The sequence below is a fragment of the Cornus florida genome, unplaced genomic scaffold (assembly GCF_030987335.1).
Source record: "Cornus florida cultivar Cherokee Brave unplaced genomic scaffold, ASM3098733v1 CherokeeBrave_3.0.0_Hap2_Chr04, whole genome shotgun sequence".
NCBI classification, from domain to species: domain Eukaryota; kingdom Viridiplantae; phylum Streptophyta; class Magnoliopsida; order Cornales; family Cornaceae; genus Cornus; species Cornus florida.
The window spans coordinates 105,391,985-105,452,932 of record NW_026775574.1 but is presented as its reverse complement, the minus strand read 5'-3'; the positions used below and the strand labels follow the sequence as shown (position 1 = coordinate 105,452,932).

The 60,948-nt window shown below is 35.2% G+C and overlaps 4 protein-coding genes across 6 annotated transcripts; 2 read left to right on the top strand and 2 right to left on the bottom strand.

Annotated features, from left to right (window-relative positions):
• Positions 1-2,494: 2,494 nt before the first annotated feature.
• On the top strand, positions 2,495-15,856 carry LOC132304498 (uncharacterized). Its single transcript, XM_059802200.1, has 8 exons — positions 2,495-2,715; positions 13,118-13,202; positions 13,292-13,360; positions 13,469-13,581; positions 14,103-14,214; positions 14,293-14,436; positions 14,681-14,855; positions 15,527-15,856. The coding sequence occupies exons 1-8, from the start codon at positions 2,664-2,666 to the stop codon at positions 15,650-15,652; spliced, it is 876 nt and encodes a 291-aa protein (XP_059658183.1). The 5' UTR covers positions 2,495-2,663; the 3' UTR covers positions 15,653-15,856.
• Positions 15,857-18,026: 2,170 nt separating this feature from the next.
• LOC132304497 (uncharacterized) lies at positions 18,027-20,189 on the top strand. The gene is made up of 3 exons (XM_059802199.1): positions 18,027-18,396; positions 19,399-19,454; positions 19,551-20,189. Exons 1-3 carry the CDS (start codon positions 18,277-18,279, stop codon positions 19,966-19,968), a joined length of 594 nt encoding a protein of 197 aa, XP_059658182.1. The 5' UTR covers positions 18,027-18,276; the 3' UTR covers positions 19,969-20,189.
• Positions 20,190-21,754: 1,565 nt separating this feature from the next.
• LOC132304495 (cysteine--tRNA ligase, chloroplastic/mitochondrial) lies at positions 21,755-31,422 on the bottom strand. 3 transcript variants are annotated; one of them, XM_059802194.1, is made up of 9 exons: positions 30,810-31,422; positions 30,131-30,194; positions 27,512-27,673; positions 25,299-25,469; positions 24,295-24,576; positions 24,031-24,156; positions 23,659-23,862; positions 23,113-23,214; positions 21,755-22,296 (listed from the first exon to the last, which is right to left on the bottom strand). In XM_059802194.1, the coding sequence occupies exons 1-9, from the start codon at positions 31,208-31,210 to the stop codon at positions 22,078-22,080; spliced, it is 1,731 nt and encodes a 576-aa protein (XP_059658177.1). In that variant the 5' UTR covers positions 31,211-31,422; the 3' UTR covers positions 21,755-22,077. The 3 variants fall into 3 exon arrangements, with proteins under 3 accessions (XP_059658177.1, XP_059658180.1, XP_059658179.1); XM_059802197.1 differs by having other exon boundaries at positions 27,512-27,706; positions 30,131-30,198; positions 30,810-30,948; XM_059802196.1 differs by having other exon boundaries at positions 30,131-30,198; positions 30,810-30,948.
• Positions 31,423-32,453: 1,031 nt separating this feature from the next.
• On the bottom strand, positions 32,454-43,676 carry LOC132304496 (uncharacterized vacuolar membrane protein YML018C). Its single transcript, XM_059802198.1, has 8 exons — positions 43,263-43,676; positions 41,416-41,808; positions 39,985-40,202; positions 37,840-37,910; positions 37,642-37,743; positions 33,281-33,398; positions 33,065-33,200; positions 32,454-32,793 (listed from the first exon to the last, which is right to left on the bottom strand). Exons 1-8 carry the CDS (start codon positions 43,341-43,343, stop codon positions 32,731-32,733), a joined length of 1,182 nt encoding a protein of 393 aa, XP_059658181.1. The 5' UTR covers positions 43,344-43,676; the 3' UTR covers positions 32,454-32,730.
• Positions 43,677-60,948: the final 17,272 nt, after the last annotated feature.

Below are 60,948 nucleotides of genomic sequence, written 5' to 3'. Positions count from 1 at the left end.
TTTTAGAAAATTGAACCAAATAGAATTTTTGGTACAAATTTTCTGAATTCCAAATCAACCATAACCTAATTGGGCTAAAAAGTTGAGAATTTTGGCTTCTATTTAAATATAGATATATAATGTTTGGCTATCAACTATTATACACTTGCACTTGATCGATTTAACTTATAGAAAAATGACTTTCTTTCTTTCTTTTCTGTTATATATTTATTTACTTATGGTGATGATTAGAGTGTCCCTAAGGAGTTTGGACGGCTCCAATGCCACGTGTAGCCTCATAAGTGTAGTTGCTAACCAACTTACCTGAAATTTTTTCCCTTAAAAAGTGGAGTGTCAAATTAGTTTTTGGAATAATTATAAAATTTAAGCGTGCTTTTCAAAGAAAATCAAATTATCAAGATAAAACAACTAAAAATGTCCTCAAGTAATTCATGTTATATATAATATATGTATATTTATATAACAAACGATAATGTAGTTTATTGATATCTCTTCATCCATCCAAAGGATGACTTGGATGTCAATATATCAGTTGGTTTGTGAATAATCAGGATCTAGATCAACCCAACAACTTTACCTTCACAAACCAGGCCCAATTAATCTGAGAGGTGCTCATGAGGATATAAGTCCATTTTCAACCAGTCGAATCACTACAACATCTTGTCCAAGTTGTTGTACTGAATATCACCAGGCTCATTTTGGTCCATCTTGGTAATGGCCCAAGCCATAGTAAAACCTAATTGGTCCAACGGCTCAACCCACTCAGGGCCAAATTTCGAGAAATTTGAATATATATATATATATATATATATATATATATATATATATATATATTTAAAAAGAAGGTAACACTTTATCCCAAAACTTGGTAAATATATATATATTTTTTAACCTTTATTTTATTTTATTTAAATAAATAAAAAGATTGAAATAACTACAAATTCAAATGTCTTCAACTCTACTTTCGTAGGGTTCAAACATTTTGAGACTTAAATGATATATGTAGTTTACATACAATTTCACTCATATTAAAATACTCTCTGTGATTTTAATGAAAACTCGAATAAGTTTAACTTAAAATTCTATTTTTTCTTTAAAGATTCAATCTTTATATATTAAAAATGTGTGACTTAAAAAGTATTACCTTGTTTGACACTGAGAATAGTTGTTTTCTCCTTTTCAGTCTTTACTCATTAAAATACTATTTGTAACTTTAACTCGACTAAGTGTAACTCGAAACTTTCTTTTTCTTTCAAAAATTCACTCTTTATATATTTTAAAGGTCTAGTGACTTAAAAGGTAACTGATTGAGGTATTTTAATTCAAATATTCAATCTATATTTACATCACATAAATGTGTTTTTCAGGATCTTCTTACTGGGAAAATGATTAGGCATGCTAAAGAAAACGAGGGACTGCATTTCCTTGAAGCATATATAGTGAGAAATGCTCTCTTAGGAATATTTTACTCCTTATCTTGAAATTGATAATAATCAGAACGCAAATCAAACGCAAATCAATATTGAAGAGATAAGTTGCTCTCTTTAATTAATCAAAAATATTATAAGGATGATGTAAGTTCAAATCTTTCTAAGACAAGAAAAGGGATTTCATCATCATTATGATCATTAAAAACCATTACAAAAGTGTAAAAGATTTTGCACACAATTGGATTCAAATTAATTTGAAAATATTTGAAAATAAAAATTCTACAAGGGTCTGTTTGGTTAGCCAAAAACTGATGGTGAAAAGTGAAGCGAAAGAAAAGAAATTTGTATTTCTATGGTTAGCATAATTTTTTTGTAAAAAAATTGTGGAAAAATATTGTTTCATTAGTTTGGCTAGTAAGAAAGTGAAAAGAAAATGATTTATATGCCAAAACTACTCTTATGAATTTACTACTAAGTAATATACATCATGCAACCAGCATAATAAAAAATATAAATAATTGTTCTATGAATAAAAAAATGTGTGTACATATATATAAAGAGTCATAATTTAAAGAGTCAGAAAATATATAAATAATTATTTTATGAATAAAAATATATGTGTGTGCACACACATATATATAGTCCTAATTTAAAGAGTAAGAAAATTATAACTTAATTAAGAATCTTAATTTAAAGAGTTAGAAAGTTGTAATATAATTAAAAGTCTTAATTTATCAAAAAGAAGGAAGAAAAATAATTGACAACGATATAATTGAAAACTAACATATAATGATACAACTTCTACGGAAATTGAAACATTGTTTCCTAAAAACTTTCTATTTTACGCTAATCAAATTATAAAATAATTAATTTTTTTTTTTTTTTTTTCTTCTTTCTAGCCAGTTGAGCTAACCAAACTAACAGCAAACCGAACCGTTAAGACTAGTGAAACTGAACCAAACCTCGTTGGAAGAGATCGGTTCGGTTCCACGGTTTTGGCTACAGACCTCAGGACCATTGGATACAATGCACCCCCACTGCAGCGTATATTACCTGGAACCCTACTGAGAGCGGTGGGAAGAGAAAAGAGAGCGATCACCATCACCTTAGTTGTGCCTTCTATAGCCTTTATATAATATATATTCTATACACACGCACAAGCAATCTCAGTGCTCATCATCCCCATTATTCAAAAGCAAACTCTCTGTGTTAGGGTTTCTATTTCATTCACAAATGGAGAAAATCAGAAGAGCATCGCATGCAGGTTCATGGTACACTGACAATCGTAAGTCAAATTCCAATAATTTGCTCAATTTCATGTAATTTGAGTCCCCATTTCTGTGGATTTTCAAGCTTGACTTTACAATTACCGATTTAAAACACACACATAGAGCTTTGGAGTTTAATGTGTTTTGTTGAGCTTCGAATGTTTTAGTAGATTGATAATCTTTACTGTAAAATCTATATAGATATGTACGAATTCCACCTTTTGTGAGTTCTTTTGAGGCTCCGTTATACACGAGGGGAAATTGTTTTATTGCGTAACCAAAATGTAAGTTTAGTAAAATCAGCAATTGGAATGAGAGAATTGTGAAAATTGATGGATGTGAGGTGTGTAAAAGAATGAACATTTTTGATATATTGGACAATTTGGATCAATTGTCAAAACAGGGAGTTACAGTGGAGATATTTGAAGCGAGTAGTGTTTTTGAGGTGCCCTGTAATAGTAAATTATGATGAAATGATGAGGAAAATTGAAGTAAATGTAGCTGCTGCCTCATCACACTATAAATGTAGCTCACCAGACTCCGGAATGGCTGAAGCCTCGTGCACCGGGTTAGCCCTTTTTAATTGCTCTAAAGTTTATGATTGCAAGCACCTTGTCATGTTTATGTAATGGTTATAGTTGGGCTTGTTATGACTTCACCCTTTAAGTTTAATGAAAGTGGAGCAGTTCTAGAAATATGATTAATAATAAGGCGATAAGCAAGGCCCTTGGAATGTAAGTATTCAAGGGTAAAGTGATGGGTTTAAAGATTCTTGGGTATTGATGAGCTGGCAAACTCACAATGGCAGTGCTGGGTTGAGCTGCCCGAAGAGGTGATTTCCATTGAATTGGAGCACAATAGTTAACTGGCAATGCTACTTTTGAAGTATACTTTGATCAAACATTTCACACCAGCATATGCCTTTATCCCGTTATCCCGTTTGAATGGGATTGGCTACATTGATTATTTTTTATGTTATTTTCTATTATAAGTCATTTCTGCTACTATATATATATATATATATTCAAATTAGTTTTTATTATTTCATTCAATGTTAGTTTTGTTCAACCTTGTCTTTTACCTTCTATATAAACCAATCTTCCTCTTCTCATAAGTGCATCTATCGGTCTATGTTGAATAAGCCCATACTACATATGTCTATTTTTTCAATTTTTCTCACTAATTGGTACAACCCTAATTGTTCCCTCACACATTGATTATTGATCTTATCTATTTTTGGTTAATCCTAGTATCCATCTAGCATTCACATTTTAGCCTTGTGAATGAGTTATTCTTGTTTCTTTTTTCACGTCCAACACTCTGGTAGTTGGTTTGATAAACGTCCTTTATAATTTTTCTTAACTTATTTGATATTCCCTTATCTTATAAATCACTACTAGCTTGCCTCCATGTTGTCCATCCTATTCCAATTCTACTACTTATATCAACATCAATCTCCCTGCCCTCCTGTATAAATGATCTTGAATATCGTAAATGATTATTTTGATATCGTTATATTATTATTTTCTATAGCATTACTAAATTTACCTTTCATATATTATGCTTTAGTTTGACATATTATTATACCTTTTGACTTTAAAGCCTTCCTCCGAGTTTTTAATTTCATTGCTATGGTTTCCTTAGAATTATCTAATAGCGCTATATCATCAGCAAATAACACACACCATGGGGTGTTTCCTTATAGGCTTTTCGTTATTTCATCCAAGGTTATTGTGAATAAATTGGATTTAGGGCTGATCCTTCACATAATCCTGCTTTTATAGGAAAATCAAGTCTCCCCACATATGCTGCTAACTCTAATTGTTGTATCCTTATGCATATCCTGGATAGGGTTTATAAATTTTATAGGAATATGTTTTGTTCATAGAGCCCACCAAACTATATCTCTAGGTCATATGTCTTCTCTAAGTCTATGAGAATGATATGTAGATTTTTCCGCCTGCTTCGACAATATTTCACTAATTGATTTAATAAATAATTGGTCTCTACAGTAGATCTCCCTCGCATTTCGAACATCATTGTCTTAATTTTTGTTATATTATCTTTCTCATAATTTCATGGTATGAATCATTGATTTAATTCCTCGATATATGCCACAATTTTGTACATCTCTCTCTCTTTTTTTTTTTGGTGTGCGCAAATGGAAATGGGTACTCTAGTACTTTCCTTCTACTCATTGGGCATCGTGCCTTTCTCTAAGATCTTATTAAATAAATTTGTTAGCCATGCAACTCCTACTCTTGCTAAGGTTCACTCCTCTACAGGGATGTTATCCGATCCTACTGCTTTATTATTTTACATTTTTTGCAATGTGTCTTCTATTTCCTTATTGTTGATTTTATCAATTGTTTCAAGATTGCACTCATTGTCTTTAATGTCCTCCTTACAATATTCCCCTTTCAAGAGTTGTTGAAAGTTATTTTGCCACCCATCAATTCGTCATCCTCTTTGACTAATATTTTCTTAATCTTCTACCTTAATACATCTAGCTTTATCCATATCTCTAGTCAATTTATCAACTTTTGCCAATTTGTAGCTAGCTTTTTCACCCTCACTTGTGCTTATTTTTTCATAATATAATATTGTTTGGCTTTAGCTACCATCTTCTTAGATTCATTTTTAATTTCTTGTATTTCTCTAGTTCTTCTTACCTTTTTTGCCATTCTTTAAAGCTCCTTTTATTTTATATTACTTTTTATATTTCATCATTCCACCTCCACATTTCTTTTTTTTTTTAAATAAATTTCTTCCCTTTAGTCTCTTCCAAAGTCTCTTTCACCATAGTCCTAATATACTCCCTATAATTTATTTGCATTGTCATTCCAATTTCATTTTCTTTCTTGTAATGTTTTTTTCCCTCTAATGTTATCTTCTTATTAACTTTCAGTTCTTTCCATTTTATGTATTGATGCCTTTTTCTTGGTTTTTGATATTTAAAGCCTTTATATTAGCAATCAGTGTTGGTTGGTGAGACTTTCAAACTAGTATATAGGAGATAAAAAAAAAGAAGTATTATTTCGATATGAGACCAGCTATCTTTTTAATATTTTTCAACATTAAATGAGCCTTTACGCATCAAGGGTGTTAAGGTAGATTAGTTTTAACATTCAATGGAACTAGAATGTAGTACGCAGTAATCACACTGGACAAGAAGAGAGTGTCAATTAACATTGTTGAGTCATATGCAAAAATAACTGGTGGTTCACAACAAGGAGAAGGTAGGTGGAAGAAGTGGTTCAAGGTTTTGGGTAAATGATGTGATGGTTTATCATTTAACTAAACCCATGGCGTTTGACAGATTTGAAAGGTGAAAAGGAATTGTTTTGCTGATGCTCAGCAGTTGGAGAAAGGCTTTTTGTTGCTCATTCAGGTTTTTTTTCTTGGATACAAGTCAGTGAAAGCATCAAAAGTTTGAAGTTAAAATTCTGAAAATTTCGTTTATAGTTTGTTGATCTTGGTTCTCGAACAATTTTTAACCAAATGGGCCATTTGCCCAATGATATAACCTCTCCTTCCTGAAAGGTGAGGTGAGGGGTTTGAGCCCCGTAGTGAACAATTTGTGAAATGTGTGTGTGAGTACTTACCTAACCAAAAAAAAAAAAAAGAAGCAATCATTAAAAGTGTCATATTCAGGTTTGGACCTTCCAGTTAATATGAAAATTGAATCTTGAAAAGCTGAAGAAAACTCTGAATCAACCTTCCAGTTAATATGAAAATTGAATCTTGAAAAGCTAAAGAAATCTCTGAATCACCCTTGCCTGGTAGTTAGATCATGATAACTCCAGAAAAGATACGTGGAAAGTGGAAAGCATTATTCCTTATAAAATACTATGAAACTCTACTTTTGGGGCTATAGATTGTGGATTGACTATCATTATTTTTATTATTATCTTTTTCATGAGAGTTGATGATGGCCATGATGGCCACCAACCCATGGTGGGGTGGTATGGTAAAATAAGTTTTCATTTTGTTAGCTACATTAAAAAATAATTAGTCTTATACTTGTATATGCTAAAAAAGGGATATTTAGTAGTAAAAATTCCAGTGATGCACTCAACTTCGTTCTTTTTAAAATGAACCGAAGCTCAAAAAAAAAAAAATTTGTTTAGAGAACTAATTATGCAACATTTACCTATCCTTTCTTTGACAACTAAGTGTAAGTTATTCATTCCTGATTATATAAAGTTGAATATCAGGCTATGGATCTAATAAGCTAAATAATATATGGTGCTATCCTGCTGTGATTCTGACAAAACAAGAGTACCTGGTATTCTTAGCGTAAATGATAAAATTTTCATGTTTTATTATAAAGCAGTTCTCATTTAGCTGTATCCTGTATGAGTGCAAGTAAACTTTAGATGGACATGACACGCTAAGTACTATATGAACCCCTGGTATAATGTTTACAGTTTGACAACTATTATAACTTCTTTAAGGGCATTAGGGAAATCTCAATATTTTTGCACAGAAATTACTTTATTTTTAACATTGTTAACCATAAATATTACCAATGTTTCTAATTGTTCATAGAAGCTCTTTTATCGATGCTGGAGTTATATGCAAAAAGGCTTTTCTTTTGAGGCATAAAATCAATGTCTATTACGAAAATTTGTCAAAAGGGCTATATTCATTCAAGACAAGCTTAGACCAAAACGCTCTACAGGCTTTTCTTTCGAGGCATAAAATCAATGTCTATTATGAAAATTTGTCAAAAGGGCTATATTCATTCAAGACAAGCTTAGACCAAAACGCTCTACAGGACTGAATAAATTATTCATTCACAACTAATTCCTAATTCTTCTGACACATTGGGGAATCTTATTGTGTATCTGAGAAAAAGGGTAAAGAGATGTTTTCAACTCATTCTACTGGTCAATATTGCATGGCTGTTTTGCTTTGTGATTCCCTGTTTCTCACACATTAAGGTCATATTTGGGAACTGTATTTCTGATGATGATAAACATAAGTGATGCACTCAAGTCAATACAAAACATCTTAGTACAGAGCACTGACCATGGGGAAAGATGAATTTTTCTAAATTAGCTAACAGTTCATTTTATTTTCTGAAAAAGTTCTCCTAATGTTATGTTATATTGAGTAGAAATATATAAAAAGAAGAGAAAGGAGAGAATTGCATAAAGGCTTGAATGATATGAATTACTCATTCACAACTCTAGTATTTATAGATAAAATGATCACATGCTCATATTACAAGAAAGGAAACTAAATCAAATCAAAATCAAATCACAACTTATTCTAAAGCATATTTTATGGCATATAATAGCATAGTCAAATCTCTGCTATTATGGTAAGTCATACCATAAATCGTGGTATCATATATGCTAACACTCCCCCTCAAGTTGGTGCGTGAATATCTGAAACACCCAACTTGGACAATGCATTCTCAAACACAATCTTGCTGATGCCCTTTGTAAGAATGTCTGCAAGCTGCTGAGAGCTTGTGACAAATGGAGTGCAAATTTGACCAGAGATGATCTTCTCTCGAATGAAGTGACGGTCCACCTCTATATGCTTAGTCCTGTCATGCTGAACAGGATTTGCTGCTATGCTAATGGCAGACTTCTTGTCGCAGTAGAGTGAGAATGGAAGCGACACTGGAAGGCACAAGTCTGTCATCAAGGTTTTCAGCTAAAACAACTCACCTACCCCAAGAGCCATAGCCCTATACTCTGCCTCTGCACTAGATCGAGAGACAACATCTTGCTTCTTACTGCGCCAAGTAACCAAGTTACCACCAATAATGGTACAATAACCTGAAGTAGACCTCCTATTTGAAATTGATCCTGCATAATCAGCATCTGTCCAAGCCTCAACACGCAAGTGACCATGATTGGCAAACAAAATACCATGGCCTGGACACCCTTTTAAGTAGCGAAGGATCCGAATAGCTGCATCAAAGTGTGGGGTACGAGGAGAGTGCATGAATTGACTCACGACACTCACGGCATGGCAATGTCAGGTCGAGTCATGGATAAATAGATGAGCTTCCCTACAAGTCGTTGATACTGACCAATATCTGACAACAACTCCCCCTCAGAATCAGCTGACCGATGATTCTGCTTAATCGGAGTATTAGCAGGACGAGTGCCAAGCTGATCAGAAGCAGAAAGCAAGTTAAGAACATACTTGCGTTGAGAGATGAAAATGCCAGACTTGGAGCGAGCCACCTCAATGCCCAAGAAGTACCGTAGGGGGCCAAGATCCTTAATCTCAAACTGACGGCCAAGATAGCTCTTAACCTCATTAATTCCGGTAGTATCATCACCGGTAAGAATAATATCATCGACATACACAATGAGAGCAACTGTCTTACCGCCTAAATGATGTAAAAACAAGGTATGATCAGCTGCACTTTGATGAAAACCAAACTTGAGCATAGCAGTGCCAAAGTGATCAGACCAAGCTCGAGGAGACTCCTTGAGGCCATACAGAGAACGACGAAGACGACATACCATACCAGAATGAGTAGGAGAACGAAAGCTCGGAGGAGGAACCATGTACACCTCCTCCTGCAAATCACCATTAAGAAAGGCATTCTTGACATCTAACTGAAATAGAGGCTAAGATCGAATTGCAGCAACGAAAAATAATACACGGATGGTATTCATCTTGGCAGCAGGGGCAAAAGTCTCCTGATAATCTATGTTATAAGTCTGAGCATAACCCTTGGCAACTAATCGAGCCTTGTAACGAGCAACTGACCCATCTGGATTATGCTTAACTGTAAACACCCAACGACAACCCACAGCCTTTCGTCCAATAGGAAGCGAAACCATGTCCTAAGTCTGATTTTTCTCAAGTGCTTGTAGTTCTTCTGTCATAGCATCACGCCATTGAGGTTGTGCTAGTGCATCTGCAACACTAGAAGGAACAGGAGCCGAGGCAACAGAAACAAGAAAACTTCGATAGGAGGGTGAGAGAGCATAATCAAAAACAAAATTAGAAATAGGGTAAGTACAAGAACGTTTACCCTTTCGATGGGCAATGGGGCGATCATCAAGCAAAACAATAGCTTGAGAAGGCGGAGTTAGTGTCGAAGGAGCAGGGCAGTCGATCGTGGGAGTAGAAGCTTGTACCTGTTGTCTCCGACTATAAACCTGTGAAAAAGGAACAATTCCCGCTGTTGGAGGGGTATCATTAGGAGGAATCATAGAAGAAGAAACAGGTAATGGTAGAGGAGTTGAAGACGGAAGAAGGTGATCATCCATTATATTCAATGGGAACCATTCACTCTGAGAACCAACTGAACCACTATAGTATGGTGTATGCTCAAAGAAAGAAACATCCATGGATATAAACTGCCGACGACGGGGAGGATGGTAACACCTATAACCTTTTTGAGAATGAGAATGAGAATAGCCCAAAAACACACACTTCAAAGCCTTGGGGTCAAGCTTTGTACGAGTTTGCCCCAACTGCTGAACAAAGCACACACACCCGAAGACTCGCGGAGGAATAAAAAAAAGAGATGAATTGGGATGTAAGATTAAGAGTGGGGCTGCAAAGTTAAGAATCCTAGAAGGAGTCCTATTAATGATGTAAATAGCGGTAAGAACTGCATCTCCCCAAAAAGACTGGGGAACATTCATGCCAATGCAGATTGCTTTGGCTAAGTCAAGGATGTGGCGATTCTTTCTCTCAAAACGACCATTCTGTTGAGGAGTTTTAACATTAGCCATCTGATTCTCAATCCCAAATTCTGTACATAACCGTTGTACCTCCCCATAAGTGTACTCTGTACCCTGGTCAGATCGGAATTTTTTAATGGTACGACTATATTGAGTCTGAACCATTGTCATAAAATTTTTAAAAATGGTTTATACCTCATTTTTGGTTTTCATAAGATAAACCCAAGTAACACGACTATGATCATCAATGAACACGAAATATCGAAATCCAAGACTAGAAGTAATTGAGCAAGGACCCCACACATCTGAATGAACAAGATCAAAAGGTGTTAAAACAGATTTATTACTACTAGCAGGATAATTGGAACGAACATGTTTAGCCATATGACATGTTTCACAGGATAAATCTGACACTGCCACGTTATAAAATAAGGACGGAAATAAATGTTTCAAATAACCAAAAGAAATGTCTTAGACACGTGCTAACGCATAAGCTGGGCTTTATCAGATGAAACAATATCAGAAAATGAAGCTAAACGTGCTTGAGGTGACAAAGGAGCATCCAACAGGTATAAACCATCCACTTCACGCCCACTGCCAATCGTCCGTTTCAACACCAGATCCTGAAAAATACAATGAGAGGGAAAGAACGTTACACTACAATTTAATTGTTTGGTAACGCTACTAGCAGAAATAAGATTTGTAGTCAACTTTGGAACATGAAGTGTATTTGACAAAGTTAATGAAGGAGTAACTGATATGTGACCCTTCCCAGCAATGGAAGATGGAGAGCCATCAGCAAGGCGGACCTTGCGTTGGCAAGAGCAGATACTATAAGATTGGAAGAGTGAGGACATACTAGTCATATTGTTTGAAGCACCAGAATCAATGATCCAAGGTGTTGAAGATGTAGATACGCTATTTGCAGACGCAATAGTACCTGAGTGGGCATAAGTGGAGGTTGGCTGAGATGATGCCTCCATTTGGTTGAAGAATTGCTTGAACTTGTCCAAATCAGCTTGAGTCAAGGTAACTGTGGCAAAAGATGTCGAGGCAGGGTTGTCAGGAGTTGACAACGAGACTGGTTGTGTAACAGAATGTGCAGAGGATCGAGGCTGTTGTTTTTGTTGCGGTGGACGTCCATGTAGAGCATAACAACGAGATTTGATGTGACCAATTTTTCCGCAATGGTCACACCGTCCACGTTGTCGTCCCAGAGGAGGACTGGTGGTAGTGCTCTGAACTGACCGAGATGGTGAAGTTCCTGAAAGGTTGGGAACCCGAACTGCCATAGCAGAACGATCAACAGAAGCAACACCTAATGGATGAGTTCGGCGGCTCTCATCTGACAACACATAGGAGTATGCATCCTCAAGAGTAGGGAATGAAGATAAGCCCAATAAATGAACACGAGATACTCAAACTCGTCATTCAACCCGGTAAGAAACTGAAACACTCGATTCTTCTCCACAATTCCTGCATATAAAACTGCATCATCTGGAAGCTTCCAAGAGGGAAAGGAATCATATTATGACATCTCCTCCCAAATAGCACGAAGCTTGGCGATGTAACTTGAAACTATCAAGTCACCCTGAGAAATCCTGGTGATATCTCGCCCCAGCTGGAAAATTCGTGCATTATTCTACCTTTGAGAATAAGTGCGTTGAACTGAATCCCAAATCTGCTTAGCAGTTTTCATAAACATATAGCCAACAGCTATGTTTGGTTGCATCAAATTGACTAGCCAAGACATAACCATAGCGTTATCTGCAAATCACTGTGGACATGCCTTCTCTGACTCAGCTGGCTCTTTCTTAGAACCAGTAATATAGCCAATCTTGCCTTTGCCACTAATGAATATCTTGGCAGACTGTGCCCAAATCAAATAGTTAGAACCATCCAACTTCACTGTGGTGATTTGAAGTCCTGGATTTTCTGATGAGTTGGTGGGAAAAATGGCACCACCACCACTGAATCTGCCATAATCTGTCACACGACAATAAAAAAAAAAAAACTCCAAAAACACCACAAATTCTGTTAATAAATCAAAAGGTCTCCTCAGACCATAAACAATGTCTCCTCAGACCATTCCCGAAAAATCCAAATACATACCTTTTTTAAGGAGCGCTGCTCGCTTACGTATAGCCAGACAACCTCCTTCTTAATATTCGGAACCTCTTTGTAGACTATTTTTTTTTTACCCAAGCCCTTCTAGGTGTTGGAAACCAACTATCCCAATTTACCCAACCCTAGAAGAGTGAAAAAGAAATTGTAAAACTTAAAAATATCTGTTTTCGATCATAAAACAGCAACACAGAAAAAAATGTGTAGGCAACGTCACACGATGTCATAAACAGCCTAAGGTAGCTGTCGCACAAGTAGCAAGGCTGCTGAAAGGTGTGGAAAGGTGTTGGCTCTGATACTAAGTAGAAATATATAAAAAGAAGAGAAATGAGAGAATTGCGTAAAGGCTTGAATGATATGAATTACTCATTCACCGCTTTAGTATTTATAGATAAAATGAGCACATGCTCATATTACAAGAAAGGAAACTAAATCAAATCAAAATCAAATCACAACTTATTCTAAAGCATATTCTATAGCATAGTCAAATCTGTGCTATTATGGTAAGTCATACCATAAATCGTGGTATCATATATGCTATTATATGCATAGTCAAATTTATGCTATTATGGTAAGTCATACCATAAATCGTGGTATCATATATGCTAACATATTGCTTTGTCAGCAAAAAAATTAACGGAAGAGCTTGATAAATGGCTTGCTGCATCTGGCCTGGCAAAATCTCCTGATGTTCGAGGTGTGATTGCTCCGTAAGTTATTATGCACCACCCACCATCACTATTCCACAACAACAGCTCTAATGTATTTATCATTCTTGTGGTGGCATTGAACCCACTAGTCATGCAGGGTATTCTTATTCAGGTCGTGCCGCAGCCTTTGCATTTGCAAACATAGACCCAGAAAAAATGTGAGTTTGTTCTCTTGATATTTATATGAGATGATCATCTTTGAGTAGTTGTGTATCAATAAAGCTTACATGTTCCTTGTTGCAAATTTGTGAGTTTTTATTTTTCAGTTCTCGGGTGTTTCTTCTCGGTCCATCTCACCACTATTACACTCCAAAATGTGCTCTCTCAAGGGCCACAGTTTACAAGACACCAATAGGGGACCTGCCTATTGATCTGGAAGGTATTTTGACTTTCATCTTTTAGTGCAATCTTTCTCAGAAGTTCTTCTGTAAGAATGAAATTTGGTAACCCTGGTGAAATTGACATATTAATGAACTTTTTCAAATTCACTGACCTGCTTAGACTGTTTGCTGGAAAATCCAAACGGAATTGGTAAAATATTTCTATAGGAACATTTCAGCGCTTTCCTACCGTTTGCGACTGTTTTTTGAGAGGAGGATGGGGCGTTCATGGTTATTAAAAAAAGTGCAATCCAGATTGTTGGATTCTGCCACAACTGTTGAATCAATTCGGTTCATAAAAAGAATCACACGGGTGGTATCATAATGGAATCACTAAAATGGAAAATATGATGATTTGCTGTTTTGTTATGGTACTTTGGTGGTTATATCTTATGTAGATTATGTTAATTAACTATTTGAATTATATTATTAAGAAGTAGTACGGTATAAATTTCAATAATGATTTAGCATTGCTTGTTTGAAGCAAAGCTCATTCACATTTAAGCTCGTTTCTGCACAGTCATTGAGGAGCTAAAAGCTACTGGGAATTTTGAATTGATGGATCTTCACGTTGATGAGGCTGAACATAGCATGGAAATGCACTTGCCATATCTTGCGAAAGTGTTTCATGGGTAAGTCTAGTTGTAGATTAAAGCTTTTGTCTCTACTCCTACTTTGTTGAGGCTGATATTTAGATAATACTATTATAGGTACACTGTAAAAATTGTACCCATTTTGGTCGGCGCTCTTAATGCTGAAAATGAAGCCATGTACGGACGGATGTTAGCCAAATATGTAGATGATCCAAATAATTTCTTTTCTGTATCCTCAGATTTTTGTCACTGGGGCTCCCGGTATGTTCCGTTCATGAGTATTTTCTAATATTTTTGTCTCTTGTATGTCGAGAACATGATCATTTATATACATTTATGCAGTCCTAAAAGCAAATGATTTTGACGTATATAGTTTTCTAGTGAAATCTTCTGTCTTTATATCACAACCAAGATGGGGACGTTTCTGTTCGATTTAGACTCCCATTGCCAGTGCTCATAACAGGCTTCCATTTCACATATACTGAAATTCATTTTTTTGTGTTAGGTTCAATTACACGCATTATGACAAAAAACATGGAGCTATCTACAAATCTATCGAGGCCTTGGACAGGATGGGCATGGATATAATAGAAACCGGAGATGCAGATGCATTTAAAAAGTACCTGTTGGAGTTTGATAACACCATTTGTGGACGCCATCCAATTAGTGTTTTTCTCCATGTAAATATCTCCTCTTCTTCTTCTTTTTTATTTTTAATTTATGGGAAGGTTTGTTTTCAGTAATTTTTCCCCTGCTAAATAAAACACACACACACTTTTTGCCCCTATGGGGACTTGTACGCTCAACCATAGGGACTTGGACACTCAACTGTCATTTTGGGAGGTAGAGGAACTATCACTAGACTATACCCTTGGTTGTTTTCACTAATTTCCTTGCTGTTAAACAAAACCCACAGAACTTTGTGCAGGATCGGTTTTCTTTTTTCTGTCCATCCTGTCTTAGGTATAAAAGTCATCAGGACACGATTTAAAATGCTAAATTTGCATATTAACAATTTTAAAAAATCATAAACACCTAAATGTAGAGCTTAAAGTATTTAGTTAATGTTGTGCAAGTTTGCTTACCATTTCCTCCTTCCATTTAATTTTTCTAGGTGAAATTCATCAAAATAATATTTTAGGTGCATTGAAATCGGATGATATTCTCATAGGTTTTGCCAAATTTTTAAAAAGACAGCATATATGTTTTTTCCCCCATCTTTATTTGTTCTATTCATTTTTTATTTATATCTATGTTCTTTCCTTCAGTTTCATTTTTTCATTGATCAGTTAACTGCATTGATTGGTTTGCTAATTTTTTTTTGTTATTTTGTCTTTTAAAACACAACCAGATGTTGAGGAACTGCTCCATAAAAACAAAGATCAAGTTTCTTCGATACGAACAATCAAGTCAATGCAAAAGCATGAGAGACAGCAGTGTCAGTTATGCATCTGCAGCAGCAAAGGTGGATGCCTAAATTTGTAAGAACTCATGCATAAAATGTACCTGCATAGGAGGGGAGGGGGTATCAGTTTGAAGTTCTCTTGCATTGATTGTAATATCTAGCCTTATTACCCTCTTTTGCAAAAACACATCTTTATCTTGGATTCCTAGTTAATTCATTTTCATATTAATGACTTCATCATGCAATTGGATGTTCTTGATTTTCCTTGTCTTGCAATTTTGTTTATATTTTATTTCTTCATTTGATTGTTAATTTGATATTTTCTCAATCAAGTCAAGTTTACCTTAAAGGGTCATTCAGAGATGCACTTCTTGTTACAAATTTGAGAGCATATACACCGACCGAAGTTGGATGGTAATTTTAGATTTACATCCAAGTGCTTCACATTCCCTAGATTTTGTCAAATTAAATAGTTCCCTAGGAGGTATCCAAATAACATTATCCTCTTACAAATTCACTATCCATCCAGTGCTAGGGCTCATCTCCCTTCTGATTTCATCTGTTTCGTAATTCTTCATATACGAGTGTCTTACTTTTCACTAACATTTGTTATGCTTTCTGTTGTCCATGGGCATGAGATTACGAGATGGGATCATAAATTTCTATCACGATGTGATAACTTGTTAAATCATTATGTCTATATCGGTTAGTATAAGTTGTTTTTTTGTCCATTTGAAAGCGTGTTGTAGGATTGAAGATTGGATTGTTACATATAAGGTTTTATTTTTGTAAGCCCTAAAAATGAAGTTTAGTTTCTTGTGACATTTTTCATCCCATATTTGCTGTGAAATATTTAGTTGGAGCCTTGGAAAAGATGGGGGATGATGTACTTCATTACTTAACTATGGTTACTTAATGACTTCATTACTTAACTATGGTTACTAAAGGTTAATCATTTGAATGTTTGGTCCGATTATCTTGCCAATCCAGTGGTACTAGATGTTGGTCTAGGGCTTGAATGCTTGGAACATCCAATTGTAACTCTCAAATCATAGAGAAGTAATTTGGAGGCAACAGAGTGCAATTGCTAAGCTATTTGGTTGTCTAAATTCTTGTGAAGTATGGGTTTACACACACCACTGGGTGATATACTCACATATAACCTTGGTTTATTTATTTTGTATGCATGATTTTGGCTATGGCATGTCTCAATTATTATTTATTTTTTTATTAATTTTTTTGAGCAAGAATTTCATACCCCCATTTGTTTCTATGGAAAAATGAATCCCATCTCACCATGGCAAGCAGAGAAGATGCTACTAGACTGTTGTCCTTGGTATGACATGTATCAATTCAATTGGTCCGTTTTCTTTCCCATTGAAATGGTCATTCGAATTCCTGTCCAAGTTCAACTCAATTTCATTTAAACACACACACACACACACGAACCCCCAATTTCATCTCTCTCTATATATATGGTTAATGAATAATTGCTTGTATAGTTCAATTCCATCCAAGTTGAAAGTGTTGCAGTAACAAGAACAATATTGCAACTCAAGAATAAGGTCTTGTTACCTTCCGAAAAAAGAAAAAGAAAAAGGAAATAAAGTCTTTTTCTTGATAATTCAATTCAATCTAACACTTAAAATTCAGTTATTAAAAGTTTCCATACTTAATTTTTAATTTTATCAAACACCACCTAACTTAATAACTTACATCTTGAATGTGCTAAGTTTTTAATTTAATAATTTAAAATCTTTAATTCAATTTTAAATTGACAATGCAACAAGCACAAAAGGGTCAAATATTTTAGGAACTACAGGCGAAGCAACAGCAAAGGCAAGGACTGCACCACGGCACTACCACAACCAGGACCTTCACCACCGCCATTCTCTCTCAAACTGAAATGGGTTTCTCTTCTTGTCCCAAAAATGGATCTGCCAAAAAGTAATTTCGATAGAACTATTAACGCCATCTATCTAAAAGCTCTGATAGGGAAGGTCACTGTAATTTAAAAAATACGAAGAGAGTTTAGTGTAAATTGATGAAATTTCAGAGAAGATTAGTGTAATTATCCCTAATATTATAACAAAATGAGATATATTGAAGGCAAAGTTGTTGCATTAGACGTGGAATGAATGAATGGGCACGATCTCTCAAATAGAAAGCCATCTGGAAGGTCTGTATGCTAATCATAATTAAAAATATTACGAGTATTAAGATACTTGCAAGAGTCACCTTGCAATATCACAGCCAAAACTTGACTCAATCATATCACTAGAATAAAATAAAATAAAAAATACGAACGTTTGACTAAAATAAAATAAAAAATACGAACGTTTGATTGTGCCGTCACCTTCCAATAACAGCCACCTGTGACACTATACTATCAACACACTTGCTATTATTGAATCTTAGATTTTGAGCGTCACACTCGCACTATAGTGCGTGTTGCTGCAATTAGGATTTACTAGTAGTATTTTCCCAGTGGGAGACGAAAGAGAGAGAGGACCAATAAAGTAGGAAGTGGATAAAACCTTCCCAAATTGGAAACCCTCTCTAGGGTTTTTGTGGAATCTCACTCTTTCTTCCTCTGATTTTGTCTCTCTTATTTTAGGGCTTCTCTTCCCTTTCTCTCTCTAAAGCTTGGTTCTTTCTCTCTCTAGGCTTTGTTGTTGTTGTTGTACTTAGTGGAGATGGAGTGCTTGTCCCGTGATGTTGTTCTTTTGGATAGGTTTGTGTCTTCTGTCATAGAAGCTGTTGTGGCTGAGACTGCCATTGTTGCTGCTAAATCTCTTGCTTGCCTTCTCTTCATGGTAATAACGCAACCGCATACTTTTCTCTTTCTTTGGTTTCGTAATTGTTTCGATTACTTACTTTTGTCGTGAATTCATTATTATTACGTTTGACTTCGTCCTTGTAAAAGTGTTACTTGTATTGTGGGGAAATTTTTTTTTTTTTTTTCTTTATCGAATTGGTTTTATTATGCTTTTTTTTTTTTTTTTGGCTTAATTACTTATCCAGAATTGCTGTTGGATTTTTTGTTTTTTGTGGGTATTATTATTTATTTATGGCAACTTGAGTATATTTCTTGTACATTAGGTGGATTTGGGGTTTAGGGTATGATAAGTTTATCTTCCTCAGTAATTAGATTGCCCCAAAAGTGTACAGCTTTGAGGCTCTCTCTATGAATTGTTCTGTTTCTTATTAAGTTATGCAATTGGCTTTTTGGGAAAGAAAAAAGAAACAAAAAACGAAAAATATATATATTATGCATTTATTATTTTGGGCTTGTGTAGTGATGAAGTGATTCCTAGAAGCATAGTGCTTAAATACTGAACAATATGGTATGATACATATTTTGGTTTTTTTTCCTAGCATTTGGCAGTTGGTAAATTTGCAACTTTAGATTTTACCCCAATTACAACTCAGGGATGTTGATGTATCACCATCTAAATTGCTTACGATCCATGAAGCACATGTGGATTTTTTTGGGTTCAAACAAATCTAGTTTAATGGTCTGGAATAATTTGAATGCGTGTGCTTCCGGGGTGGTTTCTTATTATCGAAGTAGCTGTTGCAAATCATTTATGTTAACCTTTTCGAATTTACATATATGCTGTAAACAATGCACCTTGTGTCAAAACTGTTCCGTCACTTATTGATATGTTTTGATGTGCATTTGCCATCTAATATGGTTCTCTCGCTGTTGTTCTACGTCTCCTATACTTTCTTATTCATTGTCTACAAATATGTGCATTTTAGATGAGTACTTTTCTTTGTTACCTTTTATTCAGGATGTGTTTGGTTTGTTTCAGATGGGAAAATTTCCGAATGGTATTGATTTCCTATGGGAGCCTGAAAAAATTGAAAGGTCAGTGACATAATTTCATTTGGTATAACACCCATTCTTGTTGCTTCAATTGCAAGAGGGGGAATGAATACAATTAGAGTACTGAATTTTTTGCAGGGTTTCATTAGCTGAAATTAACACTATGAAGAAGCCTGGCCCTGAGAACAAAGATGGCAGCGAAACAGAGGATGATGACGAGGATGACGATGATGGTGAAGAAGATCAGGATGATGATGATGATGGTAGTGAGGAGGATGATTTGCCTGGCAAAGAGGGAAATGATGAGGATGAAGGGGATCCTGAGGATGTGCCTGTGGCCAATGGTGATGGTGGAAGCGAGGATGACGACGATGAAGATGAGGATGACGACGATGAAGATGATGAGGAAGAAGAGGAGGATGAAGAGGAAGATGAGGATGAAGAGATTCCTCAGCCACTTGTTAAGAAGAGAAAATGTGCTGAGGAAGAAGAGGAGGATGAAGAGGAAGAGGAAGATGAAGAGATTCCCCAGCCACCTGCTAAGAAGAGAAAATGAGAGTACTTTTTTTCTTTTCTTATGTCATGTTTTGTCTTTTGGGTTAGTCCCTAGGATGAGAGGGGGCAGGATTCAGATATTTTTTTATGACGTAGAAAAGTTTGCAGTACTTGGTTGTTGTAGACGAACCCTGTTTAGTATCTCTACTTTTAAAGCTCTGTTTTTTTTATCATAGTAAGCTGCGTTTAAAACGAAGAAATGAAATGGTTATTCTCATCTTATTATTTGGTTGCAAATATTAAAAAAAGTAGGAATGGAATGACATTACTTATTTTTTATAATTTTTTTGTCCAAAATTGAAACCTAGAATGGCATTATTTTAAATTGAATTCTCCAAAATACGAAATATCAATGATAAATTGAAAGGCATCGGCGCGGTGGTGGCGGTAGTGGTGTAAGTGGAAGGCTGACAATGGTGTAGGGTGGTGGTGGAAGGCGATGCTAGTAGTATAGGGTGGCGGCGGTCATGGTGGAAGGCGGTGGTGGTGTAAGGCAATGGAGGTGGCGGTGATGGTGATGGTGATGGCGGTGGTGGTGGAGGTAGGCAGCAACAATTGTGGTGGCGGCAGTGACGGTGGCAGTGATTTTTGAACTTGGAACGTAAGCATATTTTTGGGGCAGTGACTTTTGGACTTGGAACGTAAGCATATTTTTGGGAATGTAATTTCTTATTTTATAAAAAAAAAATAACTAAGGAATAAAATGACCATTCCATAAATCAAGATGTAGAACGAATTTTCATTCTTTTTCTTTCCAAGGTAGAATAAATGGAGTGGACAGGAGAAGGGTAAATAGGTTCACATGGCATAGTAGTGAGCTTTAAGAGAACAGGCGACAAGAATATATATTTTAGAATATGTTGAGCCATATATTAGTTCATAAGGGCATGTGTTCCTAGTATCTCCTCTACTTTCAAAGAGAGAGGTTGAGGATTTAAGTCTCTACAAGTACATTGTGAATGGAACGAAAATCCAACATTCTGCTATAAGGTCTTTCGTCAATAATGCATAACAAAAACAAATCCTCTTGCATCTCACATGGAGAGGACGGCTCTCTCACGCAGACAGAAAATATACGAAACACAAGTGTCAATGACGAGGACCTTCTGAGAAACAAAGAAAGGTGAAAAAAGAAAAATTAAGAGACAGTGACAATAATAACTTGACAGCAAGAACGAAAAGAAAAAAATAAACAAAATGATTCTACTTTAGTACATGCAGTTCCTCTGTTATGGTAATGGATCCTCCAACAGTGCATAACATCTAACCTGGAATCTTCATACAACCCACTATTATCTGTTCAGTCCACTGTAAGGAGCGTTCTGTTGGCATACCTGAATCTGGACCAAACAGGACCTGAAGACAATGAGAAAATGCCCTACCCACCAATCCCAACCAATTGTCTCTGAGTTCGTCAAGACCTAGCTTCCTAGGCAATCAAGGCCAATCTCTCCAGTTGTCTGGGTGTGATCATTATAGGAGACATACACGGCTTGTCTTTGTCATTCATAATTTCATCTCTCAACTTCTTTGATAGATTTCAAATTTTAATTAGTTCTTGAAGATGGCCGGAGACCAACCAATTGCCAACTGCCAACTCTGTGAATTAATGAACAGATTGTGCATATACGTGAATATTAGGGTTCATCCACTCCTATATTTCAATATCTCAAGTTTCTTTGGGGAAATTTGTTCACTAACGATCATACTTTCAGGGTCAATTCAGTGTTCTCGTCATTAGTTGTCTAAAATATCACCCCAAAAAAACAAAAAACAAAGAAAATCAATCACTTACAAGAACAAGAGAAGAAAAAATTACCAATAAAGAATAAGACAAGAAAAAATTAAGTGTATAATCTCAATAGAAAAAAGGGGTAAAATAAAAACTGTAACATAGCCTGACCAAACATTTCACCATGTGTCAACTAAATTTTCAACCCATTTACTCTTCTATGTCCACTCAAACTGCATATAAACAAACCGCACCCAGCGAATTTACCTCACATTTTAAATTTTCTTTGCGAGAATAAATTGTCTGGACTGTTTAATACAGTAAGAGACTGCTAAATTACGATGAAAACTGCCCGCCCATTCACGTTCTTAAAACCTATTATTCTTGCAAGGCAAGTGGAACAGCTGGTCTCCAAGTTGTACCTTCTGGGCTGTCCATGAGAGCAATTCCCGCAGCAGCCAAATCTTTCCTAATTGTATCTGATTTCTCGTACTCTTTGTTCTTTCTTGCCGTGGTCCTTTCTTCAATTTTTTGAAGAACTTGTTCTTCAGTCAACTTAGCACGTTTCAATGCCATGTCCCTCAACTGCTGCAGAGCCTGAAATATGAAAAGCTTCGAAGTGATGACAAACTATAAGATCATGATATAGAGTTCTAGATTTATTATCCAGGATATCCCATTTTTAGGAATTAAAAGTGGGTTGCACTAGATGATCTTCAAGTCCAGTATAAAAACCCATTGGAGCTTGTTAAATTAATTGTTATTGGAACATCCAAACACAGAATAGGTTTTGGCTCTTAATAGTTTACTTTAAATTTGACTTCGAGTTTAATAATATTTTTGGGACGTCTATCTACCGATTTGTGTTGACCTCTTTCTCGACAAAATTAAATGGTACTTATAACATACATAAAATATATAAAAAAAATTGAATTGGCTTTTGTAATTAAAAGGTAAGAAGAGTTGAGATGAAAAACCCTTCCAACGTGTGCTGCGGTCATTTGCAGCCCCACTTGACGCTCTTAACATGGTGAGCCACTCAATTTATTCACATAGGTAGTGCCAAAATAGGCTTTTTCTACTTCAGTATTTTGAAAAAACAAACTCCACAAGGCTTCAAAAGTTTGCTAATCAGCAGTCCAAGGGTTTGTAAGGACAGTCGGATTAACGGAGTTGGTTATGGAGAATCATGAACTAATTTTATCGAAGGACACAAAACATGTCAATAGAAATGAGGAATTAAAACTACCTGAAGTAATATGTGGATTTCATAATAACGTGAAATAATTCATGTCATTTTCAAGTAATATACATCTTATGAACTTAAATGCTAGAATTGTACACATATGGTATGGTAATCTCAGAAATATATCATTATGGATTAAATAAGAAAATTTAAAACAAGTTAAATACCTCAGAGTAACTTGCTGGCATGAGTCCTAGAATAATCAGAACATTTTTTATTGTGTTTTCTAGAGCTGCAAGTGATTCTATTCGCAATTCTTTCTTCTTCCCCTGCACAGAACATCCAGTCATATATTTCAAGAAGATAAAAGTTGGTAGTGCAGGGTTGAAGAGATTAAAATGAACATTTCTGATTAAAACCAAGAGACTAAATTTCCAAAGTCAATTAAAAAAAATTGCAGCAACCAGCAGGGGGCACAACTTAGGTGTGTCCAAACTGAGACCCTATCCACTAGTTTAAAATTGATCCAGTTCTCTTGTGGTATTCATTGTTGGACTTCTGGCATGGACTACCACTAATTGATGCTCTGCACCCTCAACTTGGTTATAGTGTCGAACGAACCATACCCAAACTGAGCAGCAATCTAGGAGCTAATCACACACCAGGTGGGGGCTGGGGTACTGGGACAAATAATATACCACATAACAAAGATATAACGATCCTAATAAATCTGCACGTATTCATGTCTGCAAAAAATATTTATAACCTAATACCTTGCGAGTATGAAGCAAATCATTAACGGTTTTCAAAGGATCAGACAGGGCAGCCAAAACAACAGGAGTGTGAAGATCATCCAACATTGAAGTCAAAACTTCATTGTGAAATTTATTAATGCAATCCATGGTATCCGGAGGAATGGAGCGCTTCAAATTTGCTTCATCATGCTGGCTCAGAACATCTTCACAGTCTTGTAAGGTCTGCAACCAATTGAAAGTCAATCAATCACAAAATAATAGCTAATGCGCCTCCAATGTTATTCGCTAAAGAATTCTTTAATTCCTAGAATTTTGGGCGAATATTCCACAATGTTGTTCAACTCACTGATAAAGACTAATAGTAAAAGTGAAGAGCAATTTTTCCAATACCTGATACATGTAAAAAACACGGTCAGATGCACTTTCAAGCTGTACATCAGAGTAGTTTATTGGAGACCGATAGTGTGTCCCAATCAAGAAAAGTCTCAAAGCTAGTGGATGATATAGCTCTATAACCTGAGCAAAAATGTAATTATAAGAAGGATCAAGCCAAAAGTTGAAACTAAAATATATATATATATACTAAAAACAAAATCATAAATCAGGTAGCATAACAGACAAACTAATAAATAAACCCATACGAAATTCCTTTACCTGCCGAATTGTGAAGAAGTTTCCCAGTGATTTGGACATTTTCTGAGAGTCAATAGTGACAAATCCATTGTGTATCCAGTAGCTTATATTACTCTGGTCACATGCTGCACAACTCTGAGCAATTTCATTTTCATGGTGGGGAAAAATAAGATCCATCCCTCCACCATGTATGTCAAAAGAGTAACCTAAATAAGCAGCACTCATGGCACTGCATTCAATATGCCATCCAGGTCTCCCAGGACCCCAGGGACTCTCCCAAAAGGGCTCTCCTTGCTTTGCAGACTGCAAGAAAAATTAACAAACTTCTGTAAATCTAATACTTCACTGGAAACCAACTTTGTTGGCCAAGAGAATTTAGTTCTTTGCTATCTTGCAACTAAATAGCAGCCTGATGCACCTCACAGTAACATAGATGTTAAACCAATTGGACTTACACACATCGATGATATTATAAGGGAATTAATCGAGGGCCATCCAAATTTTGAAAACAAACAGCAGTGACAATTCACATGTACTTTTCCATCAAAAATCTGCCTTACCTAGAAGACTAGAATATGGATATTTGTCGTAAACAGAACGCTAATGAGAAACACATAACAATGTGTTGCTTACCTTAGAACCTAGTATAATGAGTATGATTAAAAAGTCCATAGGTTTGCTTAATCATAAATGAGAGCAGGATAAAGCCATACTTTAAAGACTAGCTCTCTTTCCTTTCAACGGAATTTGAAACTTTACATCTAGGCTTGTTCTTAGGATGTTGAACTGCCAACAGCTGGCTCTAAGTCAACCAAAATTCTCAAGTGAAACAGAATAATTAAAGATGACCCTAAATAACCGGTCAAAACATGTTCCATGACTTTAAATTAATTATGAACTGCTAAAATTTTGGTGAAAAAGAAATGGGGATGTTCACATGTAAGATCAGGTTTTGCGAGTCCAAACACTTTCATGATGCACATAGCTGATGTAGGTGCATTTGCATTATTAGTTACAACACTTACTTTCCATAAAGCAAAATCGGCTGGATTTTTCTTCCTAGTGTCCACTGCCACCCGCTCGCCTGCTCGATTATCTTCTAATTTTCTCCCTGATAATTGTCCGTATTCTGAAATTTTTTCCACTGAGAAGTATACATCCCCATCAAGTCTGTAGGCGTACCCTTTGTCAAGAATCTGCCAATTAAGCAAATACAAGAGGTCAAAAAACTCCATATTTTAGTTAATCTGACAAAACCCATCTTGGAGCGTTTCTTGAAGTCCAACTTTCAACTTTCCAAATCATAAAAATATCAGAAATTAACTAAAAGATGTACAAGTACCAAGTTGCCTAACTGGGGACATAAGCAACCAAGTCAACCAAACCAGGAGACCACTCTAAAGATTCACATGCCCAGAATAAATACTTATATTGTGGATCATCTACTTTTCAATTGTTCTTTGGCTTACAAACTTACGTGCAATGTCTCATTGCCTGGAATCTATTCAATTAATAGAGTTTGATGCTTAATTAGTGAATGGGTCATTGTGCAAGTATGGCAATGGGAAGAAAAATATAATTCAAAAGGTTGCTCAGGAAGGAAAGTAAATAGGAGAATTTCAAATTTTGAGATGTCTTATAGCTTTTCTGGTCTGGCAAGTATTAATGGTCTTATAGCTTGAAGATAATTTTAAAATGTTTGAGCTATCCATCTCACAACTCTTTGCTTCACCTAAGATTTCTTTCTTTGGCGTGCTTTTTTCTGTTACCTACTTTCTTTTGTGAACTTTGGAAGTCTTGGTATATTCCGAGCCTCGATTCCTTATATACTACATTTTTCCAGGAATCAACCAGCTTCTTATATACTAATGTTATGATTCAAGAAAAAGACGAACTCAAAAGTGTGTGTGTGTATAATAAAGATTAATGAGATAAGAGTCGAATGACCCTCATGTGGTACTTCACCATTTTCTTTTTTTTATTTTCTTTTCTTTTCTTTTTTTGTTAGGTAATTACACAAACACCCTAAAAGCCCACTATGGGGCTCGAACCCTCACCTCCTCTTTGGGGGAAAGAGGTTATACCACTTGGGCCAATGGCCCAGTAGTGTAGTATTTAATATCATATCAATGACTTGAGTTTAATAATTAGAATGTAAGAATGGAATACTGAAGGTAGACAACTAGAAGTAAACTACTTATGACTGCTCCTAAGTTCTTACATTAGTATGCTCTTAATGGATAATCATACTTTTAAAATGCCAGGATATCAGAGAATTCCCGTAAATATCGGTATATATTTTACCAATCCCCTCCCTCTCTCTTTTTGAAAAAGAAAAGAGATATTTTCTAGTCAAAAGCTTTGCTTTAAGGACTTATTACACTGGACTTCAATCTACTCAGCTCATGGTCCTGATTGCAGTAATTGATAAAGAAAAACGCACTAAAAAATTCATTCAATATACCAAGGGCTGTAGCGTACTGGTATCTCCTCAACCTCCCAAAGCTGAAGGTGAGGGTTCAAGTGCTCATAGGGGCAAATGGGAGTTCTTCACCAATATTATAAAATCAAAGAGCCTGCTCCTTTTTGAATCTCAAGTATCTTCTACAAGTAAAACGCAACAGAAAAAACCATGCCTATTACAAGTCAATACTGCCACTGCAGTAAATACTATCTGTTGGAACAGGCTTTATTCTTCACCATAAGATTAAAACTTCAAGGTTACAAAGGAAATTTCAATCAATCATACTTTATAAATTGAGGCCTGCTGAAACTATTAGGTCGTCACTTCAACCACTGAAAAGCAGTTATTCACCATGAGTCTTTGTTCTTTTTTCTTTTATTAAGTAACCGTGATAAATATAAAGAGCATGGAAAAAAAAAAAAAAAACACAAACTTTTGCTCGATAATGATAAACCTTGTATGATATCGTGCTAAATATTTCAACAAAATCGATTTCTAGTAAGAGTTCTGGGGAGTGTGAGGAGGACAATCCACCCAATAAAAATGGCAGCTCAAACACACCACAACATAAGTCGATGTCCTCTACAGCAGTGTCTAAGCTGCAAGGTGTAAGAAATAGTTCTTTGCAACTAATGAAAACATGAACATCAGATCCTTTTCTTTGTGTTTGGAAGGAAAGATTCAACATAAGACCTATTTCCACCCCAATGCTTTACCGCCAAAATCAAGGTCCAGTAGCACAAGGAAAATGAGATAAATGGATCAGTAATGTACCTGCTCAATCATACTGATAATTTGGGGCATGTGCTCAGAGACACGAGGTTCCACAGAAGGAGGCAGGCAGTGAAGATGCACCATATCCTGATGAAACTCATCACAATAGCGTCTGCTCAAACTAATTGGATCAGCCCCCAATTCATTTGCTCTGGCAATAATCTACAGAATTTGAAAATTGCAGACTCAGCTATCCTGTCATCCATATATAACAAGCAGTTGGTACCTGGCATCCAAGTCATGCAGCGTAATAACAACAAACCCCTACAACAAATTTATTAACCACACCATCGAAGTCAAAATATTTGCAATCAATGCCATGTAACTAAGAAATGCTGTTTAAGATAACCCCTTTTTGCAAACACTGAAGATTCAAAGAGTGGGAGGCAAACAGAAGACGTTGTGGACCAGAACATCCAAGTTTCTGGAGAGTTTGAATGAAGAAACAACATGCATAGGACAAGGGCATTTTAATAAGAAAAATATTTTACAGTGGAACAGTCACATTCGCAATAGTTACAGAATTGAAGCATGAACTTCAAATGCTATTTATGTTCTGACTTCCAAGCCAGCAAAATTTACTTTGATAAGACAATATGTACAAGGCTAAACTTATATCAAACATAACAAAAACCCCTTAAAAGTACATTTAGGATTGGCTCAATGATTCAGTTTTAATCTTTCTAATCAACTAATGCAAAAAAAAATTGCTGAGTTGAAGTTTTTCAAACTATTTCCATTACTCAATGGATCCCTCGTATCTTCTCCTACATTAAGGCAAAAGCTAATAAGCAGTGAAGGAAATTTTAATAAATATGATCATTTTAAATTTTAGTCTGGAATAAATGTGGGGATCATATCTCAATGTAATGGAAAAAACTCGAGCTGCTATGAATAAGGTGCAGGTTTGAGCCTCAGTGACTAGTCATTTTGTGTAAAATATCAGTCATTTTTGTCTTTTGTCTTTCTTTCCAAGTTGATCAAACACACACACTCTCTCTCTCTCTCTCTCATCCCTCATTAACGATCAAATGATCTTTGGGGCCAAAAAGAAGAAGATTGTAGACCATTGGTTCCAAGAAGATTTCTCTTTGGGGCTAATTACTTCCTCCAGTGATCCCTATTTCAAACATCTCATCAATTTCCCTCTTGATCAGTTTTTCACTTCATTGTATAAGACCTATTCCTATGACAAACCTTAAAGTATATCACATATACCATAGATCTTGTACAGCTTGTACAGAGATTTAAAAAAAATCTTGGGAAACTTTCCATTGAAGATCAAAAAATAAGCATATGAACCACAGTTTAAGACACTACGTCGGTGACTTATAACTGCAGATTTCCTGTCCTCTTATCATATCACACACAATCGCTTCACTGATGGTCTTTCCGGAGATAAATTTTCCTCTTTTAACATATAGATACATATATATTAATGATACTCACACACTAATTTACATAAACATGCAAAAATATATATACATACTATATGCAGTAAACATTAAGTTTATGGATTGATGTGCATTTGTATATCACATTTATATATCTAGCCTACCAGGATTTTAGATATGTGTGTGTGTGTATCTGTTTGTGCGTACTGTTTGGGCTGGTTGAGTGGGCCGAATTAGTTTATATGTTGGTGCATTTGAGTTAGTTGGTATTCTTGTTGCATTTTTTGAATTAGTTAGTTTATATGCGTGTGTAATTAATTTCGTTAACAAAATTTGTGATTGCTTCGTTAGGCACTCTATAAAATAAATAGTGCTAATCTATAGTAATTTGGAATAAATCGGTATATGGTAATTCATCATAATTTGTGATACTGTGGCATTATTCCTGAACTTTTTGAGTTTTGATTGTTCTAATAAATGTCAGTTATTTTTTTATCTAATTAATGTCCACAGTCCACCTTATAACTGAGAATATATTACTTGTTTGGAATTGGTAAATTTACATTTCTTTTAAACAAATCATAGATTACAAGACTTTTTTATTTTTTTTTATTAGGTGAATGAACAACCAAACATGTCGGACGTATATATCATACACATATATATCCAACACAGGTATTTCATGCATTTGAAAGATACAATGCAACATAGATTCCAATAGAATTTTTGGCAATTTTCATTTCATAATATCCGGTAAATACCTTAACCCACCACCCACCACCTAAAAAACAAATCTATGGAAAACATTAAGAAATTACTGATTTGGAGATTATAGCCTCTTCGCTACTTAATTTGCACAATCCTAAAGTTTATATTCACTCCCAAAGGACCCCACGTACATGCAAACAATTTACTGTCTCAAACACTCCCCCATTCAGCCCCATACAAAAGTTAAAACCACTTGAATTATTGTCAACAACCAATCTCAAGCTTAAAATAGTATCCATGCAAGGAATTAGATCATATCCTGAATGCAAAGAATTACACATTTAGAACTTCATTAATAAATTGAATAGAAAAATCTGACACATTATTACAAAATTAATGATAATCACAAAGTTTATAAATTCCAGAGTTTTACCAATCATTCAGTACATAAAACACAAAAGAAAGAATTTTGCTGCATTCATAATTTCAGCTTTGTTGGTGGAGCAGTTCAACTGACCTTGTCATCAACATCAGTGAAATTGCGTACATAATTCACTTCATATCCCAAGTGCTTAAGGTATCTGCCTAATTCAAAAACAAAACCAAAAAAGCCAATTAATTCCAAAACGCCAATTATGCAACAACATCTGGTTATGGTAAGCATGAAAAAACAAATAAAATAAATTAAGAAAATAAAAGTCTGAACTAGACGAAGGTGTTGTTTGATAAAATTGAAATTTTCAAGAGCTGAAGTTTTAAGTGGTAACTGCAAATTGAGAGGGAAAAAAAAATTATACTTTTTTTTTTTTTTTTTTCAGATTTTAAGTGTTTAGCATTATACAAATTTACTACATTTTAAGTGGCACTTATTTCTTTAAATGATATTCAAATTGTGTTATCAAACACGTTTAATTGAATAATCGATTCATTTGTTAAAAATTAAATGCTGAATGGTGTTAAGTATATCACATGCATATCTTCTTCTGGTTCTCAATTCACAGCCTTTGTCAATTTTCTCCTTTTTTTGTTACGTGATAAACACCTACAATCTTTGAAATCCTAAAATTATCATTCATGAAGATCAACTCCTCTACATTTAGAGAAAAAAAAAAAAATAACAGTTAACACATGGTAGATCCTACTATGCTATAGAGAGAGAGAGAGAGAGAGAGAGAGAGAGAGAGAATTGGGGAAACCTGTAAAGGACGTCGAAGCAAACATAGACACGAGCATGGCCGATGTGGCTGAGATCGTAGGCGGTGACGCCGCACACATACATGCCGACTTTACCCTGAACCTTTGGCTTAAACAATTCCTTTTGTTTGCTCATTGTATTGTACAACCATAGCTCTGAAGAGGAAGAAGATTTGTGCTCCGGTTTATGACCGTCAATGTCTCTACAACTTCTCTCATGGATCGAAGCCTGAGATTGCCCCACTGAACTGGAACAACAAACCCTAGTAGTACTACTGGTACTGTTGTTGACGATGAAGAGTCTGCGATGGTGGATGTGAAACGGCCTTTGTGGGAGAAAAGAGAATAGAGACGGACGACGAATTAGAATCAAGGGTTTGTAGCACTTGAGAAGAGTACCCATTTGGAGCCTATTCTCACTCTCTCTCGAAGCTTTCTGCAGTCAGAAATTAGAGTGCTCAACGTTATCTTCTACTCTCTTGTTTCGTTTCGCGCTCAACTCGCCAGTGTCTTGCGTTTCCTTTTTCATTTTCTTTTTTTTTCTTTTTTTTTTTACCCCTTCTTTCATAAATCTTCGATATTTGCAGTGAGAAATAAAATTTATTATTTTAAATGATATTCAAATTACATCAGTAAAAATATTATTTATTTATTTATTATTATTATGCTGAAAGGGTGAAATTGTTTATTTTGGGGAAATTGTAGATTTTAGAGCAAAGTAAGTGACTTAGAAAGTAAAAAGCCAATAACGTTCTTATACTATAATAATATATTTTATTACATTTAATACAAGAGAGAAAAACAAAATTATCATTTTATAAAATTTGGTGGACAACTATGATGAAAATAAAACCGTTGGAAGTGTTATTGAGCATGCCAAATTTTAAGGAAAGTTATATAATTTGCTCTATATTTTATTAATAACTTAACAACTTAGAATTTAGAGTTGTTGATGGATTAGATGGTAGTATAGTTGGTACAAAGAGACTTTGTCCCACATTGAATTCGGATGAGAAGTGTGATGAGTATAAAATATAAATAGGTCAGGTGTTAACCTAAAGTATTAGCTTAAGCTTTTGAATTAAATCGCGAAACACCCGACCTGTTACACTTGTATTCAAGTCAAATCTAGTCCTTGATCTGGTACCACGCTAAGCACCCTTGGCCGGATATGTCCGGGTGTGACACTCTAGGCAGGCAACATGGTCTGACCACAACGAGAGCGTTACAAGTTTGAGTTATAATGGATATAAATGAGTTTAGTGGTAGCAAAACTTGGAAAAACTTTAATGGTGAACTAAATTATACTACTGGCATTTTACACTCACTATTATTCAAAGAAAAAAACAAAACGGTATCATCTACCTTTGGATTATATAATAATGGTATAATTTGAAAAAATAAAAAGTCTGAAAATATCACATCCTTAAATTCACGTACTTTCTAATATATAAGAATGCGCGCGCACACACACACATGCATGGATAACAATAACAAAGGCCAAAGGATTCATTGGAAAATAACTTGCTATTAATTCAAAAGGCACAAATTTGAATATTTGGTATTTAGCACTTTAAGGGTTTGTACAAAAATTCGAAAAAATGGCACTACAAAAGCAGCAAAAAGAAAAGAAAAGAAAAGCAAAGTACGTGAAGCTAAAATGTGTATTTCATTCAAGGCCAAATAATCAAAACATGACCGTATTGACAAATAACATCACTACTACAAATTTCATTTGCACAAATAGTTATACAACAACATTGCATTATGTCTTCTCTCCTCTTTGCAAATGCCAACCCACCCAAGAGAGAATTTTTCTCAAACATTACTTCAGTTTGTTGGCTTCAAATCAACAATGATGGAGTTTATGGCCCCCAAGAAAGAATTAAGATTACCAAGCAAGCAATAGGATTTAATTAAATGCTATAATCCCAACTTTTTCGAGAACCAATCAGAAAGATTAGCTATGACAAATCCTGCAAATACCTGTACACAAAATCAAGAGAACATGAAGGGAAAAAAGAAGGGATAAATGTAGCCTGCAACAATCAGGTATGGTTGATGGTCCCAAATGAAAATTTGAATCAATTCATTGTATTTCATGCAGCAGATGGAAAAAAAAAATCCACAGATAAAATGTGAGAGTTATCTCAGCCCTTTTGACAGGCCTTCTGATTTTGTGCTTGAAACCTAGCTTTTCAGGTTTAAAAATTAAGTGCACCATTCATGTTATGCATTTCACAGAAAATCTTATTACCTGAGCTGAACCGAGAATGTAGATGGCTGAGTAATGACGGCCATGAATCATCATATCGGCCACCATAGCAAGTGGGATGGTGAGAGACATGCCCAAGGTGGCCACCAGTGGAGTTGTCCAAACGACACATAATGCCCTATGAAGAAGAAGGTTCAGATATGAAGAAAAGAAATCTTCAACGCATAGCTTTAAATTGGAAACAGTTGCTTTACATACCAGAAGTAGTCAGAAAGGACACTGCCAACAAAGCCATTGGCAATGACAACTTCATCCATTTTTGCAGAGTGAGGAATTGTAAACTTGGGTTCAATTCCTAATGCTGTTAACGGCAACACTGAAAGCCAAGCAACAAAATAAATAAAATAAATAATTAACAAAACATGATGCGATTTTGAAATTTTCATCAAACAAATGTTACAAGAAATTTCTCCATATAATGAACATCATAGAAATTTGGAATGCAGAAGATGAGTTTGAAACCTCATTTTGAAAATAGCAAACCCGACCAGACCAGACCAAACCAAAAGTGTATTATATATTGTATTGTTCAATTTTGATTGGCAGAGACTATAACTTACCGCACACTACAATACATAGCATCATTGTACATATGTGTTTCAAAATTTTCGTTTTTCATTTATTGGTATGCATATATATAGCTTGTGTTGATGTGATATGATGATGCTTCTGCCATGTGTGACGAAGAAGCGATTTAAGTCTCAACAACAACTGACCATTGAGTGGGTTGGAGGGAGTTTAATATCCCCAACAATACCATGTGTCTTCAATTTCACTGTATAGTCCTTAACTCGAGTCAATAAGGCTTTAGTCCCGTTTACTTCAGGCAGCTACATGAAACTTTTTTGCTAGACTATTCAGGCAATATGTTCACAAGAAGTGATTATATGTCTTGAGACTTGGAGTGACTGTTGAAACATAAATGGTTCGTGCTACGGTGGCGGAGGCAGGTTTTGGATAATCCATTCAATGTTCTTCTCTCTCTTTTTCTCATTTGTTCTGAATATTCTAAGATATATACACAAGGCATGCAGAATTTCTGTTTTTGGTTCTTTTTTGTCACAATCATATTTCCTTTAATTTTTAGCCATTTTGGTTATTGTTGGCAATGGGTGTCAAGAATAATCAAGAACATAATTTTTTGTGCAACAATGAACCATATTTTTGTATCGGCAATTTCTCAACAAAACTTCATCTTCCTTGCATACAGTTAATCAAATGAAAGCTCTAAGCTAGACTCAAAGTCAGCTTCAAAAACCATTCTGATCCAGATCTTACACATGCAAGATTATTTATTATATATATCTAGGCTTTTGAGTGTGCACATATATCATTTAACAATTCTTGAGTTCCAGACACTTTCTCCCCTTTTAATGTTCACAATACTAAATCTTCAATCGCCTTTTGCAATCAGAATCTCTACATTATGAGGAATCCAAATCAATAATTTTAGCCCTTGCATATTTATCAAATCAGAAGTTCAGACTAATTTAACAATCATTAACCAGAACATCTTGAAAACAGTTCATGCAGGCTCTTTTCCCATTTCTTATTTAGGGTTGCCCCTGGGTGCTCCTTCGAGGTGTGTGGGGGTTTGAGATCCAGTCGTGGATAGGTTTGAGAGGCGGTTGGCGGGGTGGAAGAAGCAGTATCTTTCCAAAGGGGGGCGGGTGACTCTAATCAAGAGTACCCTTTCTTGTCTTCCCACCTATTTTATCTCTCCGTTCCAGATTCCCTCCTCGGTGGCAGAGAGGATTGAGCGTTTGCAGCGCAATTTTTTGTTTGGGGGGGGGGGGGGGGAAGGGGAGGAATTCAAGTTTCACCTGGTTCATTGGGAGCAAGTTTGTAGGCCGATTCGGTATGGAGGGTTGGGGCTTAGAAGATTGGTGCCTTTCAATAAAGCTTTCCTTGGGAAATGGTTATGGAGGTTTGGGGTAGAGAGGCATTGGCTTTGGAGGAGGGTCGTGGTGAGCAGATTTGGGGAGAGTAGAGGAGGTGTTGCTCTCTTGAGGTGCATGGTCCTAGGGGTGTGGGGGTTTGGAAGTTTATTCGTCAAGGCTGGGTTGATTTTTCCAATCATGTTCGGTTTCGTCTCAGGGATGGTAGGCGGATTAGTTTTTGGGAGGATGTCTAGTGTGGGGACACCCCTCTTGCTCTTGCTTTCCCTTAACTGTTCAGGATTGCTTCGGATAAGCAAGCCAGGGTGATCAACTGTTATCATCTTGATAATGGGAGATTGGTTTGGGATGTTTGATTCAGGTGTCTATTTTAGGACTGGGAAGTTGACGATGCCATTCGTCTTCTGGAGGTGTTGTATCGGCAGGGTGTTATGGTCGGAGAGTCTGATGTTTGGATTTGGGCTCCCAATGCTCACGGTCGCTTTGAAGTGCGGTCTTCTTCAGGTGTCTCACTTAAGAGCCTGAAGGTCCTTTCCCGTGGAAGCCAGTTTGGCGTTCTAAGGCTCCTCTTAAGGTGGCCTTTTTTGCTTGGACCTCTGTTTTGGGAAAGATTTTGACTCAGGATAATTTGAGAAGAAGGAATCAGGTGGTGGTTAATCGGTGTTATATGTGCCATCGGGATGAAGAGTTAGTGGACCATCTTCTTTTGCATTGTCCTTTGGCCAAGGAATGTTGGGATTTGATGCTTGGCCTGTTTGGTTTTCTGTGGGTCATGCCTGGCTCTTCTAGAGGTTTGATTAAGGCTTGGAAAGGCTGTTCTGTGGGGGCTCACATTCGAGAGGCATGGAGGGCTGCGCCTCTTTGTATTTGGTGGTGCATTTGGCTTGAGAGAAACAGGAGATACTTTGAGGGAAAAGAGTCACCTATCTCTGTTCTGAAATTCTCCATTGTTTCCACTCTTTTTTGTTGGGTTTCGGGTAGAGATTATAGATCTATTGAGGACATTGTAGATTTTTTGGCCTATTTGAAGGCTTAGTGATTTTTGCTTTTTGTTGTTCCTTTGGGATGCGCTCCCCTTTTGAGCGTTTTTATACAATTCTTACTTATCAAAAAAAAAAAAAAAAATGTAAAGAATTGGAAACATCTAGTTGCCAAACTACCAGCAGGTTGCAATTTATGAATTAGAAAACCTCACTGTGTGAATTGACAGCAAATCTTGCTCGGATGCTTTTATCTGAACAGAGCACTTCCTTTTAAAATTATGGCTCTCAAATATACAAACTACCCAAACTAGAGACAAATATTACACAACTTTGATTGGCATGGCATTGTCACATCATGCAATCAAAGTGCTCCACTTTGAACTTTTGCATGTTCTGTCATTGATTGTTCAACTAATTTGCTTAAACAATATATTGATAAGTAATTTGCCTAAACAAATTTCTAGATGGATTAACTTAGTGTATGTCAGTCTAATTTAATTAAATTAAGTTTACATGCACAGACCAATTAACCTAGTGTATGTCAGTCTAATTTAATTAAATTAAGTTTGCGTGCACTGACCAATAAAAGGATGAAGACAATTGCATTGTTAGAGATCCAAGCAGGGAGAGAGAAGCAATGTAGTAATATATCCATTAGAATACCAATTTTATCTCAAATCCTTAAACCTCTTGAATACCTTCTCTCGCAGAGCCACCTCTAACCTACCATTCCACCAAGGCACCAAAATTTTCTGGGCTGAGCCTTTGATGCAAATACGACCTCTTGATAAATTTTAAGTCATTTTTTATTAAATAAAATTCGAGGACACATTAAGGATTTAGTATTTTATTTAGTAATTTTTCCCTATGTATTGAACACAGTGTTCATTAAGGACATAAGCATAAAGATGAACACAAGCCACAAGGATCAAGGCATAGGTCTTAAGGCTTATTCCTTGTATCTGTAGTTTATGAGTTAAGAAAATTTAGGAGTATACTAGGATTGCTACATACATATGATTATGGCATGCCACAAGATAATATTATACAATGACAGTAAATTAAAATACCAAACAAATTTAGTACAGTTCTAGTAAACAAACATGATTAAAATAAAAGGAAAGGATTGAAAATAAACATCATCAAATAGCATTAAACATAATCAAAATGTAAAAGAATAATTCTTAGTCACACAAGCTATCCATCCCAATAGTTGAAATGTAAGATGGTGCCAAAGGAACACATTTGTATTATGAGAAACCCTTCCCTAAAATACTTAAATGACCTTGAATAAACACGGGGTTAACACGTCACTCAAGGATCCCATTTTTATTTGTTACCAGCGTTATAATTTTTTTGGGGGGGGGGGGGGGGGGGGGGGGGGGGGGGGGGGGGGTGGGTTGAGCCATCATTGCTGGAATCATTATTTGAAAGACAAAAAGACGCAAAAGAATCTAACTTCTAAGAATGAGGCTAGAGAAACAGTATATATACATTTGGGAAACTATAGGTCAACATTTCTTTCTTCTTAATCTTGTAACATTACTAAATTCTCACTAGAGCCCCAAGAAGAATATGTATCCTAATATGATGAGAAAAATATGCAAGATAGGGCAACAGAATCAAGCAAAAACAGAACAGAGAGACCAGAAGCACATATTAATAAAACCACTCTTACCAAGCCACCATAATGCTACGAGTGTAAACAATCCCATATATCCAAACAACTTTTGCACATCAACTCTTTCTCCTTCCTCACCAGCAAACTTCTTTAGAAGTACTGAAGCATTATTTATAGAATGAGTATTAGCATAATTATCGTTATATACACTTCAAAAATATATACAAGCACTCAGATATCGAAACGATACCAGACCAGTAAATAGACCATATGACACGGCTGAGCAAAGGCCAAAAAGATCTCCAACAAGAGAGTGTTTCCCATTTCTTTAAAATAAACAAAAAGTTCAACTGTCAGTCAATGCCCTGATACATGCAATGCAAAAAACAAACTGATGAAGAAACACAAATATGACTTAAGAACTTTAAGTGCTTAATAATGAAAAGAAATGCATTTATAATGTGCAAGGCCTCTATTATCTCTGACTCGCATATAATGGAAGTGGAACATGAGCAGCTTCTGGCCACAGAAATCATGCTCTACAATTCTTTTGATAAGCAAATAAAACTCAGAACAGAAGTCAACTTTAGAAAGTTCAATAGATTAAAACTCATTGCACAAACTGCCCATTTTCCAACCTCCTGAAACCTATTTTTGCATAATAACAGAAATCAGAAATATATCGTAGACCATAAACTCAACTCAACAAATCCTTTGCCCCAACTATTGGGAGTCGGGTACATGCATCATGTTTCTTAACTTATACTTCATCTAAGCATATAATTCCAGTTAAATCACACTCTATTATATCTTTATTTACTATCCTAATCCTTGTTAATTTGGTCTCTACCTTCCCCTAACATCCACCTTTAATATGGACCATGTCACTTCGCCCCAGTAATAAAATTATCGGGTCTCTCTACCCATGACCAAACCATTTTAGTCGATTTTCTCTCATTTTAACTTTAATGTATATTACTTCAAGCAGTCTACAAATATGATCATTTACAATTTTATTTTTTTCATACTACCACTCATCCATCTTAACAATCACATTTTGACCGCGCTCATTTTATTAACATGTTTTCTTATCAACATTCTGTGACAGATCATAGTCAGTCTAATAATAATTCTATAAAAAATTAACTCTTAATTTTAGATGCATACGTTGATAACAAAATATGCTAGAAACATTGATCTATCTAACACATCCTGCTTTAGTTCTATTAGAAATATAATCTCCAATCTTTCCATTTATGAATAATCGAGCATAGGCCAAAACACTAGTATTAGCAAATAGCACAGACCATGAAACCTAAATCCAGTATGTGTTTTCTTAATTAATCTGTAATCAAGGGAAAAAATAGAAGTTTAATGTTAATACTAGATGTAATTCTACAGTAATTAAAGATACGATTATTTCTCCTGTAATTTTCTTACCATAGTAAAAGCTCTATCATAAATATCCTATACCATGTCAATATAGATACTTTTGACTCCTATCTTTTTCAAAACCCACCATATTATATCTTCTGAAACCCAACCATAGGCTTTCTCCAAATTTATAAAAACCCTATGAAGATTTTTTCTTCCACTTCTTATGCTTTCAGTTAGTCTCCACAGTAAGTAAATAACTGTATTGTTGACCTGGCCCCAACATAATCCAAATTGATTTTCCAACACTATTATATCATGTATCTGTCATTGTTCAAACAATTTCGTCCAAAGTTCCATAACATGACTCATCAATATAAAACAGCGTTAATTTGAATCTCTCTTTTTCTATTTATAGATACTACTTTATAAAGTGTGTGTGTGTATATATATTCCTAGTTGATACTCACACAAACCCACCACACCCCCCCCCCCCCCCCCCCCGGCCCCAGGCCAAGAAATAGTTTGCACCCAAGAGGAGTTGAACCTTAGACCTGATGCTTCCTGGGGCACCAAGGCCAAGTTCTTACCCACTTGAGCCAACCCCTTGAAGTTAACTACTTTTTATATATAGGGTATGCTGTACAACATCATTATTAGTAATACAGTCTACTGAACATAAAAGGAATTAAAGCTGCATTTGCTACTGGGGAAGACGAAGAATACTTTCTAAGAACATCTTGTTAAAACGGTATTGGTGACATGAATGATTTTGGAATATGTTCTTCATAAATCCTAATGTTCAAAATGAGGGATTTTGTGCCGATTTTTAGGAAGGCTTTCTATTGAGGCCTCAAATCATACGACAATGATTCACCATATCAAGTATGCATACCAAAACATGCCAAATCCAACCTTTTTATTTATTTATAAAGAAATAGAGCTTTCGTCAAAATCCAACAGTACTGATGAACAAACAGATCTTAAAATGAACTCAACAGGGATAGAGGAAGAGGAAAGACTCACGAAGAATCATTTGATTGTGACTCATCTGTGGCCCAAGTTTTCCCAAGAGTTGTCATGGCAACACCAGCCATGCTGACAAAGACAGCAACTACCTTTGATACATTCAAAGAATCTTGTCCAAGAAATGCACCAATGAAAAGAGTAAACAGTCCTGAAGTTGAGGACAATACTGTTGTACTTGCAACACTTGTTCGCGCAAGTGCGGCATTTGATAAATACTGCAAAGCAACAAACAAGAAGCGAGTACTCCGGGTTAGTAATCGCATCAACCCAAACTATGATCAGGAAGAAATGAAATACATTTCAGGAAATAGTTTTCATTTGGTAAGGGAGGGATGAATAAATCAATAATGCTACGAAGTCTCAGATAAATATGCTGAGTAAATTAATAATATACCATGCACATATGCTTATGTATATACAAGCATTGTTCGCAGTGTTTTATACCAAGACATATAGCCTGATACTGAGACGAATTTCTGGTTTCTAATCCAATAAAGATACTCAATACCATAATGAACCAAAATGATACTCTATCAATAAATATCACACAATGAATCCCGACACTTATCTAATAGCGATACAGATTGAGCGAGTCATATTGGTAGCAACGAGGCAACTCAGGACACTTATCTAATAGCGATACAGGTTGAGCGAGTCATATTGGTAGCACCAAGGCAACTCAGGAGATATAGCTTCACATGGTTTCAAATGAGCACCACTTGATCTTACAAGTGTTTAAATATAATATGTATTTGTATTGATACTTTGATTAGACCAACTTCATGAGTGTGAACCATAGTCAACATTCCGAAGTGTGGATGTGTTGATGCATTGCGACATGCGATCAAGACTCAACAACCCATGCAGACCCTGGTCCAAAGATAGCCTAATTTGGATTTCCAAGCCATGACATTTAAGCCAATTATCAAATGGCGCACTAAATGGCCGAATGACACCATTCACCTTGGGTTCTTTCTGATACAGCCAAGCATATCTGCCAGACAAACATATTTTTTAACCCTTCCCTTGTATGAACAATAGGAACTGTGGGAAACAAACTGATTTCAAAAGGTTTTATGTATTAAGGAAACCATGACAAGATTGAAATGTTTAATCTCCAGAATCCTAACCTTAGGTAAAGAGGTGTATATGACAAGATTGATACGTTTAGATCTTGAACATGTTGCAAGGACTGACATTTCAGACAAAGTATATGATAAAAAAGAGGTACTATTTTAAAGGAACACTTCGAAGCAGGAAAAAAATTAGAGAGATTCTTTTCCTTCTCTTTCAAATTTTTATATATATAAAAAATAAATAAAAAATAAAAAAATTCCACAAACCACACACAAGTTCAAGTTAGATGCTTCACAAACCAAACTTGAATAAAGGGATATCTTGAAGAAATAACACAACATGGTTAGTTACCTCCGTAATAAACCAGATAGGGGCAATGTAAAATCCATAAGTAGCAATCTCCCTGGTCGTAAGCTCCTTATCTTGTTTTAGCATGTCGGTATCATCTTTGCGATTAGGAAGCAACAGCTTTCCCTCTTCCTGAGCAGAAAGATCTGCTTCACTGTCTTTTCTATTCAAATTCCCTTGAAGTTCCGTTTCAAAGATTTTATGCCCCCCAATGTATTTTAAAGGAGAGTTAAGTCCAGCAGATGACTCATCACCCATTGCTGCACTTTTACCAGAGCATTTTCTTAGTGAATTACATATCCAATCCTTAATGAATGCTATTGGAAGATAGACCACCATTAGAGAAGCTCCAAGATACGTCACTGCAAATGGCTGCTTATAGTTTGTATAAATACCCTGTTGAAATGATATATCTAAGTAAACATAGTCACTTTACAAATATTGTGTCACACAGAAGTTTATGTAACAGAATAAATATTATGCACAAGAATAGCAACTTAATCATAAGAAAACAATAAATCAGCAGACAAATGGATTAATTAATCATTTTTTTAACAAGGGAAAAAAGAAAGCAGGCATCTTTTATCATCAATTGATGACACAAGGAACACCACTTTGCCAAAAACATCTATAGAAATTATTACAAGTTCTTAAAATATTGTGCATATGAGCACCCAAAAAAAAAATTTGTTAAGAATCTTAAAATTCATAAAACTGCAGGCTTCAGGGGGTCAAATACATAAAAATTCCAATTCTTCATTGATGCTTCATAAAAACTAACAAATGACCAGTATAAAATTCTGTAAAAGGATGGGGCATGGGATGGTGTTATGAGAATGGATTTAACAACAGACAATAGAAATACATCATTCTAGGAAATTGGTCCCACCTGTTTTTGATTATTTTTCTCCACTAACTACTATATTGATTTTCATTGGCCAGGCATACCGATGACCTAGTATGCCCGGCGCACCCAATATCTACTTGTAGGGTGGGGAGTCAGCATAAGTACAGTCCAATTTGATTCTTTAAACAATTTCCCAAATGTAATATGATTTCCCCCTTAGACCAGAATTTGAAGTTCAGAATATTTCTTGCTCTTTTCTGATAATTATATTGCCACGTCTAAGACACAAAAAGTTGACATTGTGATGGGGTTTTGCACTAAAATAAATTTAAATGACAGCTTATTATATCTCTGAATCCAAAATGTAATTACAAACTAGTTTAACCCAAGCAAGCATGATTTTATTGGGATTACTGACATTTGAGTTTACCATCAAATATAATAGCCCAATTTTTCATTGCATAAAAAATAAAAATAAAAAGTAAAGGAAACTTGCAGCCAAACACTAATACAACAGCAACAGCAACAGCAACAACACTGATGTTTACTTCTTCCAGAAATCTTAATACTGAAAAGTACTATGGTTCTTCTACATATTATTTCATCTTCTTTCAGTTTCCCAGCAATTAAAAGGAGCATGGCCGTGAAGTTCAGTTATTGACTTATTTCTATGAAGTTCATAAAGTTTTTAAATGATGAATCCAATTATGTAACTTTAACTTTACTGATTGAAACCCCAATGGGATATTCAGCTAATGGATATGTACAACACATGCCCAAACTCTACCAGTCAAACACCCCAAAACTTCACAGGAGTATCAATCAAAAACAAGAACACCCAATCCACCAAACACAAACCAAACATCTATTTAGCAATATTATGAAAATTTATGTAATCTCAACATATATTTGTATACATATGCATACAAAAATAAAATTAAAAAAAATACCAAAAATATAAATTTAATTCCTAGAAGAAATAAATCAAAGGAGAACTACTGACCTGGGTAACTTCAGCAGAGGTGACCCAAATGATAACAACAGCAGCAATTAGGAACAAACCAGCCTTATATTTCCAACCCATCACAAATCCAACAAAAACCCAGAAATCAAAGGTGTATATATATGTGTTCAAACAATAAACAACAAAGATCTGTGTGTTTCTCTCAGATCTTTTAGCTAAATCTCGAGTTAACCAGCCACCGACACAAAAAAAAAAGGGAAAAAAACTTTAATGGGTAGCTGACTCAAAGGGGTGGTCGTTGATACCAAGCTTGTTGGTGCTCGGGACTAGAGAGAGAGAGCTTAGAGAGAGAAAATATGGGAAGGAAAGGCAAAAAGTTTAGACAAATAGTAGAGGGAACGAGGTAATATGTTAAATTTAAGTTCTGTTGGTTATTAGTTAAATCATCTCCATCTCTAGTCTATAAAACGTCCGAATCTTTCTCGCTCATATCTTGATATCTTCTTTTACGTCTTTAATTTAATTTAATTTAATTTCATCTCTTTCATGCCTGCCTGCCTATTTCTTGGTTTTATGTCTGAATGCAATCTCTACCTTGTCCTTTTCTTTTTTTTAAAGGTATTTTATTTTCATGAAAAAATCACCAAATTTTAATTTTCCTAGGAAAGGAAAAAAATTGTCTGGTAACGGTCCAAAAAAGGTAATTTTGAAAATTTATGAAAAATCATGATATTAGTAGGATCCCAGGCAATCAATGATCTTAATTACTAAATTTACTTTGATAATAGGCCAAACTAATCGGTCTTTTAATCATTTTTCAATTATATAGCATTAATATGTTTTTCTTTTCTCGTGAGACTTCAAAATTAAATAGAATAAGTATTCCTTAACTACAGCATCCTGTAAATTCTTCAAAGTTAATATGTTTTTTCTTTAGTTTTTTAAATAATTAATAAACGAAGTAATCTTGCTTTGGATGAGGTTTAATTTGTTTATGAAACAAACATTAATAGAAGGTCAAATATCCTTTTGCTTTTTTTATACTACTAAACATACCATAATGGGAATAATACTATTCACTTGCTTGAAATATATATATATATATATATATATGTATGTATTTCAAGCAAGTGAATAGTATTATTTTATCCTAAAAGTAAGCATACAATCGTATTTATTTATTTAAGCTCAATTATATTCAAGTATAAACATTTTTTAAAAGGTATTCAAATAAGATAGGATCATAGGAGTATCCTTCGATAACTTCATTAATTTCTAGTAGACATGGCGATATTTACATCATACGTTAGCTTTGTGCTATAATGGTTTCATCATTTTTTTACTATTAAAAATTTTATTAAAGTAGCCAAAAGTATTTTAATGAGCAAAGGTTTAGTCAAATTTTTTAGAATACTTATAAAAAGTCTTTCATAAGTACTCTACTCTACTTTTAACAATAATCATGTTATCATTCCATGTTTTATTGTTCAGTGATCTATAAGAAATAGGCTATCCATCATACAATATATATAAAAAGCAACTAAAACCAGAAGGCCAAAAATTATATATATATATATATATATATATATATATATATATATTAAATCTAATAGTTTACCTAAAACTCAAGCGTGTAAATTTGTTTTGTATTTTTCATTTGAAAAAATAATAACCTTGAGTTTTTTTACAAATTGTATGATTTAAATGTATTAAATTAATAACCCTTCTCATGAATGGAGTCTAATCGAGTTCTACATTGCATTTAAAGTAAAGGTTGAGAATGCAAGTTCCTAAAATAATGTTGATAGGATGAAAAAGATTAATATTCTGTAAAACATTTAATAAACTTTTTCAAATTTCAACATGGACCATAGTATTAAAAACAGAAATTAAATTTAGATGCTGTGATCTTATCTTAGTTCCATCGGACGACATCACGATAATATTGTTTTTCAGTGTCTAGACTTTCGGATCTAAGTTTTGCGGAGTGTGCGTCGGAGCGGGAGCGAATACAAGAGTCGGAGCGTGAAAGTGACAAAATTTAAACCACGCATAATAGGATCGGGAGTAAGAGCGTGAGCGAAAAACAAGAGTGAGAACATGTGTCTAGACTTTCGGATCTAAGTTTTGCGGAGTGTGCGTCGGAGCGGGAGCGAATACAAGAGTCGGAGCGTGAAAGTGACAAAATTTAAACCACGCATAATAGGATCGGGAGTAAGAGCGTGAGCGAAAAACAAGAGTGAGAACATGTGCAGGAGAACGAGAGGGCACCTGTTTAGAATAATTGTGTGTCTTAGTTTCAGACTATTTATCTCTATTCTTTCGGAATTATTTTAGGGCCTGTTTGGCATGCACTTTGTTTTAAGCGTTTTGTTTTTGGCTAAAACGTAAATAGTGTTTTTGTTTTAGGAGTGTTTCGAAAAAAAATCGGAAACACGTTTAGGAACGATATTTTGCTGTGAAAATGTCGGAAACAAAAACATGCACAGTTATAGTTTTGAGTCATGAACAGTTGTAAAACATCTTTTTGGTGTTTTGGTTTTGACCCACTGTTCACGAAGTGTTTTAGCACTGTGTAAAATAAAACAAGACCACATCAAATATGCTTTTGTTGTCAAAATTGACACTGTAGTAGCTTAAAAACAAAAACAGTAGAAACAAAATGCATACCAAACAAGGCCTAGAGTCATGGACCATAAATAGGGTAGACTTCTACGTTGAATTAATATATTGATGCATTGCAATTCTAAGAAGAAAAAAAAAAAAAAAAAACCACAGTATAATGCAAGAAGGCACCAAAATAATGTTCCATTGCAGTATAGAATGTTATTTAAAGGATCATGATATGTCCACCTTAGAATTTAAGCATTAAAGTTTTATATTATGCTATGATTTGTAGGTGAGGTGTTCAATCTCGTGACTTGTTTAAGCTTGTGATGGAGACAACGTTCCATTGAAGTTAAGGTGGGTCTTTCATTTAAAATACTTAAAATGCTCACTTTTAGGAGGGCGTTTGGTTGCATTTTGTTATTTTGTGTTTTTAATAATGTAATGATGGAATAAATAATACAGAATATGTATTAGTTCAACGCACTTTTTTAAACAAAGGCTGACTCAATTTGATTAAATTAACAAGACAAATAAATAGTGGGATCTCATAATAATAGTTAGTTGTTGATACAACCTCTAAATTTGTTGAATGGAATTAAGGGTTGATGAAGTAATTTCACAATCACACTTATCTACACTTATATTTTGGTTTATATAACAGATTAACAAAACAACATTATTTTTTGATGCCCCGGACTTGACCGAGTTGGTAAGATAACGACCTGAGAGCGCTCATGTCCCAAGTTCGAACTCGTCCATCGCCATTATAACACTCGATTGAAATTGTTGCCGAAGTGTGGAGCCGTAAACAACATCCCTGGTTTGTAACCTGGGCAGATGAGTTCTGGTGCCAGAAAAAAAAAAACATAATTATCTAATGACAGAAAATTAATAAAAAGTTAGTTTTGCCTCTTTTAAAGTCTAAAATGATAGCATATATTTTTATTATGAAAATGATAAAATAACACATTCCAGTAAGTTTATGACGATAGAGTAAGGATTTGAACTTGGGCCTTCGGCCACTGGACTATTATATCACATCCCCATGAGTTGAATGACTTGATAAAAAAGGTATGTGTAGTTATAAAATGTAGAGTAAGTAGAATTTACCCATTTGTTTGAATTAGTAGGACAAATATTGGAATTTCATAATAATAGTTGTGTTGATAAGCGTCCAAATTTGATGAATGAAGAAGGGGTTGATGAAGTAATTTTACAGGTTGTCAGTCAATCACGTCATCACCATTTAAGTTTGCATTAATGGGTTTTAAATATTGAGGATTCAAATCACCTCTTAATTATTGATGTAAAGATTTGGTTTATATTTACAAACAAAGAAAGAAGGAAAAAAATGTCTCAGTGGTGGGGCATTATTGTAAATCTTGTGCTGGGTTTGTCTTATACATCCAGAGCATCCATGTCTTCTCTGGCAACAACTACATTTTCCAGTACAACATCACTATCAGTGCTCAATACGTCCCTTGTGGTTGGTACTCTTATTTATTTTTTCAATTCTTATTCTTTCTGCACTAAATATATTTCTCTCTCCTCTCTCTCTCTGTAACTATATATATATATATATATATATTTCGGTTGTAGCAATTTGCCTTCACTAGCCCTAATCTTTTTTCTTTCTCTCTTCAATTAAATTCAATTTGTCCCGATTTGTGTGCGCATATGAATCGTGAAAATGTTAATTATTTTACTACCAAATACTCTCTCTCTCTCTCTCCATGTTACTCTCTCACTTGTGGGGCTAATTGGTCATAAGTGCTTTTTATTTGTGGTGTTTTCCTTTCAAATTAGTCTTAGTCTCAAGTGACCTAAGTCACATAAATTTAAGTAGGGTTTAATAAGTGATTTTGTAAATAATTAAAGATTAAATTGGTGTTACATATTTGTAAATTAGCCTTTTTATTTTTCTCTCCTCTCTTCGGCCCAATTTGGATAAAAAAGCCTTTTAAAATATTGGCTTCTAGGAATTCTTACTTCCTTTCCTTCTAACAAAACAATGGAAGTTTCTTTTATCCGTCGTTTCTTGCATCCAAACATAACATTAATATTTATTTTTGAAAAAAAAAAAAACAGTAAAAAAAACTGATTAGGTCACTCACTTTTGAAAAATTGCTTTTTGAAAATAGCAAAAAAAAAAAAAACAAAAGGTCTGATTTGAAAATTTTAGGCCTTACTTGGTTTTGTTCTTTCAAAATTGTTTTCAAGAACAATTTTTAGAGAACGAGAACAGAGAACAGTTTTCATTTTTTTCAGTTTAAAAATCTACTTAGTTGGTAAAACTACAAAACAGTTTTCAGAGAATAAAAATTCAAAAAACTATTTGGTTGTCTAAAAATAGTTTTACTACCAAATGTTAATTATTTTACTACCAAATACTCTCTCTCTCTCTCTCCATGTTACTCTCTCACTTGTGGGGCTAATTGGTCATAAGTGCTTTTTATTTGTGGTGTTTTCCTTTCAAATTAGTCTTAGTCTCAAGTGACCTAAGTCACATAAATTTAAGTAGGGTTTAATAAGTGATTTTGTAAATAATTAAAGATTAAATTGGTGTTACATATTTGTAAATTAGCCTTTTTATTTTTCTCTCCTCTCTTCGGCCCAATTTGGATAAAAAAGCCTTTTAAAATATTGGCTTCTAGGAATTCTTACTTCCTTTCCTTCTAACAAAACAATGGAAGTTTCTTTTATCCGTCGTTTCTTGCATCCAAACATAACATTAATATTTATTTTTGAAAAAAAAAAAAACAGTAAAAAAAACTGATTAGGTCACTCACTTTTGAAAAATTGCTTTTTGAAAATAGCAAAAAAAAAAAAAACAAAAGGTCTGATTTGAAAATTTTAGGCCTTACTTGGTTTTGTTCTTTCAAAATTGTTTTCAAGAACAATTTTTAGAGAACGAGAACAGAGAACAGTTTTCATTTTTTTCAGTTTAAAAATCTACTTAGTTGGTAAAACTACAAAACAGTTTTCAGAGAATAAAAATTCAAAAAACTATTTGGTTGTCTAAAAATAGTTTTACTACCAAATGTTAATTATTTTACTACCAAATACTCTCTCTCTCTCTCTCCATGTTACTCTCTCACTTGTGGGGCTAATTGGTCATAAGTGCTTTTTATTTGTGGTGTTTTCCTTTCAAATTAGTCTTAGTCTCAAGTGACCTAAGTCACATAAATTTAAGTAGGGTTTAATAAGTGATTTTGTAAATAATTAAAGATTAAATTGGTGTTACATATTTGTAAATTAGCCTTTTTATTTTTCTCTCCTCTCTTCGGCCCAATTTGGATAAAAAAGCCTTTTAAAATATTGGCTTCTAGGAATTCTTACTTCCTTTCCTTCTAACAAAACAATGGAAGTTTCTTTTATCCGTCGTTTCTTGCATCCAAACATAACATTAATATTTATTTTTGAAAAAAAAAAAAACAGTAAAAAAAACTGATTAGGTCACTCACTTTTGAAAAATTGCTTTTTGAAAATAGCAAAAAAAAAAAAAACAAAAGGTCTGATTTGAAAATTTTAGGCCTTACTTGGTTTTGTTCTTTCAAAATTGTTTTCAAGAACAATTTTTAGAGAACGAGAACAGAGAACAGTTTTCATTTTTTTCAGTTTAAAAATCTACTTAGTTGGTAAAACTACAAAACAGTTTTCAGAGAATAAAAATTCAAAAAACTATTTGGTTGTCTAAAAATAGTTTTATGAATTTAGAAGAATTTTAAATAAATAAATAAAAATTGTTATTGTGTCTCATATTTCACACCATTGAATTTTGCACTAGTTTGTATGCTATATACATACATATATTTTAAATCTTAGGTGATTATGTCATTACTATTAAAAAAAAGAGTTAAATAAAATTATAATATTAAATATAATTCTTTAAAAAATATGATAGACTAAAGTTTAAACATGAGATTTCGCATCTAACCTATAATATTAGAGCATTAAACCAATAGTCCACTTGTACAAATATTAATTACAAGTGTGTTTTTTTTTTTTTTTTTTTCACACACTAAATAAAGATGTTTCTTGTAGATAAAAAATAAAATTAAAATAAAGATGTTTCTGGACCACTGAATTGGAATTTATTGGGAACATGACTTTAAATCTATTTTAGAGGAAGATGGAAAATTATCATAAAATCTTTTTTTTTTATGGGCAAATTACACAAAGCACCCTCAAGCTTTTCATCTTCTACATTCAGATAGAACTTGGGGCGATATATTGGTCAACTACCACTCTAATTTCATTGACTTGACACACAACCTCCTTATACATGTTAAACGTCAAAAGAGTGAGAGGTTAAAAAAGATTTGGACAAAAATAACCTTAACTAAATTATTCATTCATTAAACTGATATTATTATTTTAATGGACAAAAAGTGACCCATTTGTATCAACAATATAACTGGGTTCCTCTTATCTTTCCATTAGTCTATGTCTGGCGTTCTCTCACTATTTCTAAATTCCATTGCCTGCCACTGCCGTTGTGAACCTTCTTCTGTGAGCTTTCTTGTGCTTCTAAGAAAGAAAACATTGAAATAAAAGTGCTTGTAAATCAAATTCGTGATACCATGTATACAGACCAGATTTGTAACATGGATTCAGATTGGAATCAATAGAACTCAACTTTCTCATAGTTTATTTTACTACTCCATGTTCAATAAGACGAGATCGACAACAAGAGAATTATTCCGATTGGAATCTATGAATTCCGGTGAGAAGCCAGAATTAAAATATTGAGTCCGGCCGAATTCAATGAATCGACAACTGCTTGGTCTTGCAATGTCCCTGAGCGATGGCGATCTCACAATATTTCTTGCACTGCTTGCCGACAATATGAACTCTGGAGAAAAAGAGAGAAGGAAAACTAAAAAATAAAATATTTTTCATGAGTACGAAATTACATAATTGTATTAACTTACAAACATAAGAAGAGTAATAAATAGGGTTATTCTTGTCAAAAACCCCACATTTATATATATATACACACACAAGAGGGAAGAAAAAAAATAAGTCCCAACCAGATCTCTCGAGGGGCAAAAACGTAACTTAGTAACACAATCTTTTCTAATTTTTTCATCATAAACAAATGATTTAATTATAAGGTCAAAAATGTAAATTTACACCTATCCATTATACTTAAACGGTCAACATGGAGTTTTCTGTATTATTGCTCTAAAGTCTATTTACATGCACCAGATGAAAAGCTTGAGGGTGCTTTGTGTAATTTGCCTTTTTTTATATATAAAAAGACAAAGGAGTTATATACATAAGAGATCTCTTCTTCAAGCGTTGATTTTTCTTGTTTTTGTATGAATATTTTAGAAAGAGAGTGCGTCTATAAGAGTTAGAGACAACATAGTGGGCAAAGGCATCAGTTTGGAAGGAATCGGAAACAAGAACGTCAATCTTGTACGATCCACTCTCTTTTTTCCTTTAATTCTTTGTTTTTCATTGTTATCCTTGATTATATTTCTTCTCATACCACAAGCGCACATGCTAATATTTGTTTTTACTTCGATCGATCAACAAGAACAAGCATAAAGGAACCCGATCTGCCACCCGAAGAAACTTATTGAGGAGATTTGCATAACAGAATAGAGAGGGAGGGGGAGTGGTGTACGACTGAGAGGAATAGGAGATAAAAGATAAGGATGGCTTATAAACGAGATAGTGGGTAACGTCATTTAAGTGGGTGAGATGGTTCTCCGTGTTTTCACCAAAGCGAGAACAATTTTGTTCTCTAAAAACCTGCACTTTATTAACTCAGTTTTGTAAAAATTGTTCTTTAAAAACTGATCCAAGCAGGACAAAAAAAATGTTTTTGAATTTTTGTAACTCTCAAAACATAAAACTGTTTTGAGAGTAGCAATCCAAGCAGAGCCTCATATTCTTTAATTATTTAAAGAGTTCTCTCTTTAACTGTTATAATTTCCAAACAATTTGTTACTTTTTACTAAAGTTATGTTGGCTGGTGTAACTCGCAATGCCTCTCCCTGCATGAGTTGGTCCGGGTGTCGAATGTCATAAAAAAAAATTCTTTGCACGGGTGGGTTTTGGTGTTGAATGCCATAAAAGGCATGTTTTTCTCCCATTAGACACCACCAAGTCATGGGTTCGATACCCAGGCATGGGGAGGGGTTGTTAGTTGGTGTAACACATAATGCGGTTCTTTGTACTGGTGGACCGTGGTGTCGAATGCCATAAAAGGCGCATTCTTTCCTTATTGGACACCACCAATTCATTTTCAGATGAGATGACACTGCAGATCCAACAAGTTAGTTCACATCTGGAGTGTTTAATCAATAAATTAATTAGTCCATTGATCCCACACGAAGACTCATCGTAGTTTTGCTCAAAACTGTGATGAGAATTAAAAAAGAAAAAGAAAAAGGGTTGTATAAATAATCATCAACATTTAGAGAGGGAAACATTAAATTCTACTCATATCATCAACTTTTCCATCAAAATTCTTCCTTGGATCAATTCGTGATCAGTTTGTTTTATCTTTTGTTGATTAGAGTTTCTTGTTTCTCGCTATGTTGAGGTCCTCTGTTCATCAGAGTTTAAAGATTTCTCCAAGATAGTGTGTTTGATATGGGATGGCTTCTATCTCCTATCAAGTTCGACGTTATATGGCCGGATGGGTACCACTGTGGGCCATAACCACGGGGTTTTTGCGCATTGATGCCTAATTTCTACCGATCTTAATTTCCTTTTGATCTGGGTATTGTTACACTTTCATTTGTTTTCGTATCAATTCTCACGTTCTTTCTGTGTTTTTTTGCTTCCAGTTTGCTTTGTTTTCCTGCATATTTCTCTCTCCATTTGCGGGTCACTAATGTCACTAAACCGGTTGCCATGGCCCCTGTGGATGGGTGTTGTATGACTTCTTGGTAAATAAGGCAAGCTTTTGGTTAATGGATCTTCAGTTGATTGTGTTAGAATTTTTGAATGAAAATTGTTTCATCAATTATCAACAGATGGCTTTAACTGAACATGTGTGATCACTGGTTGGTTGTGAAATGAAAATATGCAACTTAAAACCAATAGACATGACTTATTCAATGTGAACTATTGCAATGGATGTATCTGATGATGAATAAACACACATAAATGATTGTGTCCAGTGATAAAAAGACACATATAAATAGTTATGTCCAGTGATGAAGAAATATACACAATTCGAAAAGACACTTGTATTTCTATAAATACCCCATTGGACTGCCATTTGCAATTCGTTCAATTCATTTTCTTCTCTCTCATTCTTTAGGCTTGAACCCTATCATCAGTTCATGTTCTTTATTTATTATTATTATTTTATTACTTTAATTTGCATATTTAATTAAATATCAGAGTTGTATATTTAATTAATTATTTTTTAGCATATTATTAATTATCTTATGACATATTAGTATAAAGTTAGTTATATTTTAAATGTCATTTAAAGCATGTATTCTCCAACAGATCGTTATCCTTGGCGTTGCTTCTTTGGTCAGTGATTCCGATGATGGAGATGCGGACAAAGTCAATTTGTCCTTGCCCTCTCGATATCAAACATTCCAACCATGTCCCTCTCAGCGTTTCCAAGCGTATAATCAAGGCAATTTTGGGAACCTCTGGACTTAAAAATCCATCACTCTTGTTTGGTTATGGTTGGTCGGACATGGAATCTGAAGAAACCTCTTATGGTTTTTTCAGGACATGGAGGTACAAATGTTGGCTGCAATTCGGGTCAATTTCTCAACGATTCACAAGATTGTAGCTGGTTGTATGTTGGACATGAAATTGATCTTCACGTTCACATGCCGAAAAATTCTCCATTTTCACTATCTAGGCCAAATATTTGTTCATACACTACATACATATAAATTAGTGTTTGGAGTGTATATGCATAAAGAGAAATAAGTGGGATATATATAGAGATTGAATATACAAGGGATGCAGAAATTTGAGGAAACATATCGAATATACAAGGGATGCAGAAATTTGAGGAAACATATTGAATATACAAGGGATGCAGAAATTTGAGGGGGGGGGGGGGGGCGGGGATTTTTATACATTTTCAAAAAATATACACATATTATAAGAAAGTATATATATAAAATAAGGAAGTAAAAAAAAGGGCACGTGCCCCTAGACAGCTGTGTATTCATATTAAACAATGATTGCGCTTTTGCTTTCGGGTGTTCACCACCCTTGGAGAGGAGATTTGGGCCTGGGCGAATATTCTAGTGGTTGCAGGAGGGCCCAAATCACATAGGCCTGTCCAAAATGTGAGCTCAGTGCCTCCTTCAAACCAATTTGTTACTGCATATGATATTCCAAGCCCAGTGGATGCTACGGTGTCTAACATTCATACTAGTCATTGTTTGATGCGGTGCTTGTTTGTATCAATGTGGATATGTTGTTCCCTGTTTAGATGATAGTAAACAACTAAACATGGTTCTTCTATATACCGTGCTCTTTGTTTGCCAAAAAAAAAAAAAGCGCTTCTCTTCTATTGCTTTTTAAAACAAAAACAAATGTTGGCTGCAAATGTTGGCTGCAAATATGATATTCCAAGCCCATGGAGGTACAAATGTTGGCTGCAATTCGGGTCAATTTCTCAACGATTCACAAGATTGTAGCTGGTTGTATGTTGGACATGAAATTGATCTTCACGTTCACATGCCGAAAAATTCTCCATTTTCACTATCTAGGCCAAATATTTGTTCATACACTACATACATATAAAATAGTGTTTGGAGTGTATATGTATAAAGAGAAATAAGTGGGATATATATAGAGATTGAATATACAAGGGATGCAGAAATTTGAGGAAACATATCGAATATACAAGGGATGCAGAAATTTGAGGGGGGGCGGGGGCGGGGATTTTTATACATTTTCAAAAAATATACACATATTATAAGAAAGTATATATATAAAATAAGGAAGTAAAAAAAAAGGGCACGTGCCCCTAGACAGCTGTGTATTCATATTAAATAATGATTGCGCTTTTGCTTTCGGGTGTTCACCACCCTTGGAGAGGAGATTTGGGCCTGGGCGAATATTCTAGTGGTTGCAGGAGGGCCCAAATCACATAGGCCTGTCCAAAATGTGAGCTCAGTGCCTCCTTCAAACCAATTTGTTACTGCATATGATATTCCAAGCCCAGTGGATGCTACTGTGTCTAACATTCATACTAGTCATTGTTTGATGCGGTGCTTGTTTGTATCAATGTGGATATGTTGTTCCCTGTTTAGATGATAGTAAACAACTAAACATGGTTCTTCTATATACCGTGCTCTTTGTTTGCCAAAAAAAAAAAAAAAAAAAAAAAAAAAAAAGCGCTTCTCTTCTATTGCTTTTTAAAACAAAAACAAAACAAAACAAAATAAAACTATGGCAATCAATGCCCGAGTGTATCTGTAGAGCAACTATGTGGTACCATTGCTTTGTGATCAGTTCAGAACTTAAGGTGAAGAACCCCACAATACCTCAGCAACAATATTAGTAGCCTCTGCTTCAGAAACGCAGGCTTCTCTCACTCTCTTCAATATTTCCTTCTTCAATTCTCTCCTCTCTCCCTTTTCCAATCCCTCACCCATCTCCAACTGTGCAACAAACGCGGTAACGCAGTTCCCAAACGCACATTTCCCTAACAATTCCATCTCCATTTCCTTCCCCGTTTCCTTCTCCAACTCCATTTCTCCACTACTTCCTCTGTTTTCACCACCATCCAATCGATCCATTTCAACCGCACTCCCAAACTCCAATCTCTGCAATTCCACTAGTTTCTCAATCAACCCTTCTTCAATCATCGCTTGAATCGCTTCTTTTCTCGCGAAATAAACGAATTCAAGAACGCAATCCATGGCAGACACTCGAATCAACACATCTTTTGAGCTCAAAAGGGTGATGATTTTGGGGATGTCACCGTTCGATTCCATCTCGTACACCAAAGGACTCCTGATCAGTTGAATGAGAGAGGAAAGAATTTGAATCGAACCACACGAAGCCATCGATAACAGAGCTCGAATTGTTGAACCCATCAAAACTTGCCCAACGAACACGCTCGTGTTGAATCGAACCAGAGCAGCTATAACAAGAGCCGATTGTTCACGAACTCGCATTGAACACTCTGAGTCAGCTACGATTGATTCGAGAATTGAGAAAACCTTAGCTCTCAAAATAATTTCTTGTAAATCTCTATCGAAACCCATTGAAACCCTGGTTTCGAATTGCTTCAAAGCCTCAACTTTCTCCTCGTATTCATCAACACAGTCTCCGAGAACTCTTACCAGATTCCGAATGCTTTCTTGGTCGGTCAATTCTCGAACTTCAGTCACGATTGAGCTCAGGGTTCTGGAGATCTTATGGGAAGTGATTTGGCGGCGAATGAAGGATCGGACACTATAATCTTGAGATTGTTGGAGCGTTTCGAGGTGGGTTTTGAGGCTAGACAGAGATTGAGAGAGCTTGAATAGAGTTGGGTCTGTGGAGAGGAATGTGTTCACTTCGGTTTCGAGTTCTAACAGAGCTTTGATGGTGGCTGAGTTGGTGCTGGTGTATATTATAGCAAATGGTTTGTTTTGTAGGTCTTTAGAAGCTTTCTTCAGAGCTTCTAATAGTCTGAGTTTGTGTAATTGGTGGTTTTGATTCTTTGCGTTCATGGCTGCTCTGATTCGAAGCTCTGTGGAGGTGTGTTGAGAGAGAGAGGGGAGACAGAGTGAGAGAGAGTTTACTGTGTGTGTTGTACCGTCGATGAAGTAAAGATTCCAGCTACCAGTCTGAGTAAAAAGGCAGGACCAACCGGTCAAAGTTCAGTGTGTGTTGTACGCGCACAACCGAATTTCTATCGAACAAAGATCTTATTTTATTTTTTAAAATTTTATATTTTCAAAATTCAACACCGACAAAAAAAAAAAAAAAAAAAAAAAAAAAAAAAGAAAAGAAAAGAAAAAAACATGAGGTAAAAGGAGAGGAAGGCTCTCTTATTCGGTCGTATCATGTTATTGGTGTTCTCACGAATAAATAATATTTTATGTTTACATTAAACGAGGGTGATTTAGATTTTCTTAAATTTGTAACTTTTTTCATATAAACGATGGTCCAGATTGTTTTCTTATCTACATAGACTTCAACCATTTTTAAGTATATTTGTAGCTGACGATTAAGGGTTCGAAGAAAGAAGCGAAAATCAAATAGATGTGAAAATGTGGTTTTAAATAAAAGATGGATCACTAACAATAACTTTTTATATATAACTTTTTATAAGTTCTTATAGGTTCCTAACATTTACTTTTAATATGAACACTGGCCTGTTGTCGGTGCACCAATTAAAAAGTCAAAGTGCCCTTATGTAATTGGGAAAAAAGAAAAAAGAAAAAAGAAAAAGTGTAAAATGCCTAACACTAAATGTAAATAATATGCATGCAATTTGCCCAAAATGTAACGATTAGGGGTGTTATATATATATATATAAAAAGAAAGAAGGAGCGGAGGGGAGGGATAGAGGGAACAACTTATAATAGAGTGCAGTAAAGAGATGTCGTTGAGAAGGAAAGAATTTGGGAGTAGAAAGAGAGAGAGAGATGCCAAAACAAGGGAGAGATGGGTTTGCGAAAAGAGAGGGAAATGTGGTTTATATATAAAATGGTATAAGGGACATTTCGGGAGAGAGAAAAATGGTGTTTTAAGAATTTTATAACTTAAAATAATTGTTTTCTGACATGATACAGATATTAAACCCTTCTTTGTCATATTTTTCAAACTTTTTTTTTTTTTTTTCTTAATTATATTTTTCAAACTTAATGGACTTATACACAGAAAAAAAATGAAAAAAAAATGTTATTTGCCCAAAATGTAAACATTAATGGTGTTTTCCTCTCTCTTGCCCGTAAAAGAATGAATAGAGAGCAATGATGGCTTGTTAAGTTAGGGTAAAAGAGGAAAAGAAAACAAAAGAGTAGGGGCTCACACGGTCCGGTTTGGATCAGATTAGGAGCTTTTTGGAACAAAGCCATTTATAACAGTTCCACTATTTTTTAAACCAGACCGAACCATAATGCCTATGGAACCAAATCAAACCAAACCGCAAAAAACCGGTTTGGTTCGGTTCGGTTTGTTGGTTTAAGTTGATTTCTTTTTTATTTTATTTTTTAAAAACAAAATCTCTTATTTTTTCCTGTATATAATACATCTAGGAACCGACAATGACCAGATAATAATCACATATGCATTATCAATAATATCAGGCACCTGTGTAAACAACCAGACAGTGACCAGATAACCATAAGGAAAAAAATACAGTATTGAGACAAGAAAAAAAAAAAAATTAACTCAAAATTTTAAAAAACAAGAAAGATCAAGTACGGAATAACTAATGTTTGAATTCCATAGCTATCATAATTCTTTCTTGCCATGGATAAAAGTATATAAACTTAGTTCACTAATCACTATGAAGTTGAAAAGAATATATATATATATATATAACAGTTCGGTCCGGGCCAGGCCGATCTAGGACCCAAACGAGGAACGAACCGAAAAATTACGATTTCATAATTTTGGCCTCAAGACCGAACCAAACCGCTATACAACTAGTCCAAACCACAAAGTTCAGTTCGGTCCAATATATTTTTTTTTTGGCCTAGCAACATAAACGCCCTACGGCATCTACAAGAGATTGAATAACAAAACACAAACCACAACCAAAAGGAACAACTGAACAACCAAAGAGAACAAGAATCACAAGACTTGCAAAAACAAGACATCGAACCGATTAGTTTGAAGTGGCAACTCAAGGTTGGACATCACCAACCAAAAGAGCTAGCTGCGTAGCAAAAAACTGCGATGGAGATAAGTCAGAATGAGCAGAATCGCCAGTCTGTGTAACAAGAGGAATGTTACCCGCAGCACCAAACGAAAACTTATTCGTAACCAAACATGCCGTAGGAAGAGCCACTGAAACCTTAGGCTTTTTCCTATCTATCGGAGTTGATCCCTTGCCCGAAATAGGAGTGAGTGGGCGACACTTACGGCTGCTCCTCGCGGGAAAAGAGCCCTGGCTTTGAGAGGATGCCAAAGAATCAGAAGATCGGCCTTTACAGGGTACCGCTAGACCTTTACCTTTACGGGGTACTGCCAGACCTTTATCTTTACGGAGTACCGCCAGACGTTTACCTTTACGACCACCTTTGGAAAGTTGATCCCACCTCGACAAAGGCAACACCTGCCCTTGGCCCTGAGAAACAGATGGCACACATTGAACTGGCTCCTCAATGTGAGCTAAAACAACAAAGCTCTGAGAGGAGGAGCCGTGAACTCCATTATTAGCCTGACTAGACACACCCACCCCCACCTGAACACACTTATAAGACTGACTAGAACCCACAACCTCGGTAGCACCCAAAGGAGAACTCGTTAGTGGAGAATTTGAACATGCACCTTGACTAGCACTAACTGCTCCCAAGGCACCTTCACCCACAGTTGACAACGCCCCTTTCATAACAGGAACAATATCATAAAGAACCCGACCACGAGGCACATTCAAAGGGAGGTTGCCAAAGACCCCATCCGAATCTTCTCCTTCGACATAGAGCCAGTTCTTCCCGGTACTCACAGCCAAAGATTCAATTCGATCACCTCCGGGATTCCAAAGATCATTCCCCAAATAGCCCTTCACACCTAACCAAGGGCCATACTCCATCAACTCCACAGGGGGCCGGGAGGCACCAACAGAACAAACCTTCCAATTATGCCCAATAAGACTATAAGCAAAACACAAGGACAGAAGCTTTTCATATCGAACTTCAATCCAAAAATCCGTATCCGACGGACCTAACAACCGCACATTCCGACGAAGCAATTTAGTAATATCCAACTCTATTTTGAGGCGGAGAACCCTACTATCAACTAGCAAGGTCTCCTTGCTTTCAATCATACCCTTGTCCCGTAGTTCCACTTTCAAACACTAGCTAAAAGCATCGGCAATGCGACGACCAACCTTTTCAGAGAGGTAATTAGCTGGAACATCTAAAAGTTGTATCCAAAATGGTGAGAGATAAAATGCCGACTCATAAATGAGAAGGCCATCCTTCCACTCTTTTAGTACTAGCAGATGCTCATTAAACAGCCATGGACAACCTTGAAGGATCGTGAGACGAACCGAAGCATCCGGAATGATAAGTTGAAACAAATTCCTTGTAATTTTATATACAATGAGATGTGATGACATAGCTTCAGTTTGTCTTTCCTTGGGCCACAGCATGTGAAACATCCTGCCAAAAGTGTACTTAGCACCAGCTAGTGTAATAGTCTTCGAAGCCCAAACCTTTCCAAACAAACTGTTACATCACATAGTCACCCCTTGGGCAGTATCCTCAGTCAATAAGTGAATAGGCCTCTTCTCCTCACGCGCAAGCGTCAAACCATTCATTTGAGCAATCAAAGAGGACTCCGTCAACCCAAGAAAACAAGAGAAAGAATAGTACAACACAATAAGACCCGTAACTTTCTCTGTCGGTGTAAGGGCACAGAAGGAGAACATACTAGAATAACATAGAAGCCAGTCAACACTTAGATGCCAAGTAAAACTTCCTAATCACACTAAAGCATAATGATGACAGTAAGTACAGCTGCAGAAAAACGTGCCTTAATCCGATCCACAACTTGTAATAGAATCTAAACGAGGAAAGAAGTGATAGTTGGGGACTGCGAGGTAAATAAGCACCCCACGTAGGATTTACCTGACCGGGCCCACCACATGTCGTCCCAACCACTCAAGCCACACCAAACCCATATCCACACCAACCAAGAACACCACCACGATCAGCGCTGACAAAGAAGGCCGACCAAAGGCCAGCAAGGAACATAGGCCAAAACAAAAACCAGATTTCGCCACCGATAAACCAACATGTTGGAAATCATATCTATAAGTTAACCCAATGATTGTGGTAGACTTATTGGGTCTTCATTACAGGCTAATGTTTAGGGATTTTATTTTTATTCTAATTTGATTTTATTCTCTTTATTCTGATTTAAATTTATTCTCTTTTTTATATTTGTAATTTTCCTCTTGTGTATAATGATAGTCAGGTTCTCAAATTGAGTACGCCAA

What these genes read in the sequence shown, in the direction of transcription:
- LOC132304498 (XM_059802200.1), top strand. Translation starts at nt 2,664, where the DNA reads ATGGAGAAAATCAGAAGAGCATCGCATGCAGGTTCATGGTACACTGAC. An exon ending in CCTGCCTATTGATCTGGAAG is followed by an intron (nt 13,582 to 14,102) that starts GTATTTTGACTT and finishes GTTTCTGCACAG; the next exon opens with TCATTGAGGAGCTAAAAGCT. An exon ending in CAATTAGTGTTTTTCTCCAT is followed by an intron (nt 14,856 to 15,526) that starts GTAAATATCTCC and finishes AAACACAACCAG; the next exon opens with ATGTTGAGGAACTGCTCCAT.
- LOC132304497 (XM_059802199.1), top strand. Translation starts at nt 18,277, where the DNA reads ATGGAGTGCTTGTCCCGTGATGTTGTTCTTTTGGATAGGTTTGTGTCT. An exon ending in TTGCTTGCCTTCTCTTCATG is followed by an intron (nt 18,397 to 19,398) that starts GTAATAACGCAA and finishes GGTTTGTTTCAG; the next exon opens with ATGGGAAAATTTCCGAATGG. An exon ending in GAGCCTGAAAAAATTGAAAG is followed by an intron (nt 19,455 to 19,550) that starts GTCAGTGACATA and finishes AATTTTTTGCAG; the next exon opens with GGTTTCATTAGCTGAAATTA.
- LOC132304495 (XM_059802194.1), bottom strand. Translation starts at nt 31,210, where the DNA reads ATGGGTACTCTTCTCAAGTGCTACAAACCCTTGATTCTAATTCGTCGT. An exon ending in TTATCAGTATGATTGAGCAG is followed by an intron (nt 25,470 to 27,511) that starts GTACATTACTGA and finishes CTTAATTGGCAG; the next exon opens with ATTCTTGACAAAGGGTACGC. An exon ending in ATTTGCTTCATACTCGCAAG is followed by an intron (nt 23,215 to 23,658) that starts GTATTAGGTTAT and finishes TGTTCTGTGCAG; the next exon opens with GGGAAGAAGAAAGAATTGCG.
- LOC132304496 (XM_059802198.1), bottom strand. Translation starts at nt 43,343, where the DNA reads ATGGGTTGGAAATATAAGGCTGGTTTGTTCCTAATTGCTGCTGTTGTT. An exon ending in CCTCTGCTGAAGTTACCCAG is followed by an intron (nt 41,809 to 43,262) that starts GTCAGTAGTTCT and finishes TCATTTCAACAG; the next exon opens with GGTATTTATACAAACTATAA. An exon ending in TCACAATCAAATGATTCTTC is followed by an intron (nt 37,911 to 39,984) that starts GTGAGTCTTTCC and finishes TTTATTTTAAAG; the next exon opens with AAATGGGAAACACTCTCTTG.